The sequence below is a fragment of the Papaver somniferum genome, chromosome 6 (genome assembly GCF_003573695.1).
Source record: "Papaver somniferum cultivar HN1 chromosome 6, ASM357369v1, whole genome shotgun sequence".
NCBI classification, from domain to species: Eukaryota; Viridiplantae; Streptophyta; class Magnoliopsida; order Ranunculales; family Papaveraceae; genus Papaver; species Papaver somniferum.
The window spans coordinates 21,344,906-21,416,994 of NC_039363.1; the positions used below are offsets into that span (position 1 = coordinate 21,344,906).

The 72,089-nt window shown below is 38.9% G+C and overlaps 2 protein-coding genes across 2 annotated transcripts; one reads left to right on the top strand and one right to left on the bottom strand.

The window, feature by feature from the left end:
* Positions 1–32,140: 32,140 nt before the first annotated feature.
* On the top strand, positions 32,141–39,875 carry LOC113290634. Its single transcript, XM_026540216.1, has 13 exons — positions 32,141–32,662; positions 32,790–32,902; positions 33,157–33,315; positions 34,892–35,022; positions 35,245–35,484; positions 35,596–35,774; positions 36,193–36,293; positions 37,354–37,524; positions 37,629–37,699; positions 38,153–38,210; positions 38,418–38,538; positions 38,870–39,072; positions 39,175–39,875. The coding sequence occupies exons 1-12, from the start codon at positions 32,653–32,655 to the stop codon at positions 38,920–38,922; spliced, it is 1,407 nt and encodes a 468-aa protein (XP_026396001.1). The 5' UTR covers positions 32,141–32,652; the 3' UTR covers positions 38,923–39,072; positions 39,175–39,875.
* Positions 39,876–61,305: 21,430 nt separating this feature from the next.
* LOC113290635 lies at positions 61,306–65,046 on the bottom strand. Its single transcript, XM_026540217.1, has 4 exons — positions 64,933–65,046; positions 62,822–64,623; positions 62,456–62,702; positions 61,306–62,244 (listed from the first exon to the last, which is right to left on the bottom strand). Exons 1-4 carry the CDS (start codon positions 65,044–65,046, stop codon positions 61,306–61,308), a joined length of 3,102 nt encoding a protein of 1,033 aa, XP_026396002.1.
* Between the last annotated feature and the right edge of the window lie 7,043 nt (positions 65,047–72,089).

The window sequence follows — 72,089 nt, forward strand, 5'->3', positions numbered from 1 at the left end:
TGCTGGTTCGGTTGCGGGTGCCGTTTTCGCACCTCCGTACTTAGTTCCTTATCCAGATCATGTGTTGATCGGCGGCTTCAGCGTTCCATCCAAATACGAGACGTTATATACCAAGATATGGGAAAGATATGGACACATTTCCACAACCAAAAAGGTTACTAGTCGGTTTGCGCTGGTCAGGCGTGTGGAGGAAGATTTATCTTCGATTGATGACATGTGCAAGGTGACTGGCCATACCGTTTCTGAGGACGTGGTCTCAAGCTGGAGGTTCCATCGTGATGTGTGCGTAGACCATGGGTTCAACGTTCCCTGGTTTGTTGAAGGTTTCTCTGAGATCGAAAAGTTACAGACCACAGTGGCTGAAGGCCCTTCCGTGGATGAGGTCGCACAGCAGGAGGCGAAAATCGAAATGTTGTCCACTGAGCTGAAGTTGAAACGGGCGGCTCTCGAAAGAACGAAGGAGGCTTTCTCCAAGAAGAGCAAGCCATTACTAGATGGTTTTCCTTGAATGTACTCATATCTTTTGAACTTCTTTATTTAGGCTTTTTTTTTTTGAAGGAGAACAGAGCGCCTAGTTTATGGTTTGGTTTTCTGGATTCTTGGGTTGATAGATAATTGTTACCTATGAGGGTTTTGGATTATTCTTTTGGAATGAATTGTTGTGAATAATGTTGTTTTTGGAATAATGTTGTTTTTGGTTATGACTATATGTGGCATAAATACCCCAAGAGTCATGGAGTTGTGAATGTTGTGTTTTCAGTAGAAAGTATGGGATGAAACATGGGGATAGCATGGTTGTCGGTTTCTACTATCTACGTGAAAATCTAGGTAGTAGAACATGCAACTCCTCTGACGATACTTACTTTCTTTTTAGAGTCTCCCAACAAAATGGATCTCCCTGATGTAAATCTGAGTTTTTATGGGCGTTGGTGCCGTGACTATGAAAAGTCCCCAATCATCGCTAAGTCCCTAGTCGTTCCAGAGTCATCTGATAACGAGGCGGCGTCTAGTATGCTTCCATCATCTCAATATCTAGGTTGAAAAGATGGAATTAGAAGTCGGGAATTGATATTGTGACCGCTAGATTAATCTCCCACTGTGGTCGCCAATTGTTTGAGAGTGAAAACAATTTCTGTTGATTTTGGTAATTTCGAGTGTGTGGGTGAGAAACGAGTCTAAACCCTAAACAATGTACTACAAGGGAGTACTTTGATTCGAGAGATCAATCTGTACAAATCCGGCCTAAACCAAGAAATGGTCGTTCCACACTTACTTCAGTCACAAAGTGAAGGAGAATGGTTGGTCTAGGGAGGGAAGCGAAGAGAGTGTTGAGACCAGAATGGTTGATTCGGAAAGAATAGTTGTTTGACGACTTGTATCAGAAAGTACAAAGCTAACAGATGGGAAAGCTAACAAGTGATTTCTGAGTGTTGTATTCTCCTGACCAAAACTTGTCCTTCGGTGGAAATAGGAGAGACCTATTTATATAAGTCACAAGAAAAACGTACCCTGGTATCGTAAGAAGTGGAACCGGTCGAGTAAATGGAAGAAAGCGGTAACGGATAACGCCTGGAATTGAGGTTTCCATAATGAAGAAAACGTTTCACCGTTACTTCCTGTATTTACTAACCGCCCCACTCTTATGACACATTCTTGTAACGGTCGTAGTATACGCCGCACGCTGTAAACCGTCAGACCAATACCCCGATGAGCATCCCCCAGTTTGTGACATGTTTTGATGTCTCGAGTGTTTTCGTGGAAAACGTGTAGCATGTTGCTATTGTTTGTAAAGTTAAGATTGAGAGGCTTGCCGGTTCGGTGGTGACTTTCGACGGCCGAGATTTCGCATCTTGAGAGGAAGGTTAGTCGTTGATCGTGGTTACCTTCCGTTGGTAGCCAGTGGCGTGGCCACGGTGCTGGCATGGCTTTCACATGCTCTTGGCGTGGCTAATTAGGGTTTGGTGCCATGACCAAAGAATTGGCATAGCTAAGTATGTGATGTGGCCAAAGAGTTTGCAGCGTACCCAAAGGTTGCTACAAGTCGTTTGGTGGCAAGTTTGTACGGCTAAGATCTGCATCTCAGGAGGAAGGATAGTCCTTGATTGTTGCAACCTTCCGTTTGGCATCCAGTGGCATGGAGGCATGGCCGACATGGCTTTGGCGTGGCCAAATTAGGGCTTTGGCACCGTGGCCAAGAGTTGGCATCGTATCCAAGAGATTTCCACAAGTCATTCGGTGGCAAGTTTGTACGGCTGAGATCTGCATCTCAGGAGGAAGGACAGTCGTTGATTGTTGCCAGCTTCCATTTGGTAGCCAGCGACATGGAGGCATGACCTGCATAGCTTTGGCATGGACAACTTAGAACTTCGGCACCGTGGCCAAGAGTTGGCAACTTAGCCAAGAGATTGCCATAAGTCGTTTAGTGGCAAGTTTGTATGGCTGAGATCTGCATCTCGGGAGGAAGGACAGTCGTTGATTGTTGAAACCTTCAGTTTGGCAGCCAGCGGCATGGAGGCATGGTCGGTATGGATTTGCAATGGTTTAGGCGCGATCAAGATAGGATTTTGGCATTGGGCCAAAAGTTTCCATGCGTTTGGTGGCGAACTTGGACGGCTGAGACTTGCATCTCAGAGGTAAGGGTGGATGTTGATTGTTGCAACCCTTCGTTTTGGCAGCCAGCGGCATGGAGGCATGGCCGACACGACTTTGGCATGGTTTAGGCGCGGGCAAGCAAGGATTTTGGCATAGTTTTAAGCGCGGTCAAGATTAGGGTTTTGGCATAGTTCAGGCGCGGCCAAAATTAGGGCTTGGCATTGGGCCAAAATTTGCCACGCGTTTGGTGGCGAACTTGGACGGCTAAGATTTGCATCCCAGAGGGAAGGGTGGCCGTTGATTGTTGCAACCCTTCGTTTTGGTATCCAGCGGCATGGAAGCATGGCCGGCATGGCTTTTGCATGGTTTAGGCACGGCCAAGCTAGGATAATTTTAGGCGCGGCCAAAATTAGTGTTTTGGCATAGTTCAGGCGCGGCCAAAATTAGGGCTTGGCATTGGGCCAAAATGTTGCCACGTGTTTGGTGGCGAACTTGGACGGCTGAGATTTGCATCTCAGATAGAAGGGTGGTCGTTGATTGTGGCAACCCTTCGTTTGGCAGCCATCGGCATGGAGGCATGTCCGGCATGGCTTTGATGCGGAGATGTGGCTGGCATAGCATGCCATTGGCACGATGATGCGGTTGGCATGGTTGGCATGCCTTCGGCGCCGAGATGTGGCTGGCATGGCATGCCATTGGCACGGTGGTGCGGCTGGCATGGTCGGCATGCCTTTGGCGCGAAAATGTGGCTGGCATGGCATTCCATTGGCACGATGATGCGGTTGGCATGGTTGGCATGCCTTCGGTGCGGAGATGTGGCTGGCATGGCATGCCATTGGCACGGTGGTGCGGCTGGCATGGTCGGCATGCCTTTGGCTCGGAGATGTGGTTGGCATTGAATGCATTGGCATGGTGGTGCGGCTGGCATGGTCAGCATGCCTTTGGCGCGGAGATGTGGCTGGCATGGCATGCCATTGGCAAGATGGTGCGGCTGGCATGGTCGGCATGCCTTTGGCGTGGATATGTGGCTGACATGGCATGCCATGACACGATGATGCGGTTGGCATGCCTTTGGTGCGGAACAGTGGCTGGCATGGCATGCCATTGGCACGGTGGTGCGGTTGGCATGGTCGGCATGCCTTTGGCGCAGAGATGTGGCTGGCATGGCATGCCATTGGCACGTTTGGTTAGCATGCGTGGATGGCATGTGTAGAGATGACGCAAGTCAGTACCGAGGGCTCTGCCGTGGAACATGGCATATAGATAATTAAAAAGGTACCCCGGTAATTTTACGCAGTCATGTTGAATGTTTCAATAAATGTGCTAGTGGAGACATTATTACTCAAGTGTGACGTCACTGTTTGACTAAGGTTTTACGATTTTAACCCTAAGCTATAAACTACCATCAACATTAAGCCCCATGCTTAGCTCGGAACAGGGGCTTTGTTGCGAGGTAAGTATAAGATGGTGACAGACAAGGACAAAATCGAAACGACAAGTCATGAAGAGATGGTTAGGAAGATCCGTCTAACCTTTTTCGGGAGATAAGGAGAATTCGTGATTCTTGTGTTGGTGGATTTGCGTAGATTTTGCTCGTGGTGCTGCTAGCTAGGCCGCGGAGTGGTTGCTGGATTGGCTTGGAAAGCCGTTGGCATGGTGTGGCTTAAAACAGAGCCGCTGGCGTTGGTCTTCTTCGAATGGGAGCCGCAGGTATTGTGCGGGTTGGAATGGAGCCGCAGGTATTGTATTGGCTCGGAATGGAGTGATGTAGTTTTGAAAGTGGTAGTAAAGTTCGTTCAACTCGGATTGTCTAAAGGTTTGATTTAAGAACTAAGAATAAAAATACTAAAAATATATTCACAAGGTTGTCACGAATATCGAGAGGTACTGAGACTTAGGATTTCACCACTAATCACATTCAATTGGTTCATATGATGACTCATAACAATTCTAGCTCTTTTGTTGACTCTTTTCTTTGCCAAAAGTATATTTTATAAAGCATTAGATGTAAATCACAAGAATGACGCATCAAAAGTTCCTAAAACCCAGCATGCGACATCAAACAAAATCACAACTAATCAAGAAAAATCATAAATCGATTAAAACAATTGCAAAAGTCATAAAGAATCAATTATAGTTACCAAGTGATTGTGAAATAGGGATTCCTCCATCATCCCAGTGTTGGGGTTTAGCTCCTCATGTCAAAAACACGCTCAAAATATTTAATCATGGCTCAAATAGGTGTTTTTATTGAAGAAGTGAATCTGTAACAGATATAATTGTTACAAAATCCACTGTTACGGAAGCTGCCCTTACAAATAAATTCTAACAGGAATAGTTGTTGCAAAGCTGTTACAAAGGTATTGGATTTGAAAGATTAGGTAATGGTTTCTTGCTAAGTTGCGAAGTGTTCTACGACGTTGTTCTTCAGCAGCAGAAACGTCTTCTCTGCAACTCTTGATTTTCACCTCTGCAGCTTCACCAATCCCTCAGCTCGGTCCCCCAAAGTCTCGACCTTCTCCCTTGAACTCCCAGCAACTTATATATATCCAACATAGCGATTTAATCTCCCCAAAAACTCATCGAAATCTCTTCTTTCCTTCCTTGGAAGTTACGGCAAAAATCTTTTCTCTAAATTGTTCCACGCGTTTCTGAGCTTTCCCGATTGTCTCAAACTCTTCCTTACATATATATGTATCTTTGGAAAGAGTTTTAGGTCTTCAGTCTCTCTAGAACTTCTAAAAATAATCTCAATAGGGTCCGTGTAAAAACACTTTCCCTGTTTAGCTCCAACTCGGTTTCTAGCCCAATTCGATCCAAACAAATGACTATACCAGGCTTGTTTAGTTGAATCACGTCCAGCCCAATCAATTCTGGCGATTGAATCTCACTAAAACACCTTCGAAATCAATCCCCAACTCTGCCAGTTGCATGCACAAAATTTCCCGCCAATTTCAGCTTTTAAAACGATGAAGATGACCTCCCCCTATCCTGTGCTGGTCTCCCTTTAGCAGCTGCTTGGAAATGGATGCCCCTTAGTAATTAGTCACCCCTTATCCATTTGAGGGGTCCGAACAACAAGTGTCCTCCGGGGGTGCCCCACGCAACTTTTCGAGCCGATTTTTCCAAAAATGTTTATTGGCCAAAAATACCTACACACACATAAAACACCATAATAAGTACAAAAATGAGCACTATCAATATGTAGAATCGAGACAAATTAGACACAAAAATGTGTCTATCAAATACCCCCAAACTTATTATTTGCTCGTCCTCGAGTAAATTAAATAAAATAAAAATCCTAACTCACTGACGCAGGCATCGTCGATTGCATTTAGCGTATGCAATAAGCCTTTAAACCCCTAGGTGGCCCTAGTGGCTGAGTTATAGTCTCGGGAGGGCTTACAAGAGATATACCCACAAAACCTGTACTCCAGACCTTAGCTATCTACATAGAACCTTGGAAGGCACTCAATAATCTCCTTGGTTGGCATACTTATTGACTACAGGAGGAAGTACCCTGATACGAAATTACAATTGTTGTACACGAGTTTGCACTCAAGCATACTAAAATTCATATAAAGTGACAGAGCTCTACTCAGATAGTCGCACTATGGACATCAATATCCGGAGTCAAAACTAATCACATGGATAGATTAAGAAGATGGATATAGAAAAACATAAATGGTTTTGATGTTTACTAAGTGAATGTCATTTCCCATATCTGTCTGAAGGCCTCCGCCAAAATGAACCTATCCTAATGGATTGAGGTACTAGTCTGACTAATATCAACACACTGACATATACAAGGGAACCAGTGGTCGATAACCTAACTCTAGGTCAACACAACTGGCATATACAAGGGTACCAGTGGTCGACTTTATTGAATTTATTCCTTTTGGTCAAATGGTATGGTCTCAATTTATCTTTTTTTTTTCAACTTTTTTTTTCATGGTATCTCAATCACTCTAATTCACCCTAGCATTGGTAACAACTTGAATCGTGAGCCCCACCAAATCACTTAGAAACATATTTAAAAAGAAAAATAAAAACAGAAGTGAAAAGGACTCAACGAGATATAGCGAAACTACCATGTTATTTCTAACACCTGAGCTCTGTGCTTTTATGAATAGACTCTTTAGATGTTGCCATCTACTCAGATTGGTTCCTCAACTCCTACAATCAAAATGCTTCCATCCACTTAGATTGGTTAGTGCCATCCTTAATAGGCATAAATTTCTAGGCTCTGGAGTTTATTTATTCATATTGCAACTAAAAAGTTTCTCCCATACCCCCAAACTTAAATCTAACATTGTCCTCAATGTTCTAAAGATAAAATTAAAAGCATGAACAAGGAGAAACTATTACCATTTGAAGCAAAAGAGATAAGGAAAGATATTACCGTGTCGCATGAATATTGGGTTACCTCCCAAGAAGTGCTAAGTTTAACGTCTTCAGCCAGACTAATAGATGATTAGTCACCTCATGGAATCATAAACTAATAGCCGAAATTTTTGTGGGTCATCAAAACCAAATAGAGATATCACAAATAAAAGGAATCTGCAAGAAAATAAGCAAATAAAGCACATCCTTGTCTAGTTTCTTGTTTAAGACAACTACATCTAGTTGTGGTTCAGGTTCAGGTTCTATAACTGGGTCCAAATAAAATATCTTCATGGGTTGGAATTCCTCAAAGCTAAGATCCGGTTCAGGTATTAGTGTCTGGAAAAACTCAAGTAAAAATTTAGAAGCACATAATAATAACCTGAATAATTGAGGATCCTTAAAATCAATCAGTTTTGACTCACACAATCGACCACGATGAAACTGGTGGTCAATCTTAAGCAAATGTATCAACCCTAATCTCTTAAAGTAATTAGGTTTATTCTCAAAACTAAATAATTGACACATCTGAAATTTATACGTTCCCACAATTGGTTGAAAAATATTTGGTGGGAAAACAAAGTCGATCTTGGTATCATAGCCTGGTCTAACCTCATCAACCATAGGATGGGTTTCTAACAACTGAACTTCCTTATGGACATCACTAGGTTCAGGAAAACGTGTATGAAGATAATATTTTAAAATGGTTGAGGCACATATGTCAAGTCCTAAGTGAGGGACCTTTGTAAGAGTTAAAGCACATGGAAAATGATAATCACCCCCAAACTTAGATTTTTGGGTATCTCTAGTTAGACTAGCTACAATTTCCTCAATTTCTAGATCGTTGGAATCCTGAAAATAGTCAATTGCTTCTTCTAGGTTATTGGTGGGCCCGGAAATGTGTGAAAATTAAGCGCAATAAAAACGCGGGCCTACAGTAATACCGCAAGTGCACGGTCGTCAGTTGTAGCTCGTGCAAGTACGGGTCGATCCACAGAGATTGGGAGTGCTTGGAGTTTTTAGCTATTTGGGCTCTAAATTGCTATTGGGCTTCTAATTGTGCTTTGGGCTTAGTGGGTTTGTTTGTAATGGTGAAGTGCTTTAGGCCTTGGGCCTTTGAATGATGTTGGAATGAACTGTGAACTTGGCTTTGGATTCAGTCAAGGATCTGGGCCTTTGGAAATGTAATGAATTTGGGTTCAAGTGAACTGAACTGAGCCTTGAACTCAGTTGGCTTGTAAACCAAACAGTGGCTGGATTTGGGCTTTTGCTTCACCCTAGCAATGAGCTGGGATTTTGGTCTTTGGTTCTAAGCTAGCTGTTTGGAGCAGCAACAGACAAGGCTGGGCCTGGCAGGAGCACAACAAGGCTGGAGAAGTGAAGGAAACAGGAGCTGGGAGCAGCAACAGGAGAAGAAGTAGCAGCAGCAGTAGCAAGAGGAAGGAAAGCAGCAGCAGCAGCAGGGCAGTGGCCAAGGCAGCTGAGTAGCAAGGCAAGGAGAAAAGAAGAGATGGCAGTGAAGTAATGGTGGCACTAAGCCAAGAACAGTGAAAATTGATATAGGAAAAATGGACAGTGGAAAATGAAGAAAAACAGTGGCCAATGGCCAAAGGCAGTGATGGTGTGGCAATGACAGTGACAAAAAAAAAGAGCAAAGCCAAGGCAATGGCTTTAGGCATTCATCTAGAGTGGGAAGAGAACCAGCTTGCTCACAGTCACTAGTGAGCACTAGTTTCTCCCCACTGCTCAATCAACTCAATGCTCTAAGGCTCTAACCTAGCATTGACACACAACAGTAAACTAATCCTAACATTTGAGAAGCTAACAGTTGACAAAACAAGAGATTCAAAACAGTGACAAAACAAGAAACAAAACCAAAGAAACCAAGGCTGTGAGCCAAGGGCAGGGAGGAGAAGAAGTAACAAAACAGTTAAGTTGCAAGTGACTGTGAAAACAAAATGTGGGTTAAGATAAGGCTTTGAATCCACCCTTGTGTCCTAGCCAAATAGTGTAGTTCTAGGTTGAATTGAACATCCTATGCATACATCTAGAATGGGAGGAAAATCAGCTTGCTCACTGATATGCCCCTAGCCTTTTGACAGCACAGTCAATCACAGGCATACCAGAGCACTAATTTCTTCCCATTGCACAAGCAAAACAGGCACTAAGGCTTCTAACCTAACATTCCACTACCTAACAGTCCACTAAAGCTTCATCTGAGCCTCAGCTAGTGAGACTTAGCTCATGACTAACATGCTAACACTAACATACATCATACAAGATAATTGAAACATGAATTCAAAAATTAAACATAAACAGAACATGAACATTACACAGTGAATACCAAGAATAGAACATATACAGAACAGCAAAGTTCTGGACACTGGCTAGTCCAGCATATTCTCTCACACACACCCTCCAGTTCTATTTATACCCAAAACATCAAATTAGGGTTATCACCCATTTTCCCAAAATCCCAAAATAAAACAGTACAATTAGGTTTACTGTTTTTCTAATGTCATGGGTCTAATTGAGACCATTTCCCTACTCTAATCCTCTCCTGGTACGGTCCCAACATGAATTAGGGTTTCTAGAGAAACCCCCAAATTACAGAGAAATTAGGGTTAGTGATACTCACCCAAATCGAGGAAATTTCTTCCATGTAGTCTCGACCCATGCTTCCTCTGTCCTTCCTGCTCTTCTCGGCTGCTTCAATTTCTGTCTCTAACCTCACCTATTTCATCAACTTCTAAACTAGGGTTTTCGGGTTGAGAAGTTGATGTAATAGATGGCTAGAGAAGAAGGGGACGTGATGGTGGTGGAGAAGGCGAGGTAGTGACAGTTTGCAGAGACAGGGCATGGAAGTGGTGGTGGTTCTGCAACTGATTTTGGGAGAAGGGGAAGGAGCTCGACTGTTTTGGGAGAAAGGAAGTGTTTGTTTGGGTATAGGGTATCGGGTTCTACGGTGTGAAGCGGGGACATCAAGTGGTGATGTTTTGTGAGATGGGCCGTGGGATGTGAAAATGATGGATTGATCGGATGGCTCCAAGTGAAGAGACTGGTAGCGACCGTCGGATGCCTTGATATAACGAAGTTAACGGCGAAGATCGAGGTTAGGTGCTGTAGTGTTTAGCGGAAGTATCGATATTTGATGCACATGCATAGGAGCGACCGTAGGATTCAAATGCAATCTAATCTGAAGGCTTGGAATTTAAGCACTATGGTGTTTGACAAGAACCTCGGATTTTGATCCACTCTACTGAAGAGACCATTGGATTTCGATGTAATCCCATCTAACGGCTGAGAATGGAGGCGGGTATGGATATAGAAAATGGGTTTGGATAAGGGTTTTGGGCCTTGGGTATGCCAAGCCCATATCTTCTTTAAGCACAATTCTTCCTGTTTGAGCCCACTTCTAGCATTTTGGTCTTGTGCGCACCATTCTTCGCGGCTTCCTTGCGTAATTTCTTCCGGCTTTTCACCACTCTTCAGCTCTTTTCTGCTCCGCAAGTCATCCAGACTTTATTTATTACCTAAAAATGCAAAATTAAGTAAGAAAAATATTTATTCTTGAAAACAATGAAAATACAGAATATGGGATAAAATGTAGAATTACTGCACAAAAGATGAGTTAAATGCCAACAAAAAGGGATAAATATATACAATATTAGGCACTCATCAAATACCCCCAAACCTGAATTTTACTTGTCCTCAAGTAAAACAAAACTAAGGAAATCCTACCTATACCACTGTCGCTGGTCTCTCGAATGCATTTAGCGTATGCACTAAGCCTTTTAAACCACTAAGTGTCCCTAGTGGACGAGTTGAAGTCTCGTGAAGGTTTGCTTAGAACGTACCTACAAAGTTCTAGGTCAAAATATAAGCTCAGATTCCATCAAATGTGACATGTGCAAGTCAGTTAAGCTCACAGCAAAATGGAGATGTCAATCTAGCTATCGAAGGCACAATCCTAGCACTGATAACAAATAAGGACATGTGATAAGAGTGTAAAGTGTATCTACACATGTGTAAAGAAAGATTGGATGTTATGACTACTAATCACCAAGAGATAGTTTCTCAGGCTAAGAACCAAGGTCGAAATCTAGCTAGCTGTCCGGACTTTACGAGAATTGTGAATGAGTTGGAGGTGCTTCACAATTACTCGCGTTGTACATCAATGGCATACACCCTTCCTTGCTTATTACAATAAAACACAAAAGATGACTCTTTACATGACTCTTATTTACATTGACTACTCTCTTTTATTTTTGGAACAAGAGATGATGGAATTGATAAATACTTGATTTTTTTTTTATTTTTTTTTTTTTTGAAAAGGAAACACTTTTGATACACATACAAAAGGAAACAAAAGATTACATGACACTTTGCAAGAGGTAGCCCTTTTTGATGCACCCAGTTAAATTCGATGGTTGTCTTTCTTAATGTAACCTCCACCTTCTATCCCAACCAACCAAAGAACAAGCTAGTCAAGTTTCGTTCAATATTCTAAAGTGATTGGCAATCGTGACTTCCTATCAAACACCTTGAAGATCGAGGCTATACATGTATTGGTAGATCGTGCGCGTGCAAATTTCTTATCACTATGTGAATTGTGCTAGAATCAGGGTGCCTAAATATCTAGACTAAGACTCCTAATAATTACATATTTGCACAAGAGTCAACATTTCAAGGTAAATGAGCTCCATTTTTATGTTTTTATCATTTTTCTAATTTTTTTTTTGGAATTTTTCAAATTTTTTCAAAAAGAGGGAGTTCTTGTTTTCAATTATGGCATATTATCATGGTATCTACTCTATACCCCCAAACCTAAACTAAACATTGTCCTCAATGTTTAAAAATATGGAAAGAATTAAAATGCAACATATGGAAAGGGACATGCTGAGTAGAGTAAAAGGAGAGAGAATACCCGATTTCGGCGAAAGCAGAATTAAAACTCCGTTATCCAAGGCAAAACTCCAACATATTCGGAGTCACAATGGATGAGCACAAAATATATACAAAAGGAATTTTAACTAACACATTATCTACAAGAAAATTTGGTTTTTAATGGGATTTGACTTTTTGGGGAAAATATTTGGTTTTAATGGGTTTGGATTTTTTGGGAAAATTTGGTTTTGTTGGGAGACATTTGGCTTTGATGGGAAAAAGAAAAATTTTGGTTTTTAGGGAAACATTTGGAAACTTTGGTTTTTATGGGAGAAATTTTGGTTTTTGAAATTGGGAGCAAGCCCACTGTTGGTCCTCTAATGGAATGGGAGGAAGGCTGCGGCCCACGAAACACTAAGTTTTAATTTTTGAAAGTTTAATTTGGCCCAGTTGGTTAAGGCCCGACGTTTGTTTTAAAACTTTGGTTTCGAGGTCCACTCTTGAGTGGAAATAAGCCCACAAATTAAACAAACAAGCCCACAAAAATTAATTACAAACCCAACAGAAAATAAAAAGAAAGCCCAAAAATTGGCTTTAATATTACAAGCCCACAATTAAAAATTGGAAGCCCACAATTCGGGTTCTCTGAATGGGTTTACCTTTTTAGCACAGCCCAGCTGCTCTGATATTGTTGCAAAAACCATTTGGGCTTTGGTTCTTTTCCTTGGTGGCGTCCCAGCAGAGGAAAAACTGGTTCAGAACAGCAGGTCCAACAGCAAATGAAGTGAAGCAGATGCAGATGCAAATGCTATGCAGTGAAATGCAAAATAGCCAATAAAACTACAAGAAAAACACAGCACCAATCCCCGGCAGCGGCGCCAAAAACTTGGTGGACCCGGGAAAGCGTATAAAATTGAAGCAAAATGAAACGCGGGCCTACAGTAATACCGCAAGTGCACGGTCGTCAGTTGTAGCTCGTGCAAGTACGGGTCGATCCACAGAGATTGGGAGTGCTTGGAGTTTCTAGCTATTTGGGCTCTAAATTGCTATTGGGCTTCTAATTGTGCTTTGGGCTTAGTGGGTTTGTTTGTAATGGTGAAGTGCTTTAGGCCTTGGGCCTTTGAATGATGTTGGAATGAACTGTGAACTTGGCTTTGGATTCAGTCAAGGATCTGGGCCTTTGGAAATGTAATGAATTTGGGTTCAAGTGAACTGAACTGAGCCTTGAACTCAGTTGGCTTGTAAACCAAACAGTGGCTGGATTTGGGCTTTTGCTTCACCCTAGCAATGAGCTGGGCTTTTGGTCTTTGGTTCTAAGCTAGCTATTTGGAGCAGCAGCAGACAAGGCTGGGCCTGGCAGGAGCACAGCAAGGCTGGAGAAGTGAAGGCAACAGGAGCTGGGAGCAGCAACAGGAGCTGGGAGCAGCAACAACAGTAGCAAGAGGAAGGAAAGCAGCAGCAGCAGCAGGGCAGTGGCCAAGGCAGCTGAGTAGCAAGGCAAGGAGAAAAGAAGAGATGGCAGTGAAGTAATGGTGGCACTAAGCCAAGAACAGTGAAAATTGATATAGGAAAAATGGACAGTGGAAAATGAAGAAAAACAGTGGCCAATGGCCAAAGGCAGTGATGGTGTGGCAATGACAGTGACAAAAAAAAAAAAGCAAAGCCAAGGCAATGGCTTTAGGCATTCATCTAGAGTGGGAAGAGAACCAGCTTGCTCACAGTCACTAGTGAGCACTAGTTTCTCCCCACTGCTCAATCAACTCAATGCTCTAAGGCTCTAACCTAGCATTGACACACAACAGTAAACTAATCCTAACATTTGAGAAGCTAACAGTTGACAAAACAAGAGATTCAAACAGTGACAAACAGGAAACAAAACCAAAGAAACCAAGGCTGTGAGCCAAGGGCAGGGAGGAGAAGAAGTAACAAAACAGTTAAGTTGCAAGTGACTGTGAAAACAAAATGTGGGTTAAGCTAAGGCTTTGAATCCACCCTTGTGTCCTAGCCAAATAGTGTAGTTCTAGGTTGAATTGAACATCCTATGCATACATCTAGAATGGGAGGAAAATCAGCTTGCTCACTGATATGCCCCTAGCCTTTTGACAGCACAGTCAATCACAGGCATACCAGAGCACTAATTTCTTCCCATTGCACAAGCAAAACAGGCACTAAGGCTTCTAACCTAACATTCCACTACCTAACAGTCCACTAAAGCTTCATCTGAGCCTCAGCTAGTGAGACTTAGCTCATGACTAACATGCTAACACTAACATACATCATACAAGATAATTGAAACATGAATTCAAAAATTAAACATAAACAGAACATGAACATTACACAGTGAATACCAAGAATAGAACATATACAGAACAGCAAAGTTCTGACACTGGCTAGTCCAGCATATTCTCTCACACACACCCTCCAGTTCTATTTATACCCAAAACATCAAATTAGGGTTATCACCCATTTTCCCAAAATCCCAAAATAAAACAGTACAATTAGGTTTACTGTTTTTCTAATGTCATGGGTCTAATTGAGACCATTTCCCTACTCTAATCCTCTCCTGGTACGGTCCCAACATGAATTAGGGTTTCTAGAGAAACCCCCAAATTACAGAGAAATTAGGGTTAGTGATACTCACCCAAATCGAGGAAATTTCTTCCATGTAGTCTCGACCCATGCTTCCTCTGACCTTCCTGCTCTTCTCGGCTGCTTCAATTTCTGTCTCTAACCTCACCTATTTCATCAACTTCTAAACTAGGGTTTTCGGGTTGAGAAGTTGATGTAATAGATGGCTAGAGAAGAAGGGGACGTGATGGTGGTGGAGAAGGCGAGGTAGTGACAGTTTGCAGAGACAGGGCATGGAGGTGGTGGTGGTTCTGCAACTGATTTTGGGAGAAGGGGAAGGAGCTCGACTGTTTTGGGAGAAAGGAAGTGTTTGTTTGGGTATAGGGTATCGGGTTCTACGGTGTGAAGCGGGGACATCAAGTGGTTATGTTTTGTGAGATGGGCCGTGGGATGTGAAAATGATGGATTGATCGGATGGCTCCAAGTGAAGAGACTGGTAGCGACCGTCGGATGCCTTGATATAACGAAGTTAACGGCGAAGATCGAGGTTAGGTGCTGTAGTGTTTAGCGGAAGTATCGATATTTGATGCACATGCATAGGAGCGACCGTAGGATTCAAATGCAATCTAATCTGAAGGCTTGGAATTTAAGCACTATGGTGTTTGACAAGAACCTCGGATTTTGATCCACTCTACTGAAGAGACCATTGGATTTCGATGTAATCCCATCTAACGGCTGAGAATGGAGGCGGGTATGGATATAGAAAATGGGTTTGGGTAAGGGTTTTGGGCCTTGGGTATTCCAAGCCCATATCTTCTTTAAGCACAATTCTTCCTGTTTGAGCCCACTTCTAGCATTTTGGTCTTGTGCGCACCATTCTTCGCGGCTTCCTTGCGTAATTTCTTCCGGCTTTTCACCACTCTTCAGCTCTTTTCTGCTCCGCAAGTCTTCCAGACTTTATTTATTACCTAAAAATGCAAAATTAAGTAAGAAAAACATTTATTCTTGAAAACAATGAAAATACAGAATATGGGATAAAATGTAGAATTACTGCACAAAAGATGAGTTAAATGCCAACAAAAAGGGATAAATATATACAATATTAGGCACTCATCAGTTATACTCAAGTGACGCATCCTCACTCATATTTAATAGTTGTACGAGTTCATTTTCTTCGTCTAAGACCATTGTTTCTAAATCACTAGACTCTAAAACGGTATTCTCAGAATAAACTCGCTCCTCTAAACCATTATCGACTTCGTAATCAAAAGGAAATACTACATCATCTAAAGAAGTGGTATCTCTAATCAAATCCTCGTCCTTTTGAATAGGTGAATAATCATTAAAATTATCGGGATCTAAACCAGAAATAACACTATCATCATAAAGTTCATTTGGAGTAACAAATTCCAGATCACTATGCCTACATATTTCAAATTCTTCATCAACACTATCCACATCATAATCATAATAACATGAAAATGGTTGAACCTCATCTAAACAAGTAGTGTTACCAATTTTATCCTCGTCATCTTGATTATGCAAATAACTGTCCTCATTTTCAAGGGTACTATTGGAATCACTATATTGGAAATTAAGATTATTTCGAGCAATTCTTTCGTTCGTCTCAGCTATCATCTTGAAGGATTCCTCTATAGAAAGTTCTCTTTCGTCATAAACTAAGTTATTCATCTCAGCTAACTTACGTGTCGACTCCTCTAATTTCCAGAGGGACTCTTCTAAAGGAGAAATATAAGAATTTTGCTTGTATGACCGGTGCGTGTGTGGATAGTAATTGGGCTCATCAAGGTATGAGCCATAACCTTGAAAAGGCTGATGTTCCCAACCACTATTCACACTATGGTCAAAGTAGTAACGTCCATTTTGAAACTCAGTCGGATATTCGTTGTATTGGCTCTTGTAATACCAGTTCGACATTCTATTGCAGGGGTGTGAGTTGTCACACAAAATAAAACCCACTGACAGGGGATTCGTGGGTGGATAGAATCTTACCTCCCGTACCAGACTGGCGGTGAACCGTTGAAGTCGACTCAGGCCAACGACTCCGATGTCAGTGTACGAACCCGAGGGGCCGAGACAGTATCGTAACTTTCGTCCTTCCCTGCAAACAATTTTTTATTTAAACCAACCCTTCCTTAGGGTTTAAAAATAATAATGTCCCAGTCCAAAAATAAAGTCCAAAAAGTGTCCAAAAATAAAAAGAAAAATTACAAAAACTAAAACCCTATTTACAGTTTCTAAAAATAAAACAAAATAACTATATACAAAATATTCTTCTTCACTCCTTTCGGATTCCTCTCTTCTTTCCTTCTTTGGCGATGCTTTCCTTTTATAGCACTTTTTCTTTCCTTGTAGCTTCGCTCGAAATCTGAAAAGAATCAAAAAATACCAAAGGCGTAAAAAAGAATAAAAATAAAAATAAATCTAAAACCTAAAACCTAATACAAATCCGCGTCGGCGGCGCCAAAAATTGATGTAGTTTTGAAAGTGGTAGTAAAGTTCGTTCAACTCGGATTGTCTAAAGGTTTGATTTAAGAACTAAGAATAAAAATACTAAAAATATATTCACAAGGTTGTCACGAATATCGAGAGGTACTGAGACTTAGGATTTCACCACTAATCACATTCAATTGGTTCATATGATGACTCATAACAATTCCAGCTCTTTTGTTGACTCTTTTCTTTGCCAAAAGTAGATTTTATAAAGCATTAGATGTAAATCACAAGCATGACGCATCAAAAGTTCCTAAAACCCAGCATGCGACATCAAACAAAATCACAACTAATCAAGAAAAATCATAAATCGATTAAAACAAGTGCAAAAGTAATAAAAAATCAATTATAGTTACCAAGTGATTGTGAAATAGGGCTTCCTCCATCATCCCAGTGTTGGAGTTTAGCTCCTCATGTCAAAAACACGCTCAAAATATTTAATCATGGCTCAAATAGGTGTTTTTATTGAAGAAGTGAATCTGTAACAGATATATTGTTACAAAATCCACTGTTACGGAAGCTGCCTTTACAAATAAATTCTAACAGGAATAGTTATTGCAAAGCTGTTACAAAGGTATTGGATTTGAAAGATTAGGTAATGGTTTCTTGCTAAGTTGCGAAGTGTTCTACGACGTTGTTCTTCAGCAGCAGAAACGTCTTCTCTGCAACTCTTGATTTTCACCTCTGCAGCTTCACCAAGCCCTCAGCTCGGTCCCCCAAAGTCTCGACCTTCTACCTTGAACTCCCAGCAACTTATATATAGCCAACATAGCGATTTAATCTCCCCAAAAACTCATCGAAATCTCTTCTTTCCTTCCTTGGAAGTTACGGCAATAATCTTTTCTCTAAATTGTTCCACGCGTTTCTGAGCTTTCCCGATTGTCTCAAACTCTTCCTTACATAGATATGTATCTTTGGAAAGAGTTTTAGGTCTTTAGTCTCTCTATAACTTCTAAAAATAATCTCAATAGGGTCAGTGTAAAAACACTTTCCCTGTTTAGCTCCAACTCGGTTTCTAGCCCAATTCGATCCAAACAAACGACTATACCAGGCTTGTTTAGTTGAATCACGTCCAGCCCAATCAATTCTGGCGATTGAATCTCACTAAAACACCTTCGAAATCAATACCCAACTCTGCCAGTTGCATGCACAAAATTTCCCGCCAATTTCAGTTTTTAAAACGATGAAGATGACCTCCCCTATCTTGTGCTGGTCTCCCTTTAGAAGCTTCCTGGAAATGAATGCCCCTTAGTAATTAGTCACCCCTTATCCATTTGAGGGGTCCGAATAGCAAGTGTCCTCCGGGGGTGGCCCACGCAACTTTTCGAGTCGATTTTTCCAAAAATGTTTATTGGCCAAAAATACCTACACACACATGAAACACCATAATAAGTACAAAAATGAGCACTATCAATCTATAGAATCGAGACAAATTAGACACAAAAATGTGTCTATCATGGAGCCGACAACGTAATATTGGCTTGGAACAGGGCCGTTAGCGTAAACTTGGCGTGAGCGCTGGCTTGGGCTTGGCATGGCGTGAGCGTTGACATGAGCTTGGCATGGCGTGAGCGTTGGAGTGGGCTTGGCATGGCGTGAGCGTTGGCATGGGCTTGGGCACTGGCTTGGTGTGTCATGGGTGCTGGCACGGCATGGTGTGGGCACTGGCATGGCGCGACGTTTGCTTGGCACGGCGCTGGCTTGGAGTGGAGCGGATTGTTGGCACCATGGATCTTGTTCTTGCGGGCCCAACTGCCTTTTTCCATACATAGCTCAAATAGGAAATCCTTTCCTTATTCAAATTCCAAAAGTGTCACGCCTATAAAAGGGTTTGCTCTCCTTTTTATCTTGCATCTTTGTTTTCACGTCCTTGTGCTAGCTGTAGAGTGGTAGCTAAAGCGGGCAAGCATATTCCAGCGTTTCTCTTTCAAACTTTTTTTTGTACTGGTGCAAAAACTATCCATAGGTGTATCTTCCATGAACTTGGAGAAATATTTCAAGCGTGAACACCGCAGTAATGTTAGCCACCTCAATTATTATGCAAAATAGGCATGCACGTGCATGTGACTGCCACCAATCCCTTTCCCACGAAAACCTAGTTTTTAGGGTTTACTCGTTTTCCTTGGGGTGACCGTGTGCATAGTTTCCGCGGTGGGGGCGCGCGTTCTTGTCCGGTGCGTACTTGCCGCTGCAAGGTACGACTTTGGCAAGGGGCGTGCTTTCCGCGGCAACGTAGGGTTTGCCAGTCCCCCATTTCTTCGGTTATGAGCGTTATGACTTGAAATTTAAAACAATTGGTTCGCGTCTAAAATGAATTCTCCGTTGTTGATAAAGTAGTTTTCATGCACTTTGTAGTAACTTTTCTTCGTACCCCTTTCTTTGTTGTAGTTGAAAGCGTAAGTAGCTTAAGAAGGTTTCGTTAGGATGTCGCCTGAGAAAATCCCTGTCGCGGCTTTGAAAAATATTGGCAGCTCTAGGCCAAACATGGATGATGAATTTTTCACAACGTCCGCCACAGCTAGGAGAAATCATCCTAAGTTTTTTCCCGTCCTTCTGACCGGTTCTGAGGGTGAAGGAGACACCCAGTCGGTTCGACCATGTTGTGTAATACGATTTTTCCTTCAGAGGCAAGAGTATCCTGCTTCTTCCATTGACTTCAGAATCTGTCAGAGTCTGTTGCGTTCTTTCGACAAGTGGATTCAATTCATGATAAGTCAGGACTGCGTAAAAGCAAATTTGATCAAAGCGCAAATCATTGGCGCTGTCACAGCTTCTGCGGCACTTCAAATCAGGAAAGATATCCCGAGCTTAGTTGCTTTCGTCTCTCGATGGTGTCCAGACACTCACACAACCATATCAAGGTGGGGTAAAATGACTGTCTCTTTGGAAAGTGTGGTTGTCTTGCTGAACCTTCCCATAACAGGGAATCTTGATATTACCTTGTCTGAAGATGAAGAACAAATGCACGCTGCTATCGTTGCGAAGTCAAAAGGTTTTGTTCGGAAGGAAAACAAAACGAGGTATTTCTACAACTGGTGGGGGTCTCAATGGTTCCCAGATGAGCCAGAGCCGGATCAAAAGAATAGTACGCTTCATGTCGCGGCATTCTTGGTTCTTTAGTTATCCAGGGAAATTTTTTACGACGACTCTAGTAAGAAGGAAATAAGACAGGGTCTCATTAAATTTGCCATCATATTAGCGAAAGGTGTTGTTCTCCCCATTGGCGGCTTGTTTCTCGGTTCTCTGTACACACATTTGGATCATCTGGTTGCGAACATGCGTGCTTCAAACGACTACATGAAAGTGGACTCGTACGTCCATGTTTCTTTTTTTCAAGCGTGGTTGTGGGAGCATTTCGAGAAGTGCGCTCCCAAACTGCTGGCTTTACTTCCCGAGTCTTGGGGTGGTTCTAGGATACTTCGCTGGGTGAACAGGCGCTCCGGCTCGAACCTGGTTGACTTCCTTGACAACTCTTATACAATCAACTTTCGTCCGTGGGCTCCGATGCACGGCTCCATAGTTCAAATAGACACTTTTGCATCTGTTCCGAATACATCTTTGCTTTCTGAAAATAATACGAGCATTGGCGAGGTTGTGTTCATGCGAAGTTTCACGCCTGGTTACGTATCATCTTTCTTTCGAGGATATTGTCAGGTAGTCTCTTACAACATTGACAGGCGGCTCGACATATGGGATTTGACCAAGGGGTCCCTATCCCTCGTCAGTCGGTCGTCCCAGAAAACTTGTTGCCAGCTGCTCTTGATGCTAGTGCTCTTGCGGCGGGTATAAGTCTTCCCTTCTTTCTCTCGGCACGAAATCCGACAACAACTTCCAAGTATAACATATTCTGGAAGGACGAGTTCCTTGCCATTCATGGATTCGTGAATGACGTAGTGAAGAATACATGTGGTAAGCCTTCTGATGCAACTTTAGCAAGACATCCATTGTTAAGGCATCATTCCTCGCCCAAACGGAAGTCTCCTAACACGGACACGGACAGTCCCCAAAAGAAGGAGCGAAGGTCGAAAGATCGCGTGGATGGTTTTCGATCAGATTCAACGGCCCTTGTGACTTTCAGTTCCTCCAACTTTCGGGTATGTATTCTTTTTCTTTCCCACTCATTCGGATTGCACAGTTCTTTCGTTACTGAAATTTTTTCCTTATTCCTTAACCAGGGCGTGAATGCCTTTGCCCAGCTTGCACGTAGTAAGGTGGCTCTCGCAACAGAGGGTGGCAATTCTCAGCCTCAGAGAACGGCGGCTCTCGCGACAGAGGGCGACAATGCCGATCCTTCTTGCGGTGAAGAAGAGATCGAAGAGGAGGGAAGCTCGGAATCTAGTGATGATGAAAATAGCTCTTCTAACATCAGCGCTGAGTCTTTTTCTAGTCAGTCTGAAAGTGAATTAGTGACTCTTCCACGCGTTCTTCTTCTTCCTTTCTCTCTCTCTTTTTTTTATTTGAAAAATGTCTAAACCACGATATCGCAGGGAGAACCCGCTCCTGAAGATGGCCCCGAGGCGGAAAATCGTGGAGATACAGCTTTGTCTCCAACAGTGGCAGCTGCGCCTGGCGGCCCGGAAATGGAGGTCGATCAAGATGAAGATGTTGTTGCGGCTCAAGTAGCGGAGAGTTCTCCAGCGACCGCTGGCGCCATTGTAGTTAGGAATCCCTTGCCAGTTGCTGGTTCGGTTGCGGGTGCCGTTTTCGCTCCTCCATACTTAGTTCCTTATCCAGATCATGTGTTGATCGGCGGCTTCAGCGTTCCAGCCAAATACGAGACGTTATATACCAAGATATGGGAAAGATATGGACACATTGCCACAACCAAAAAGGTTACTAGTCGGTTTGCGCTGGTCAGGCGTGTGGAGGAAGATTTATCTTCGATTGATGACATGTGCAAGGTGACTGGCCATACCGTTTCTGAGGACGTGGTCTCAAGATGGAGGTTCCATCGTGATGTGTGCGTATACCACGGGTTCAACGTTTCCTGGTTTTTTGAAGGTTTCTCTGAGATCGAAAAGTTACAGACCACAACGGCTGAAGGCCCTTCCGCGGATGAGGTCGCACAACAGGAGGAGGAAATCGAAATGTTGTCCACGGAGCTGAAGCTGAAACGGGCGGCTCTCGAAAGAACGAAGAAGGCTTTCTCCAAGAAGAGCAAGCCATTACTAGATGATTTTCCTTGAATGTACTCCTATCTTTTGAACTTCTTTATTTAGGCTTTTTTTTTAAAGGAGAAAAGAGCGCCTAGTTTATGGTTTGGTTTTCTGGATTCTTGGGTTGATAGATAATTGTTACCTATGAGGGTTTTGGATTATTGTTTTGGAATGAATTGTTGTGAATAATGTTGTTTTTGGTTATGACTATATGTGGCATAAATACCCCATGAGAGTCATGGAGTTGTGAATGTTGTGTTTTCAGTAGAAAGTATGGGATGAAACATGGGGATAGCATGGTTGTCGGTTTCTACTATCTATGTGAAAATCTAGGTAGTAGAACATGCAACTCCTCTGACGATACTTACTTTCTTTTTAGAGTCTCCCAACAAAATGGATCTCCCTAATGTAAATCTGAGTTTTTGTGGGCGGCGGCGCCGTGACTATGAAAAGTCCCCAATCATCGCTAAGTCCCTAGTCGTTCCAGAGTCATCTGATAACGAGGCGGCGTCTAGTATGCTTCCATCATCTCAATATCTAGGTTGAAAAGATGGAATTAGAAGTCGGGAATTGATATTGTGACCGATAGATTAATCTCCCACTGTGGTCGCCAATTGTTTGAGAGTGAAAACAATTTCTGTTGATTTTGGTAATTTCGAGTGTGTGGGTGAGAAACGAGTCTAAACCCTAAACAATGTACTACAAGGGAGTACTTTGATTCGAGAGATCAATCTGTACAAATCCGGCCTAAACCAAGAAATGGTCGTTCCACACTTACTTCAGTCACAAAGTGAAGGAGAATGGTTGGTCTAGGGAGGGAAGCGAAGAGAGTGTTGAGACCAGAATGGTTGATTCGGAAAGAATAGTTGTTTGACGACTTGTATCAGAAAGTACAAAGCTAACAGATGGGAAAGCTAACAAGTGATTTCTGAGTGTTGTATTCTCCTGACCAAAACTTGTCCTTCGGTGGAAATAGGAGAGACCTATTTATATAAGTCACAAGAAAAACGTACCCTGGTATCGTAAGAAGTGGAACCGGTCGAGTAAATGGAAGAAAGCGGTAACGGGTAACGCCTGGAATTGAGGTTTCCATAATGAAGGAAACATTTCAACGTTACTTCCTGTATTTACTAACCGCCCCACTCTTATGACACTTTCTTGTAACGGGCGTAGTATACACCGCACACTGTAAACCGTCAGACCAATACCCCGATGAGCATCCCCCAGTTTGTGACATGTTTTGATGTCTCGAGTGTTTTCGTGGAAAACGTGTAGCATGTTGCTATTATTTGGCAAGTTAAGATTGAGAGGCTTGCCGGTTCGGTGTTGACTTTCGACGGCCGAGATTTCGCATCTTGAGAGGAAGGTTAGTCGTTGATCGTGGTTACCTTCCGTTGGTAGCCAGTGGCGTGGTCACGGTGCTGGCATGGCTTGCGCATGCTCTTGGCGTGGCTAATTAGGGTTTGGTGCCATGACCAAAGAATTGGCATAGCTAAGTATGTGCCGTGACCAAAGAGTTTGCAGCGTATCCAAAGGTTGCCACAAGTCGTTTGGTGGCAAGTTTGTACGGATAAGATCTGCATCTCAGGAGGAAGGATAGTCCTTGATTGTTGCAACCTTCCGTTTGGCAGCCAGTGGCATGGAGGCATGGCCGACATGGCTTTGGCGTGGCCAAATTAGGGCTTTGGCACCGTGGCCAAGAGTTGGCATCGTATCCAAGAGATTTCCACAAGTCATTTGGTGGCAAGTTTGTACGACTGAGATCTGCATCTCAGAAGGAAGGACAACCATTGATTGTTTCCACCTTCCGTTTGGCAGCCAACAACATGGATGCATGGCCGACATGGCTTTGGCATGGTCAACTTAGGACCTTGGCACCGTGGCAAAATTGGGGTTTTGGAACTGTGGCCAAGAGTTGGCACCATGGCCAAGAGATTGCCACAAGTCGTTTGGTGGCAAGTTTGTATGGCTGAGATCTGCATCTCGGGAGGAAGGACAGACGTTAATTGTTGCAACCTTCCGTTTTGCAGCCAGCGGCATGGAGGCATGGCCGGCATGGTTTAGGCGCGGCCAATCTAGTATTTTGGCATTGGGCCAAAAGTTTCCATGTGTTTGGTGGCGAACTTGGACAGCTGAGACTTGCATCTCAGAGGGAAGGGTGGTCGTTGATTGTTGTAACCCTTCGTTTTGGCAGCCAGCGTCACGGAGGCATGGCCGACACGGCTTTGGCATGGTTTAGGCACGACCAAGGTAGGATTTTGGCATATTTTTAGGCGCGGCCAAAATTAGGGTTTTGGCATAGTTCAGGTGTGGCCAAAATTAGGGCTTGGCATTGGGCCAAAAGTTGCCACGCGTTTGGTGGCGAACTTGGACGGCTGAGATTTGCATCCCAGAGGGAAGGGTGGTTTTTGATTGTTGCAACCCTTCGTTTTATCATCGAGCGGCACGGTTTAGGCGCGGCCAAGCTAGGATAGTTTTAGGCGCGACCAAAAATTAGGGTTTTGGCATAGTTCAGGCGCGGCCAAAATTAGGGCTTGGCATTGGGCCAAAAGTTGCCACCCGTTTGGTGGCGAACTTGAACGGCTGGGATTTGCATCTCAGAGGGAAGGGTGGCCGTTGATTATTGCAACCCTTCGTTTTGGCAGCCAGTGGCATGAAGGCATGGCCGGCATGGCTTTGGCATGGTTTAGGCACGTTAGGCGCGGCCAAAATTAGGGTTTTGGCATAGTTCAGGCGCGGCCAAAATTAGGGCTTGGCATTGGGCCAAAATTTTCCGTGCGTTTGGTGGCGAACATGGACGACTAAGATTTTCATCTCAAAGGGAAGGGTGGCCGTTGATTGTTGCAACCCTTCGTTAGGCATCCAGCGACATAGAGGCATGGCCGTCATGGCTTTGATGTGGAGATGTAGCTGGCATGGCATGCCATTGGCACGGTGGTGCGGCTGGCATGGTCTGCATGGCTTTGGCACGGAGATGTGGCTGGCATGGCATGCCACTGGCACGATGATGCGATTGGCATGCTTTTGGCGCGGAGATGTGGCTGGCATGGCATGCCATTGGCACGGTGGTGCGGCTGGCATGGTCGGCATGCCTTTGGCGCGGAGATGTGGCTGGCATGGCATGTCATTGACACTATGATGCGGCTGGCATGGTTGGCATGCCTTCGGCGCGGAGATGTGGCTGGCATGGCATGCCATTGGCACGCTGGTGCGGCTGGCATGGTCGGCAAGCTTTTGGCGCGGAGATGTGGCTTACATGGCATGCCATTGGCACGTTGGTGCGGCTGACATGGTCGGCATGCCTTCGGCGCGGAGATGTGGCTGGCATGGCATGCCATTGGCACGGTGGTGCGGCTGGCATGGTCGGCATGCCTTTGGCGCGGAGATGTGGCTGGCATGGCATACCATTGGCACGATGATGCGGTTGGCATGGTTGGCATGCCTTCGGCGCGGAGATGTGGCTGGCATGGCATGCTATTGGCACGGTGGTGCGATTGGCATGGTCGGCATGCCTTTGGCGCAGAGATGTGGCTGGATGGCATGCCATTGGCACGTTTGGCTAGCATGCATGGCTGTCATGTGTAGAGATGACGCCAGTCAGTACCGAGGGCTCTGTCGTGGAGCATGGCTTATACATAAAAAAGGTACCCCGGTAATTTTACGCAGACATGTTGAATGGTTCAATAAATGTGCTAGTGGCGACATTATTACTCAAGTGTGACGTCACTGTTTGACTAAGGTTTTACGATTTTAACCTTAAGCTAAAACCACTATCAACAACTTCATACTCCTTGGTCAATCAACAATTAACCAATATCCCCTTTGTAAGCTGTCATATCTTCTTTGCATGATTGAAGTTCTGGTTCTGACATGTTTACTTGGAAAGCTTAAGATTCCATAGCTTTTTCGACAGCATACATCATCTTCTTCGCATGTACGTATGTGCAGACACAATTATTCAAATATTTTCGATACGGGAGCTGATGCATAACTTATAGCGCCTCAAGTGATGGGTTCTGTGTATAGTTGACCGAAAATTACCTTACAGCCCAAAGAACAAAATCTGAATGAATCAAGCAAGCTCATGGCACAAATTTCACATGTATTTGTAACTCCTTTACCTTGTCTTAATTGAGGGAGATCGTTGAGAAAAACGATTTCAACATTGTTGATTACATAATGTTGAACACCAGAAATGTCTATGTGCTTCTGAACTTCATTAACCATTATAACGTTGTGGTAGTTAGACCTCCTTATCTGCATTGGCGGAACAAAAATGTTAATAAGAGTTCAACCTTCGAAGTGGGTTTTCAAAAAAAAAAAAAAAAAACTTAGAGAACTTACTTGAACAATGCGATGTTCTCTATGATGAATCAGACAGTAAGAACAAATGGATTTACCCATACAATCCAAGCAGAAATATTTGGATTCACTTTTAGACATTTCTTCCCCATGGTCTTTACAAGGAATGAAATAGTTTGCTTCCAGTAATGGCCTTAACCATTGAGCACCAAAGCCATTGTTTTCTTCCATTGGGATAAGCGGAACGACCTAATCAGAACACACAAAGATACAAGCAGTCTGAAGTGGAGATACAGAGAATTCTAAATCAGATGCATTCTCACACATACATCTGCATTGTTCAGGAATGAAGATCCAGTCAATGTTAGAAATCTGACATTGTTCTCTATGAATATAAGAAATATACAGATGCAACATATTGAGTGACTACCAATCACCAAAGGGATCTAACCAGTAGATGCAAATAATCTTATGCATACAGACTTAAATCAGCCAATAATTCTAAACTAAAAGACACTGAATCCAGCGAGCATCTAATCCACCTCAAAAATAAGAAGTAGAGGGTTACTGACATGACAACAGGATATCCAAGAAAGACTAAGAGGATATAGCAGTTCAAGCAAGACGAAGGGTGCCATTAAACCAAGCAAGACTTACAAAAGCTAACAACAAGAAAAAATAAAGAGCGAGCATGTGTTTCTTTTTTAATTGCCCAACATGACATTCTTTATTCTGGAACCTGACAAATTTGTTGTGATAAGATGGGGTTCTCCCTGAACCTTGGCCAAAACTAAAGCAAAAATAAAGATAGAACCGCAAAACATATTTTAAATTATCATGCTGTTAACTAACAGTTTTACAGTTCTCGGCATCATCCAAAACTTACACAAGAATACATACAAGTACATTTATATCGAAACAATCAAATGTAAACTTGTCATTCTGCAACCGTTATCATTTAAACTTTGGTACCGAATAATATGCAGTAGCCCCAGGAATTCTAAGAACTTTACCCCATTGAAGCTTTTCTATCTTCCAATGAAGTAGTTTATCAAAATTCACTTACTAAGAGGATATAACAAATCATACACGGCAACAATCACTCCTCACCAAAACTAACTAACCTGTGCAGCCAATTTTAAAAGGATTAGGAAGTTCAAATGATCTCTTTGCAATCAGAAGAGTCAAGGGCCTAACACAGAGAACAAACAGGGGAAGGCATGTAAAGTTAAGTTGAAGAAATCTAAACAGGGAATCGAAAGCTGTGACAAGGGATATAAGCTGACAGTGGCTATCAAAAAGGAAAGTGGATCAAAACAATGACAGGCAGAAGCTTTAATGGGTTGTAATCTCCAGCATTGTAAGTCACTAAGCAATATCATGACTGACTTGGTGGAACTGTTATATGCGCAAAACAATCCTAGAAAGCAGTAGCATTGTAAGTCACTAAGCAACAACATGACTGTCCATTGTTTCTAATAATTGGAAGGTAGAATGTGGAGGTGTTAAAGTGTGCACTGAATAATAAGGGCTTCACAGACATAAGAGGTACCTTATCTTTCCTTATCCACAATTTTTTTTTCTTTTTCTTTTTACCCTTTTTGCCCCTTTTCTTTAGAATCCTGACACAATCCCATTTCAGACAACTTTCTCCACTGACTTCTCATGTGCATAAAATCCTAGTATATCTAGCACCTCTAGCTTCACCAGCAGAACAGAATGTAATATGATATAAAGAGAAGTTGCAAGAGTGCAGATAAATCATAATGAAAGCAAGCCTGTAAACATAACTGGAGCCTGGAAAATAGAGAGACGTCGGAACGACAGAACAAGAGATATACGAACCATAAACATAGAGTGCAATATGAGAGACAGAGAATCATTAAACACACAATTATCCATTTTATTCGTGGAAACATACATAGAGTTGCAGAATACAGGTAAATCATAATGGAAACAAGCCATATTCAGATAGTAACTCGTCAATTTGTGCAGTCATATTAAGTAATTAACAAACTTACAGCTCACTGAGACACAATAATAAAAATTATAAGTACCCTTCTCACAGTAACTCTCAAAGAGTCATAGGTCAAACTAGGAAAGCTTCAGTTAAAATATTCAAACAAACAAAAACATCAACCACTCAACAACAATACACACATTCAGGGTTCATAAAATCATCATATCCTGAAGTGGTGCTCATGGATGCACAACAAAATTTTTAAAAATGACACCCTAGACGTGTATGCAATCAAACTGAATCAGGGGCAGCAAGGTAAGTGGGTCATGTAGACATAAGTGGGCTGTACATACCATGAAAATGGTGAACCTGGTTTGGACTGTTCTCTCACTATTTGTATTGAAATTTGGTCAGCATTATCTAGACATTATGGTCTGTAAAGGGGTGAGTACATAAACTGGTTAACTTCCCTAATTTGAAAATTCACATTTATGGTTTGTCTACTATTCTGTCTGCACCCACCATTCCACCTTACTAGACAACTTAATGTGGTTCAGTTTATTGATAGATTCATGTGGGGGCTGCTGAAGTGATTCAGTTTTTCTAAAGTCTAACTTTTCTTTCGAATTATCCATAGTTCAAGATTCATGTGGGGGCTGCTGGAGTAGTTGCATTGTTAAAAAACTGTATGCAATTGTATGTACGAAATCAAGCAAGAGATAATAAGCTTACTGGTTCAGGTGGCTTGGGTGCTGAATCACGAGGTGGACGAATGTGGATGCTTTTCCTATATAGCTCAAGAAGTGGCTTCGGATGATAGACCTCTGTGCAATGCTTTCCTGCCAACCCACATACAATTGCTACTGGTGGGAGGTCCATGAGCTGTGCTATCTTCATTTTATGGATAGATTTGGCTCTCTGCAAAAACATCATAGTACAAAGGTGTTTTTAGCTACAAGGAAAAGACTGCAGAGTACATAAAAGGTGGTGCAATATTAAAACCTTCTTTCTTCCGACAAGATCAGAGGCGTCCTCAAGCCAGCTCTTGTAAATATCGTTGCCGATGATAGTTTGTTTAAAATCCATAGCAAGCTGGCCCGTTCTTTTTCTTTTCGTATTCGCCTTCATTTGATTTGCTTTCATAGGGTCTAAAACTGATCAATACCCAATAGGCAAAAAATACATGGTTAAACACACAGACTCAAGTAACAAGACAAAGAAAAAACAAGTTTGAAATCACGTACCTGAAGAACTTTGTTTCATAATTTCATACTCCCTCATAAATTCCCTGGCCTCATTCAATACTTGAGGATCACACTCAAGTACATTTGGGAGTTGTCCGTCTCTAATTAAACGCCATTTATGTATATGAGGAATCTTGTAGTGAATCCCACCCTTGATTCTAAGAATTTCTTTCATGCAAGATTGTAATGTTATGAAAATATTATTTGCGTCTTCAACCGAGAAATTTTCAAACGCTCTCGTAACACTTGCGATAAACTCATCTACTGTGGTTGGAGCATCAGTATGATGAAGTGCAGATATAGCGTTGAAGAACCCAAGGTCTAAAACATTCAAGTCGGGGTTGTTTGGAGGTTGACACAACAACTCGATATCTAACCCGTAACTTCTAATCGCTTCCATAAATTTTTTATCATTCTCGTGGACATGTGGTTTTGCATTATCTTGTTGTATAAAGATTTTCTTATAATTATTAAACGACCATTTCTTCTTGATAGCAGACAACAATTTCTCAATCAAAAAAAACCTAATAACCTCTTTGTCAACAGATTTCATGGCCTTGGTTTCCATTGTCCCAGCTTTGCGGTTTTTACTGCTCCTTTTTGCGGCTTCTTTAACAACAAAAGGCCATATTCCGATCTTACCATCAAAACCCAAGCAAGGACGAGCCACGGCCATTAAAAACATGATTTTAGTGATACAATTTTTACTTTTACACGTGCGTAAAGGCTCTTCTTGTTCGGCATGAAGATAATACTTTTGTGCTCTTCTTGTAATGTAAAACCATTTTTCATCAATATGAATTCGATCCAACATGTCAATGAATTAATTTGAAGATTGGGTCATACCTTTGTCTATCATTTTTAAGCAAAAAAACACCCTTGATATCTTGTTTGCATCCGTAAGTCCCGGCCTCAAGGCATTCGAATGTGGTCGACGATTCCCATCCTTGATTCGTCGATGTACTCTTGAGGTTGACAAGTTTAGTGCGTGTGCTATTCCTCTTATCGTTGTTCGTTTGCGAAGAGGTATCAACTTAATTCTATGTATATCTAATTGAATTCTCTTTTTACCAACTCTGTTGACCATCTTAGAAGAGATATCAACCATATCTCCATTTGCATCAGCCAGTTTTGCATCATGCCATAATTTCGAAACAGTTCTAAAACCAACTTTAAACAGAGCGGCAGTATCACTGATAACTCCCTTGCGAAGTCTCCCATTTGTGCTTCCTTGAATCAATTTTTCAAGAATCCTTATCTTCACATCAGAGGTTAGATTCTTCTTCTTATTTCCATGGCGAATAGGTTCTGGTTCTGCGATGGTGTTAATCGGACAATGTATCTCCCCCTCCCCCTCCGCCTCCCCCTCCCCCTCCTCCCCCTATCACCATCATCATTTTCTTTCGGGTAACATTCGTTTAAATCGATGAGACAATATTGATTTGAATCATTAATATTTGGAGATTGAATTATAATTGGAGATGGAATTGCAATTGGAGATGGAAAATTACCTTGAGATAGATTATCCTCGGGAATTTGATTCAAGTCAAAACCCATTTCACTTGGTAATTTTATCAAACACGTAAATGGTGAATCCCATTGACACACACTAGAATAATAGTCACTTGTTGTTACTGCCTAACATAATTCATCAACACTAAGTTCTTCTTCATCATTGTAATTTCGATCCTCGCAGTAGAACTTATCAGATTCAATACTCTCATATCAGCTGGAATTCATCAACACAGTTCTCCTACATCACCATTATACCAAACTAAAACAAAAGAGATAACATCAGCAACAAGTAAAATCCTAACTAGAGTATCATTAAACTGATCTAAAACCAAACTCCAAATCGAAGGACCATCATGTTTCTCAAATTCATTCAAACCATAGATCTGACGACGCTTCTCAACTTCTTCTTTAGTTAATCAAAATTCTTTATCAACTTTAAACTAGGGCTGTCAATGGGTACCCATTACCCGGAACCGGAACCGGTCCGGTTCCGGGTCCTAAAGTTGGACTCATTGACAACTTAGGTCCCGACGGGTAATTACCCGATTGGACCCGAATCTAAATGGGTAATACCCGTTGGGTACTCGCGGGTATCGGGTACCCGATTATTCATTCTTTTATTCATGCTTTTAGAAAAATTACAAGTATTTTGCTAGTTTTGGCTTTGATTTTTTTTCTCATTTTAAAATTTTCTCTTACATTTAATCTTTATTTAGTACATTAATGAAAAATAATAATGATTTTTTATAAAAAAATATTTAAATTCAAGCCAAAAAAGATAAATATATTAAGTTTTTGAGGTTTTTTTAATAGTTTTCTTAATACCCAATGGGTATCCGGAACCGATGGGTACCCGAGTATTTAACCGGGTCCGGTTCTGGGTCCACAAATTTAGGAACCGGATTCGGAACCGTTAAGAACCGGACCCGACCTTTATAAATAGGGTCCGGGTCTAGTGATACGTGGAAGGACACGGACCCATTGACACCCTACTTTAAACTCTCTCAAACAATCTGATTCATCATTTCCCCATCTTTAATTCAATTCAACAGATCCAGAAAACACACGAATTTTGAATTTGGAAGAGTTGTTTTCTCAGTTTCAATTTCAGAGAGAAGTTTTGAATTTCGTTGTTCTCGGTTTCAATTTTGGAGAGAGGAATTTATTAGGTGAGGGAAAAATTGGAAAAAACACAGAAAAACGGCCAACTGATAAAAATCTTAATCTCCTCGCTATCCCAACGTCCAGAAACGGAGGGAGTAGTATATTTGTTACTTTTGTTGAAAAAAAAAAAGAAAAAAAGAAAAAGAAAAAAATCATGCTTATATCAACATCCAGAAACTAGCTGCCTAATGCCTCTGCTAAGACCAGACCCTAATAACCGAATTCAAATTCTTTAATTCCTACTCTTCTCCGGCGAAAGAACTCAACTAATATCCTAGTGTTAGGGTTTCACACTGAATACTTGACTTCTTACTTTCCAAAGCTCCATAATTGTTAGGGTTTGATCAGAAACCCCCAACTTGCGGATATGCCAAGAGGTTTTCTCCCTCTCTTTTATATATGTATATCACATTCGTGGTTCTTTTTTGTTCTTGCTTTTTCCGGTTTGGGTTTGTTATATATTTGTATTTCATCCTTTTTGTTGTTTTAAATTATCATGTGCAGAACTTCCAGGGTTTTACTTTGACCCTGAGAAAAATAGGTATTTTGCTATTAAAGGACCAATTCCTGGCTTTAGCAATCTGCAAAGACCACCTTTAAAAGAACCAGACAAGCAGGTAGTAAAACCAAACATAACAATTTAAGAGATATATTCATTTATTTATTTATTCTAGTATTATTTTACAATCATTGCAATATAATTTTTTTGTAAAATTGGAACTGTTTGTAGCAATGCTGACATTTATGGAAAAATGAAAGAGTATATGAGGAGGGGAATCTTATGTAGTACAGGATTAGGTGAAATTTCTCGAAGTTGGAGAATTACGATTATTACAATCTTAACTGATACATACATTTTTTCCTTTTGCAGCCAAATGAACAGCATAGTGTGTGTAGTCAAAGAAAGGGAATTAGAACTGCTAACTTGCTTCAATTTAGGGAGTTATATGGCGGAAACGTTGCCCCTTTTGGCAAGGGGAGGTGTAGTTTCCAGCACGAGTACCAAAAGAACCGAGCATCCCAACCAATGGTATGTACTATCTTACCAGTACCACTGCTTCAAACAAACCGCAACATCAGTTTGCTGTTAAAGGCTTGCACACTTGTTTGTTTGAACTGTTCCTGGTTTGTAGAATCCTGCGCCAGCGTCATGTCTTGCTATTGTTTGCTGCCATCTGTATAGTAATGCACAATTCGACTAATGTGCACATTTCGAGTATACAATCTTATTTCAAGCATCTGGTTCATGTGGACGAGCTTGGGTAGATGTAGGATTTTTGTGAGAATTATGATATAGAAACACCAGGAGCGAGTTCAAAATCCCAAAATTGCTGTATGGTTGGTGCCATATGACCTTAGTTATACAATTACACGTACAAAACTTGGACTTGTGGATTACAAGACAAGGGGTATTTTGCTAAGCATATAATGGTGTTCCAAATTATACATATTAGACGCAGGCCACAAAATAAAATAAACAAAGTACTGACCTGAAATCCAAGTCCGAAATATCTACTACATTGTTCAGAATATGCCATCCTACATTAGCCATAGTTTTCTCTAACTTCTGAGAACCTATGTGGTTTTCTCTCACAGAACATCTTCGATGTGGACAATTAAGCTCCTACTAAATATCAGTAATCTAGTTCTTGTCGTCCCTACCAACAAGGGTGTTTGCACCATCATAATGCCTTTCAAATGTTTTTTTTTTTTTCACGTCTCCATTTTCAGTATATATATTGCATTTGCTTTAATGATTCACGTGACCTAATCATGAAGGCTGTTGCTTAATTCATTTTGGCAACTTTGGTTTGTTCCTGAGGATCACGGTTTCTATTTCTACCCAGTAGGTAAATAATTTGAGTGTATCTTGGTTAAAGGTTAAGGCCATATATGCTACTTGGTCTGCACTGAATGGCTGAAAGAACTTTTTGGATTTCGGGCAACTCTAGTTTGTTTATAAAGATGGGGTACATATGAAGTATGCGCCTTCGTACTTTACCATCAATATCTGTAGAAACCTCGTACAGTCACCTCTTTAGCAGATCCTCTAAGCTCGTAGTCTTCAAATTGCTTTGCCCCTAATTTTGAAGCCAATCTAGTAATTGCTTAGAACATAGAATGTAGTTCTGATGATATCGATGCATCTAGTTAAATTTAAGCTGTGTTACAAATTTATAAGTACAGGCCACCAGGAATACATTTGAAATATATGTAGGTGTATTCCTTTAAACATTTTAAATGTTTGTGTAAGATTAAGCCATTATCACAAGTTTCCTTTAATTATAAAAAATTGGAAATCCAGGTGGAACTAGACGATTAAAGAGGTGTCTGTCTTGGACCCATGTGTTGGTGTTAAGAAAGTATTACCGTGTCTCTTTGTTTGTCTTCTCTTCCTTTGTAATTAAACATGCAGATTTATTAGACGAGAAAGGAATACAGTTGAAGTGGTATTTCCTCTAATTTTTTCTTTCTCATGGAAGTCTGTCAATTCTTGATTGTTAGGTTTCCTGTTTTTATCATCTGTGAAGCTTGCACCACTGTGTTGAAGTTACCCATGTTCTTCATTCTTTCTTATATCAGTTCCTTCAATGGTTTATCTACAGATTTGGAAGTATAAGAAAACTGATATGATTGCTGACAGTGCTTTGGAGCAGTTGCGCGTTGATATACAAACACCAGAAGGGAAAAATGAAGCAAATGGTTTACTGATGGGTAGCACTAACGGGTCGTTGAGGTAATTTTGAGGAAGTGCACCATAATACCATATGCATCTTATCTTTTGCACTGCACCGGGACACAAATAAGCTTAAGCAGGAAAAAGGCATTTCTAAGTTATCTATATACATGGTAAACAAAAAACCATCCAAAAATATGTCTAGTATGTATACAGAATTGGTCAAGTTTAGTGTACGGTATATTTAATCCAATTTAAACTTTATAATGTTTTTCTTTGCAGTTTTTATGAAGTTAGCAAAGATGAACAAGATTTTGATTACGGGATTAAGTGCACACCAGATTTTGTCTGGCCTCTCTTGCAAGAAACCCAAGCTGAGTGCAGCAATGCACCAGGACATATATGGAGGCCTGCTGGAGCTTCCGAAATTATGCCCTCGCATATATCATGTATACAGAGGACCCAGAAGCATTCTCTCTGCATACCCGATGATGGTCCCTCTAATCTCACCCAGCATGCATTGTATCCTTTATATAGTTTTTTATTTCATGATTGAGTTCATATTCTCGATTGTCAACCTTTTGCTTCTTCTCCAGTGTTATTCAGCTTGCTAGGCTTGACATGACTAAACAGAATAACTACTCTTGGCTCTGACACATCTGGTGGTTCTCTCTACATGTTGAATCTTAGTGAACCCTTAGATTTAAATCCAGCCGATCCTATTTTGAGAAGAAGAATTACTAAAGTTGCTTCGGTGAATTGTACAATTTGGACGGCTGATTGCAACACTAATGGGTCTGAAGCAGTTATTGGCAAGCTCTACTTTACCTCTGCCTTTACAATTATAAATATATTCTCTGTTTCACTGTAACATGCCATCCTTTGTGATGAGATATCGTAAATCGACGTTTTTGATGGATTTATTAATTTTGTTTGCCTTCTATTTTCCTTGAGGAGTTCCAACTGTTCCGTCTTTAAGCATTAAAAAGAAATTAAGTAACACACTTTGGATACTCAGATATCACAAATGATTTTCATCAGTATCGTCTTCTTCTTTTTGCTTTAACTAGCTAGAAGACAGTAAAGAGAATGCAACTGTGGATACTAATCTCAAATTTCCACTGTTAATAACCGATAAGATATATAATTTATTCAGATATTGATACTTTGATTTGGATTCATATTTTTGTAGAAACAATAAGATGTTTTCTCATTTATCTTGTTGTACAGGGACCAATCTAGGAGCAGCCTTGGTAAATCTAGAGACTGGAGCTTTTTCATGGCTGTGCCGCTGTAGAAGTGACTTGTTCTCCCTAAAGTTTGACTATTCGGTAAAATTTAATTATTGTCATAAACTTATGTCAACTTTCAAACTGTATGCCTCTTAGTTTGTAGAAAATTATTCTGTATTATGACGTATTGGCGTAGTAGCTGCAATCCAGTATGCATACCAGCCATTGTAGCTAACTACGAACTATTGTTTTCCATGATGAGGATGGATCTAGTGACATGTTTATTATACTACTTTTTGGTCGAAGAGCTGTATTATTATTATTATATATCTTGTTGATAGCCCCACTATAAGTTTGATTCCTTCAGAAGTTGTTGGAAACATTAATTTTAATGAAATTTTATTCTTCAAAAAATTCAATGACTTTTGATGGGGTTAAAAAATTTCAGATGATTTTTTTCCTTCTTTAGACAATCGATATGGTCAAGTCTGTCATTATTAGGCTTCTTAGGAAGAACCAGGCCAGCGTTTATCATCACACACATCTGCACATAAGGAGTACAATCTGGGTGACGAATGACCAGAGAGGTTTACAGTTTGATCTTAGGACTATGATCAAAGAGCTTTTGCTTTTCACCTTTCCTCTCATTTGAGCAAAACGTATTTGTCCCTATTATAGAGATCAGAGACCCCTAGCTAGATGGATCCTCCTTCTCTTGGTAGGAAGAGGATAATTATATCTATAATATAGGATCCCAGTCGTCAAGTCTCCCGTAGAACTCCTGTGAACCCACTATACGGTAGGCAAAACTTAACTGATAACAACATGTCTGGGCCTCTGGGCCAAAGAGTCGTTATCAAAATTACGCGATAGTAACAGGCTATTTTTGCAAGATTTTGCTTGGTGTCTTTCATTGTGCTGCTTATTAAATCAATAGTTGTCCTTGTTGATGCATGATGATTTATTTTTCTGAACTTCACATGCTCTGCTGGTTTTCTTTATGTTACAATGAGTACCACATACTTTAACCTGGGTATCAGCATGTGTATATGATCCTGTACAGTTGTCTAGGTAGTCAAATGCATCTCTTTTGCTCTCTTCTGCTACTAGACGCACTCTAAGTTATTCTGAAACATATTATATTTTTTGCTTGCTGTAGGGAAATATCATTATATGTGGATTTAGAAATGGAGCAATTGTGACAGTTGATGTTCGCCAGAAGCAGGGAGTTTCTGCCGGACTTCCTAGGCACCAAATACCGTATTCTTCGTGTACACTTCGTGGTGCATTGAGTATTAATCCAAGGAAATTTTCTAGGAAAATGTTTGAGGTATATTATGCTGAATGATATTCCTTTTGCTCTCTGTATAGTTTTGGTTTTACTAAATAGTTCAACCTTGAATATTTGCTTATTTTATTTGGGTAAATGTGAAGTCTTTCAACTTATCCAGATATATATTAGAAGTTACCCATAAGCCACGTATTTTATTTCTTGTTATCTCGATGTATGTTTTCTAGTCAAGGAACTTGTCGCTGCGGCTTGAAATACTTAGCTATCTCAATTGGTTTTTATAAGTTTATTTATTATCATGCCTCGTGCAAGATCCCACATCTGACTGTTTGCGAGTCTTTGCTCTCTTGCTTTACTACACGTCCGTCTGAATCTCTATTGTTTTATTATCAAGCAAACACCAAGTTGTCTATTGGTTTTTATTTTGTTTTTTTTTTTTCTTTTTCCGGATTGGTTTCAATCCTTCCTCCTAATCAATTCCTTTTCATAATTTTCCAGTATGTTGCTTTTCCTTATGTTTTTATCTCTTTAAAACTTTAATATGCTTCTTTATGTATATTGTCTTTTAAAGTCGATTTTATCTTTTTTACTGTCGCATATTTTGAGGTGCTTTGATGTTCTAATTGATTACTGGTCCTAACACATGTTCTCTGTTGTGAATCTGTAGTTTGGTGGCTCTTCAAACCTATGACCAGTATTTCCTGGCAAGCTCCTTGGATGGATCAGTAAGTTTTGTTTTAAACTGTTTTGCAGCTGTCAATGTGTCATTCTGCTGGTCTATGTTTCTTCCTTGCACATTAAATAATTCTGAAGGGTTTGCTATTGAATATAATCTGTCCCAATCGAAATTTTGATAAAATATATACCGATGCATAAAGAAACTCAGGAAGCGGTTTAATGCATTTTGCCTTAAAGTTCTGTTGTTTGTACAGATTAAGCTCTATGATCATCGCTTGACCCAGAGAGGAGCTGTCCAGTCTTATGAAGGGCAAGTGAATTCCCATACACATATACAGCTTGGAGTTGATCATTCTGAAAGTGTTGTCATGTCAGGTGCACACACTTCGATGGAGTCTTTTTATTCTTGAAGTTTTCAATTTGATAGTGTTTTCCCAGCCCAAATGCCACACCGGCTATTTCATTCCGTTTTAGGAATTGGTTCTTTTCTTGGGAATTGTTAATTTATCCCTCTTGAGATGGAAAAAATTAAGATCCATATCATCCAGAATATGACACTGACCAGGATGCTTGAGATATAGTACAGTAGGAAGGGATAGTTTTTGAAAGAAGTCAAACCCAGTTTAGTCGTGTGGTATCCCTCGTTGAAGCAGATTGTTATGTATTTAATTGTTGCTGGTATGTGTTTCTTTTTAAAATTGGATAGGTGGTGAGGATGATCTATATCATCCAGAATATGACACTGACCAGGATGCTTGAGCTATTATAGTACAGTAGGAAGGGATAGTTTTTGGATAGGTGGTGAGGATGGTTATGTGCGCATATGGAGCATCAAGACCGCTCAGCTTCTCTTCAGCTCTAGAATCTCAAGTTCTGCTTCTGCTGCCCTCTGCTGGCCCGGAACTGGAAGTAAAAACATCCTATATATCCAACTAATATTCTTTTTTGTATTGTCTGGGCTTACCCAAGGTGTTCTTGAGTAATTTATTTTCCCATATTTTCTTGTTGCAGAACAACCGTTGCCAAAGAAAAGACGAGAGTGTGAAGATGACGATATACATGCGCAGATTCACAGTTGGGGGGCGTGGCTCGGGTCAAAGGATGGGCTATTTCACGTGCAGGGTTTGTGATTAAGTTGAAACGTGGAAGCTGAGATAGGTCGACTTGAATCAATATCTTCTCAACAGAAGCAAATGGGAACGATTGTTTATTTATGGATTATATCAATTGAAAACGGCAGCCCCTAGGGACAGCGGGTTAATTACAGGTTTTGGAATTCCGACACGTCCACCATATGATTTACATGGTAAATATTAGGGTTGAGAGTATTTTAAGTCTATAGCAGCTGTAAATACCGTGCTTATGATCTTTTTTGATAAATAAGCTTTGGCTAGAAAAATAGGAAGCTATTTACACTCGGTAGTAGCAGCTTTGTTTTTTGGAATTTCAGCTTTATAATTGTAAGCACCTGGATTGGCAGGAGCCGAAGAACTAGAATGGGGGCTTCGGGTGATGCCAAGCCGAAGCCACCATTGGCGATGATTAGTGGTTGCCTAAAAAAAACCATTGTAATAGTACACGTGTACGGTTAATGACAAAAGTATTAGGGTACACGTGTACGACACCTTCATATCAGGCTTTGCCTATAAAAGGAGAGTTATCCTCCAGAAAGAGACAGATCTTTTCAGAAAATTGTACCGTGTATTGGAATTAGTCTCCTCATAACCTTTTATCAATAACATGGTGTTTACAATAATTAACATTTCTTTATGCTAAAACATGATTATAAGTACATTTATACTGAAATGAATCATAACCCTAGTATTAACATGTTCTACAGCTCATAATACAACACATAAATATTCAGTTCATAAACAACTCACAGGAAAACATATGCATAAACAGAAGCTTCAATGCAATATGGAAGAACTAGATTAAAGGAAATAAAAACCATCATAAAACAAATAGTTTATGACTTAGTTTCTACTTCTATTTTCTATCATTTTCTCAGATGAAATTATCAAAAAAATACATATATAAGAGGGCTGAGTCATTATCTATGTGTCATCCAACCTATCCATCATTAGTTGGATGACACCTCAGCAGGTGAGTCATAGGACACCTAAGCTGCTGCCTGTAATCCTAATTAACATTAACCCAGATTAACCAAAATATGATTACCTTAAGCTAAACAGAATCACCTTAAGTCAAACTGATTTCTTGCTAAACCAACATAAAGTCTAACATCTCCCACTTTGGTTAGCAACAAATTCTTATCCCTCTTATATATATGTATAAAGATGTTAAAGATGGAGATTATCCCTCTTTAACATCTCTGAATAAACATCTCCGTAGAGATTCATCTGGCTCAATTGAAGTATGCAAAGCATGCCCGTAAAGAGGGTATTTGTAATACTTGCTAGATTATCCCTCTTTAACATCTCTGAAGAAACATCTCCGTAGAGATCCATCTGGCTCAATTGAGGTATGGAATTAACATCTCCGAAGAGAAGATATTCATCTGGCTCAATTGAGGTATGTCTGTCAAGACATTTAACATCTCCGAAGAGAATAACTGGCTCAATTGAGGTATGTCTGACAAATTAATCCGTGTCTCACCCGAGACTTGATCTTCGAAAGGATCTTCATCCGTGTCTCAAAAGAGACCTTGATATCCGAAGAGAGCTTTTATCTGTGCCCAAAGACTTATGTCTCCGAAAAGAATTATTCTGTGCTCATCACAAGCTATCTCAAAAGGGACTTTCTGTACTGACCGCCTACTGATTTTCCATTCCTTAACAACGTAAACATAAGGAATATAAACAACAATACAAGTTCAAACAATTAAGAGGATAACCCAAAACAAATGTTACCATACTCCCACTGTATTCCAGAACTCTGTCACATACAATGATGTATATACTTTAATCTACGCATGAGTAAAACATTAGTACAAATTCGACACCATCACAAGTTCACCTTTGGGTAAACCATGATTACACGAATCTCAAAATTGCTAAGTAATAAGCAAAAGTAAACATCTTGAAATCAAAACATGACTCGGTTTCATCACAAATTCACCTTTGGGTGAAATTGCGATATACATGAGTCCAACCTTACAAGTTTAAGATCTACATTTCATGCATAACAAAGCAACAATTCCATTAAACCTTTGGTTTAAATATAAAAACAAAAATAAACCAAGCATAAAACATGATTAATTTCAAATATTACTAGTATGAATCACCTTTGGGCAGGTTCACACTTGCAACATCCAAAATAAATCATAAGCAAACCTTGCTTTAACGGAAAATGATGAATAATCTTTATCACTTTCCGGTCTTCGTGGTCTACACCGCAAGCATCTTCATCTCTTTCTTAACCTTGTACTTGACTGATTTTATCATGCAACCATTAGAACTAGCACCCTTTTCTTCATGACAGATAGTTCTGTGGGACTATAAATCCCTCCAATACTGATTTTATCATGCAACCATCTTTGCCTTTTACCAGACATTCTGCCACTACTTGACTCAACATCTGGTGTATAACCACCAAATCCCTCCAATCTTGGTTGCGACGTTTCTAGGTTGCCGACTAGTTATTTGTAAACACAAATGGTCCATAATTATTTTTCTAAAAAAAATAATAATAATAAGAAAATATATAATTATGTCTACTTAATTTATTTTTGATTATGGATGATTTCAAAGTCCCGAATAATAGAATTTTGATTCTTTTCACAAGTTTTTTTTTTTTTTTTTTGGTAAGTCCAAAATTGTATTATTTTTAGTGTCTAAGATTACTATTGAGTTGTTCAACTGGCCATTTGAATTAACCTAATAGTAATTCTTCAACTAGTATTATGGTTGGTGATACGTGTAGTTGTCACTCAATTCTTTACACAAGTAGTAAATCGCAAAAGATGACAAAGAGATTCTGTTAAGCAATTGTGTATAAAGATGACACTATTAAGCAGGTCGAGCTTATGTGTCTGATACTAGGATCAACCGAATTCACAAAATGAAAAGACGAGGGTACCCAAATACACCACAATCTTTTATTTTGATCACAACCTATACAAGACCCGCTGTGTATAAACCTCTTGGAGCAAAAATCAATCAAGGAATATTTCAACACAATGTCCACTTGATATAGGGTTAGTCCGAACTGGCCTAACTCGTGAATTAAATATCAAAGGAAATTGGATAAAACCAATACACTTTGTGTGATCATCTATGGATATGGAATCGAGACAACAACAAAGTGATCACTTGGGAAAAGGTACGGTAATAATCGAAACCAATGGGATCAATATCAAGTGCCATGTTAACGTACAAAGTGCAATTTACTTTAATTATAATAAAACAATTATAATGTGGAAAGATAAAGTAAATGGCACATCAAGATTTAGTTAACGAGGAAACCGCAAATGCAGAAAAACCCTGGGACCTAGTCCAGAATTGAATACTCTCAGAATTAAGCCGTTATACAAAATCAAACCAACTTCGTATAGTTATGACCAAGCAACTAAACCTATAGTTCACCTAGTTTCTTTAGTATCCCTGCACTTCCGACATTCGATAAGTGCACGCACTGGAACAATTCCTTTGGTTCGTATTCCAAACAGTAAAGGAACAACAAATCTGTTCGGTAAAAACTCTATTCAATCTCAGTGATATGAGTTAGACAAAGGCTCTTCTGTTTAATCCAATAAACTCCTTTGTCGGGTTTAGATCTATCTATCCAACAACCATCAAAGTAGCCGAGTTTAGATTTTGCAATCAAAAATAGGATCTATCAAGATACTATATAATGTTGTCGATATACGCAACTAATCAATCAAATCTATCAAAGATAAACCGATTATAGTTGGATCCCAGCCGATCAAGTTTTGTGCACACCAAAGATTATGAAACCAATAATAAATCTTCTTTGTCTTCAAATCTTCTTTAATATTCAATAAATACCTGCACACCACAACTTAAATCTCTTGTGATCAATCACGCACAGAATGGAGTCTATTAACAATGGATTATCACAAGACGTCTTTAGATCTACAAACAGTTCTAAAGATCTCGTCGACACTTCGATCTAGTTTGAGTGAGTCTTATATCAGAAGAGAAGATTCTCAAGAATAAGCAAACTAGGTGTAATCAAAGTTCAACAATCGTTAGTCAATCAAATCAAATCGAAAAATAATAATACTATAATTATCTAGTTTCCAACCAACGGAACTCGTAGAGCTTCTTGATCCCACAAAAGTCTTTAAACGAGCGGTCGTAAGAGATTTCGCCTAATTAGGGTACTATCCTCTCCGAATAGACGGCTCCACCAGTAACAACACAACAAGGTAATTTTAATGGCTCTTAGGATAGTTTGTTCGAAATGCAAACTTGGGTATTTATAGACCAAGGAAGTTTGGACACCAAGGAGTTTCCAAAAACGAAATATTCTTAAGATATGCAATAAATTCCCAAAATCGGTTTTCATAATTCCTGGAAATGCTCTGTCCAAAATTAACTGATCCTACTATAAAATCTCCAATTATTAAATGCACATTACCAATTTTTATTTTCCAGAGATATGCATTTTAATTGCTGGTAATTAAAAGCATATAAAATTAACAACCTTAATTAAAAGATTCTCAACTTATTTCGATCCAGGATCTCCTTGAGTTATTAAGGAATATATTTGAACAATAAAAGATAAGAGTTACTGAACATGTTCAAAGTATGTCGACATCTTATTTCTTTGTAAATCATTTTCCGTATTTACAATCTTAGAACCGATTATACCACACTTCCAAACAAGTTTAGAATTGGTTCATCTGACTTCCAAGAACTATGTGATTGATCAAATATCAATACATTAATCATGGGTTTACGGTTTTACCAAACACAAGGATCGGTTCTACCTTAATATGGTTACTGGGACCGATTACATCAGTTACCAGAATCGGTTACACCAATTACCAGGACCGGTTGCGCCAATTACAAGGATCGATTACACACTCTTTTGTGATCGGTCACACCAATTACTAGGATCAGTTACACCAATTACTAGGATCAGTCACACCAATTACAAATATCGATCATACCATCTTAGGTGATTACTTAGGATCGGTTGCACTAGTAAAAGTCATACCAATACATAAGTCAGGCACTGTGAATAGTTTTTCCAAGATACATAATAAATTATGATCGGTTGTACTAATCACACATATTGGTAATCCAAAGATATGCAATGCATAACAATACCAATAAGCCTAGCGATTTCCCTTTCGATTCACAAAACAAGTTTATGAATGTACTTCTTTTAAACGAAATCTTCACCCATACCCATACACATAATCACAATAGCATTCATACGATTATGTCGATGTCTTATATAGGAAGTTCAAAAGATAAGCGTTATACTTCGTATTATAATTCCTTAACAATGTCTACTATAGTAGATCATTCACAGCTTCGCAATTATGTTTTCAATATAGGACGACTTGAAAAATACGTTAGGAATGAAATAGTTCAAGTCACAATATTACTAACCTCAAAAGGAAGGATGATGTTGTCGATGTAGCTGATAGACGCATTTATGTGTCTATTGTGTTCTCAATATTCTGTATTGTTAGACTAGATTAAGTACTTATTGTGTTATTTTGTGTTCTTATAGGAAATTTTAGAGAAATACGCCCTTGCGGCGAAATGGGCTCAAAAAGTGGTGTTTTACACCCCCAAGATAAAGTATTAAAGGAACCCCAGAAATGCACTGGAAACGTCACAGAAATGTCCCGGAGGAACCAAGAAAAATTACTATTTCCACCCAAAAATTACTATTCCAGCCCCAATTGATAAAGGGACACCAGAACTGGATTAGGGGGAGGCCAGTTTTCTTCCCAAATTCAAATTCCAAAATTGGCGGGAAAATTTGGTTATTTACTGGCATATTTGCCAATCGATTTTTGAAGGAGTTTCAGGCCGATTCAATGGCTGAAACTCATTGGGTATCTTCTGCTGGGCTAGACAGGAAGGATATGGGTGTTGGATGCGATCAAATTTGGATGGAAAATCCATCAGATGAAATCAGAGCAGACGCGTGCATGGAAAATATTTCACGGGGTTTTGATGAGTTGGAAGTGTGCTGCTCGTGTTTGGATGGGGCTTGGCTATATTCTGAAGTGTGTTTGAGATAAACAAAGAAAATATACTCACCATTTACAGCTCCAGACGCGTATAGAGATAATTCAGGGAAGAAAATATTCCGAAATATTTTTCTTCAATGGCCGAGTAAATGAAGATTATTTGGAGTTAATGGAGGAGATTCAATGGTTCAATTACGTATAAATATGTTCCTAATGTGCTACAGAGAGGTGGTCGAGAGTTTGGGGAGTCGATAGGAGGGCCAGAGAAGCAGAAATCAAGAGTTGATGAAACTCTGTTGCTGCTGCTGCTGATGATGAAGAACACCAAGAACACGAAGAACGGACTCGCAAGGACAGTCGTTTATGAACAGTGTATAAGACGCACAGCCGTGGGTCGCAGCACAGTCTAAACAGCAGCAACACTTGCCATTTATCGTTCATTCTGTGACGCTTTTTGTGCGTCGCAGATTACAGTTTACACCATTTTCTCTTCTTCTCATCATTTGTAAACCATTTTTGAGCCATAATAAATTATTTTGAGAGCATTTATACTATGATGATCTAATTCCCTCGTAACCAAGGCAATGGAGGAAGCTATTCATGCAACATAAATGGGTAAGTATTTCATTTAATTATATAATTCACCTAATCGCTGCTTTTGCAGAGTTTTAAATTGTTTGAATGATTGTCTTAATTATTTGTTATTCAGTTTGATAGGTTATGCTTGGTTTAATCTCTTGATAATCTATGCTTAAGGTTTGCAAATAATGTTTGAGAATCTGTATGATTGATAGTGGATTAAAGATAAAAAAGGACTTAAGAATTGAATAGAGTTTTGAAATATTTATCATTCAATTTTACATAATAGTGGAATCTAGTGTCTTTGTTACCTCTCGCACCCATTGTTAATAATTTTGTATATAATTTTATTAAATCTTTAAATTTAATCTTCACAAGTCCGAGAGTTTGAACCTCATTACTACAACCACGAAAAATCATTAATCAGTAGCTTGTTACTTATTCACATTCTTCAAATCTTGAGTAATACTTGTATGTCTCATAATCCTAATCTTTCTAGCCTAACCTATACGAAGTTGTCTCTAGTATATAATCAAGCGACTCTTTAATTGAGTTTTGATTCACTAAAATATGACAACCAAAATTGACATACCAACGCTTGGTAGGTTCAACCGAGCTATGCTTTAACAATCTCCCCCTTTGTCAATTTTAGTGACAAAACTCTTACAATCATATGGATAAACAAATTACAAAGATTCATTATACATACACTTGATTCCAAGTTTCAACAACACAATAACATGCATATATTCAATCCATAAATGCCGTTGTTGGCATTTAAATAACAAATATAATACTCCCCCTAAAGGTAATCTAGGTAGATTTTCAATCCGCACATCTTTTTTATTTCACCGTAGTCCAAATAACTACAATCATCATATGATATGTTTCTCCCCCTTAGTCAATGCTTTACTCTTTCGTTAGATATAACGTTTAAGCACAATTGTCCTTTCCTTAATGATTACAAATAACTTGTTTACTCCATATATTTCTCCCCCTTTTTGTCACAAAATGACAAAGGTCCGATCAAATACCAAAACCGAAATAACCTTACAAATCTAAAAGAATTGTACAACCTATAAAAGTTAAGCACGAAGGTTTCACATACCACTTTAGATAACCAATATCAAAACCGAAACTACGAGTAATTTGGTTTAATATGTTACCAAGGAAACAATTTCCCGAATCAATTTTCCCTAATAGTTTAACAAATTGACTAAGAAACTTAGTTCCCTTGCTAAACCGATTGCACAAATACAATCGCTTATTTCGATAAGACCAAAATAAAGATCAGAGTTAACTTTATTTTTCTCATCAGGATCTAATTATTCAGACAATAACTTAGACCTTACACTTTAGACAAGACAAATACTAGGTTAGTTAACTAATATTTCTTGTCAAGGCATTCGATTAGACTTGAATAACCGAATCCTTTACTTTTGATAAGTCTAACTAAGATCAAAATTAACATAGTTTCTCTTGTCCGGAATCGAATTGGACTAAACAAATGATCCGGTATTTTGTTAAGCCATAAACAATACATACATACCAAATAAATTGACTTGCACAATTATTTCTCATAACAGGAATCAATTGAAATAAACATATACATTAAAGCACCGCAATTGCACCGAAATTTCGTTAATTCTAAAACAATTGATACCAAACAATAAAGAAAGATATCAAACCAGTTTTTCTTAACCGGAAACAATTGAATCACACACACACATACATCCATCCATACATACATTATGAAATAAACATCAATTGTACCGAATTTTGTTAAGCAAAAGCAAAATATATGCAATAAACTCAAGGTTTTCTTAAATAGGAAAATGATTAACTAACAAATTCGTTACCTCAAATTCCGCATCCTCTTCTCCCCGGAAAGATATATCATTAAGCGCAAGTTCAAGTTAGAACTCCCCCCCATTATGTTGTCATCCTCTCACAAGAACAAAATAACAACAACAAAAGTAACCTTTACCAGAGAAAGGTTGAATCGGTTTTAACTAATGCGTGCCAATAGCAAAAGTTAAAAATCCGAAACACATATGCTTTTATGTTAAACACAAATCTATTCAACATATTGTGACTTTTTCACATATGAGTTTCAATCGGAACAACTTATGATCCTTTGATAAAGCCTGCCAACATGGGCTAGAACTTAATCCCGCTAAATCAAAAAGTCACACAAACCATAAGGGTTCACATCATATGAGATCGAATATTAAGGTTATGAAAACAGAAATCAAACATTCCATAAACTCAAATGCAATACACCATAAATATTCAACAAATAATCAAGTATTGCAATTACCTCAATCTTGTAAGGAATTGAATCACGAAACCAACCCAAAAAGAATGAGGTCATTCTGAGTTCGGACGAAGAAGTTATCAGCAAAACAGTTTTACACTCCTTCGTATGGACCGATCACACAAATCACATGGATCACACCAATCACATGGGTCACACCAATCACTAGGATCGGTTACAGCAATCACAGGTATTGGTTACAACAATCACAGGGATCGATCACACCAATCACATGGATCACATACAAAATTATTTTAGTTATAACTTTTGCATACAATGTCCAAATTCAGTGATTTTTGGCTTGTTTTAACCGTAGAGACAAGAGATACACGTATATGATCAGTATATATCAACATCATAAACTCCAAATTACCGTTTCTATCAAAATCTCAAATATAAATAGAGAAGGTGTGAGTATAGAAGAAAAGAAATCTCCTTAAAGATGTTAATTAGTCATATAATAACCGAGAGATCATGTGCTCGGTTTTCATGTGCTTACTCACATTTCAAAATATTGAGCACCAAGGTGAGCATGCACATTCTAACACAACTAGGTTGTGTTTATTTGAGCCTTGTCTTCTTTGATTTGTTTTCTCTTGTTCCATATCTTGTTTTTCTTCTTTGACTTCTGATGAAGAGTGTTATTATCACAACGCTTACTAGTACAAGAGATTTCAGACATGATGTCTTTCTTTATTATAGTCACCAACAATTAACAGTTGAGAGTCATTCTTGTGACTAACTTTTGGTCCCTTCTTGGATATGGAGGACTTCGGGACCATTTAAAGTTGGGTTTCTCAAGAGTAGCTTTCTCCTTCATACCATTAGGACGATTGTCCTTTTGAATACTTTGTGAAATCACTTTTCTCCAATTTGGAATATCAAATCTTGTCTTAGCATTTACAAAGGCATCTCTCTTTCTATATTCGGGTCTTTTATGAGATGGCCTTGTCGAGAAATAGGCAAAATTTGAACTATCATTATAATAATTCTTTTGCATAAACTTTGGAAAATATCGATCCGAGTTCCTTTGGGGAGCAATCTTAGCCAATTCGTTTGATACAAAGGAAATTGTATATTCAATCTTACGAATCTTGCATCCCCATTCCATATGCCCTTTATTACCACAATAACAACAATGCTTGGTAACATATGAAGTATGAGTTTTAATGTTACCTTTTTGTGGATCCTCTTGTATTGGTGCTCGTCGAGTTTTTTTCTTCTTCTTCTTCTTCTTCTTCTTCTTCTTCTTCAACGTTGTTGCTTTCTTGATATTAACGGAAGCCTTTGGTTGAGAAGAATTTGTAGCTTTGACAAATTTTACCTCTTTGCTAATATTTGAAGCATTTATTCCCTTATAGCCCAATCCTCGTGAATCACGATGATTTCTAATTGCTTCTAACATTGAGGTTAAATTGTTTGAGCTAACATTGAACTTTTTAAGTTCCAAATTTTCTTCTTCCAATGTTTTGATTTTATCAAGAGCACCATCTAGACCAGCCTCAAGGCGTTTTTCTCGTGAGAGATATTCTCCTTCTTTCTCTTCAAAGTTATTTTGTTGAGAGTTAATCCTTCCATCAGATTCAAAAAGTTTCTCTTCCAACAAATGTACTTTTTCAAGAACCGCATCACGATCTTTCTTAAATAATTTTGCTTGAGAAAGACTAACACATACTTTGTCTTTAAGACTCTGTATTTGTTATGAAAATTTTTCTTTCAGCAAGTTATGCTCTTCAACGAGATTTTCAAACTTTAAAGTTAAATCTCGTTCTCTTTCAAGTGCTGAAAGAAGTTCATTAGAACATATAAGAAATTGTTTGATCAATTCCTTTAGTTCAGATGTTTTTGCACTTGGTCTTTCATCAGAAATCTCAAGTATAGAACTCAAACATATCTTTTTAGAGACATCACCAATTGAGCAACCTGAAATTGAAGAACTATCTCCTTTTGAGCACATATCTTGTGACACGTTAACTGAGTCTTTCTTTAGTTTTCGCTCTCGCTTAACTCTACTTTGACTCATGTCTTATAGGTTGGATCGCATCAAACACAAATTGTTAGATATTTTCGTGTTTGCCTGCTCTTATACCAATTGAAAAGACGAGGGTACCCAAATACACCACAATCTTTTATTTTGATCACAACCTATACAAGACCCACTGTGTATAAACCTCTTGGAGCAACAATCACTCAAGGAATATTTCAACACAGTGTCCACTTGATATAAGGTTAGTCCGAACTGGCCTGACTCGTGAATTAAATATCAAAAGCAATTGAAGAAAACCAATACACTTTTTGTGATCGTATATGGATATGGAATTGAGACAACAACAAAGTGATCACTTGATAAAAGGTACGGTAATAACCGAAAACAGTAGGATCAATATCAAGTGCCATGTTAACGTACAAAGTGAAATTTACTTTAATTATAATAAAATAATTATAATGCGGAAAGATAAAGTAAATGGCACAGCAAGATTTTGTTAACGAGGAAACCGCAAATGCAGAAAAACCCCGGGACCTAGTCCAGAATTGAATACTCTCAGAATTAAGCCGTTATACAAAATCAAACCAACTTCGTATAGTTATGACCAAGCTACTAAACCTATAGTTCACCTAGTTTCTTTAGTATCCATGCGCTTCCGAAATTCGATAAGTGCACGCACTAGAACAATTCCTTTGGTTCGTATTCCAAACAGTAAAGGAACAACAAATTTGCTTGGTAACAACTATATTCAATCTCAGTGATATGAGTTAGACAAAGGCTCTTCTGTTTAATCAAATAAACTCCTTTGTCGGGTTTAAATCTATCTATCCAACAACTACCAAAGTAGCAGAGTTTAGATTTTGCAATCAAAAATAGGATCTATCAAGATACTACATAATCATGCCGATCTACGCAACTAATTAATCAAATCTATCAAAGATAAACCGATTATAATTGGATCCCAACCGATCAAGTTTTGTGCATACCAAAGATTATGAAACCAATAAGAAGTCTTCTTTGTCTTCAGATCTTCTTTAATCTTCAATAAACACCTGCACACCACAACTTGAATCTCCTGCAATCAATCATGCACAGAACGGAGTTTGTTAACAATGGATTATCACAAGACGTCTTTAGATCTACAAACAGTTCTAAATATCCCGTCGACACTTCGATCTAGTTTGAGTGAATCTTATATCAGAAGAGAAGATTATCAAGAATAAACAAACTAGGTGCAATCAAAGTTCAACAACCGTTAGTCAATCAAATCAAATCGAAAACTAATAATACTACAATTATCTAGTTTCCCACCAACGATACTCGTAGAGCTTCTTGATCCCACATAAGTATTTAAACGACCGGTCGTAAGAGATTTCGCCTAATTAGCGTACTTTCTTCTCCGAATAGACGGATCCACCAGTAACAACAACAACAAGGTAGTTTTGATGGCTCTTAGGATAGTTTTTTCGAAATGCAAACTTGGGTATTTATAGACCAAGGAAGTTTAGACACCAAGGATCTTCCAAAACCGAAATATTCTAAGATATGCAATAAATTCCCAAAATCGGTTTTCATAATTCCTGGAAATGCTTTGTCCAAAATTAACCGAAATCCTACTAGAAAATCTCCAATTAGTAAATGCACATTACCAATTTTTATTTTCCACAGATATGCATTTTAATTGTTGGTAATTAAAAGCATATAAAATTAACAACCTTAATTAAAAGATTCTCAACTTATTTCGGTCCAGGATCTCCTTCAGTTACTAAGGAATATCTTTGAAAAATAAAAGATAAGAGTTACTGAACATGTTCAAAGTATGTCGATATCTTATTTCTTTGTAAATCCTTTTTCATATTTACAATCTTGGAACCGATTATACCCACTTCCAAACAAGTTTAGAATTGGTTTATCTGACTTCCAAGAACTATGTGATTGATCAAATATCAATACATTAATCATGGGTTTACGGTTCTACCAAACACAAGGATCGGTTCTACCTTAATATGGTTACTGGTACCGGATACATCAGTTACCAGGATCGGTTACACCAATTACCAGGACCGGTTACCATATTCATGGTATTACTTGTGATCGGTCACACCAGTTTCCAGGATCGGTTACACCAATTACCAGGACCGGTTGCGCCAATTAAAAGGATCGATTACACACTCTTTTGTGATCGGTCACAACAATTACTAGGATCGATTACACCAATTACTAGGATCGGTCACACCAATTACAAATATCGATCATACCATCTTAGGTGATTACTTAGGATTGGTTGCGCTAATAAAAGTCATAACAATACATAAGTCACGCACTGTGAATATTTTTACCAAGATACATATTAAATTATGATCGGTTGTACTAATCACACATATTGGTAATCCAAAGATATGCAATGAATAACAATACCAATAAGCCTAGCGAATTCCCTTTCGATTCAGAAAACAAGTTTATGAATGTACTTCCTTTAAACGAATGTAAACATTGTTTCCTAGGACGAAATCTTCACCCATACCCATACACATAATCACAATAGCATTCATACGATTATGTCGATGTCTTATATACGAAGTTCAAAAGATAAACGTTATACTTCGTATTGTAATTCCTTAACACTATGTCTACTAGAGTATCATCATTCACAGCTTCACAGTTATGTTTTTAATATAGCACAACTTGAAAGATACGTTAGGAATGAAACAATTCAAGTCACAATATTAATAACCTCAAGAGGAAGGATGATGTCGTCGATGTAGCTTGTTACTTCTTCACATTCTTCGAGTCTTCGAGTTATACTTGTATGTCTCATAATCCTAATCTTTATAGCCTAACCTATTCGAAGTTGTCTCTAGTATATAATCAAGCGGCTCTTTAATTGAGTTTTGATTCACTAAAATATGACAACCAAACTTGACATACCAACGCTTGGTGGGTTCAACCGAGTTATGATCTAACACAAAATGTAATGTATTTGACTGGTTTACACCTTGAGAGCTGATTCATGGTGGCTCAGATGGATAAAATCTGGTAGTCGAGCGCTTCTGTATCCAATGACAACAGAAATTCCGGGGATAGCAGAGCTTATTGCTACTCTACGGTTGGTGACAATATATAATTATTTTTCTAGGTCAAAATGGTTTATTAAAGCAAAAATACGTAATTACAAAATGGGAGGCTCAAGGCCTCCCCGCCCCCACAAACCAAAGAAGAGAAAAAAATAACCTAAAAACAAATAACTAACCAAAAGAAGAATACACAGAGCTTAATAACGCTTCCGCGCCTTTCCCACCCTGAAATTCTTCTTCTTAGGTTGGAGACCAGCTAGTAATTGTGCCAAAACATCAGGGTCACCATAAAACTCATTATACTCATCAAAATAAGTATCATCATATTCAGCTTCATCTGAAGCATAATTACCTCCAGGAACAAGCTTAATTGGAGTTTGGGGTTTTTTCTTTGAGACTCTCTCCAACAGCTCCTTTGTTTCCTTAAAATACTCCTTTCTATAGGCTGGATTTCTAATGAAGTTAATCCTAACCTCATCATTCTTAATTTTTCCTACCTCTTCAAGTTCCTATAGGGTGAGAATATTTTCCTCATTTTGTTGCCTTATAGCCTCTAATCTGTCAAGAAAAGCTGTTTTCTTTGCTGCATCAACGTTTTTATTGTCATCCACAATTGTACCCCACTCTTTTGAGTTTTTAACTTCATTTGCCAAAACAGTCGCATCCAAAACATCATCACTTTGATTATCTTCATCCTCAATTGTTGTACCACTTTGATGAACTTCCTCAACATCATCTCTAAAACCCAATTCTAAGCTTAGGGAATCATATTTGTTTTTGCAAACAAATTCGGAGGAACTAAAAAGCTCATCAGTGATAGGAGTAAAAGAAAATTTTGTGCCTGAATTCTTACCTTTAACTTGTGTCCAATTTTCCTTTGTGTTATGCACAAACAAATTATCCTCTTTTCCAGACTTGCACCCAGACTCTAATTGCCTAGGCACGGACTGAATAGTCTCAGAATTTTGTATATTCACGGACTTCCCATCCAAATTTGGATTTGAGTTGGTCATGGATTTCCCTTCAGTTCCCAAAACCAAATCACAAATCCGTGTTGCATTTGGAAACTTCAGAAGTTTGCTTAGACACGGAAGTACCTGAAATAGCTGCGGACTGTGCTTCCATACCATTCTTAGTCTTTTGTTTGGTCACGTCTGACATGGCTACGGACTGAGTTTCCATATGTTGCAAAACTTCCGTACCATCCTTGTCCACAGTTTTAGAAATTCTACCAGCATCAAGCGTCTCTTGCACTGCAATAACATTTTTACATTTAATCAAATTCATCTGAGATTCACGAAACTCAACTTCAAAGTTAGCCAAATCTTTCTTCAATTGCTCAGCACTTTTTGAATCTTTAGAATTATTTTGAATAGCAGCATCACTTGCAGCATCAGTCACAAGCAAATTATTAACTGACCCTGCATGGGTTGCATGGCCAATAACATCATTATCACGTACATCTGTTGCAGCTGTATTACTATCTTTTTTTTATTATCTAAAGCAACTTTTTTATCAACTGTAGTAACATGAGGATCAACCTTAGAAGGGAATTCAATTACGTCTGGAATAACTACAGCTTTCTTACCCTTGTCTTTGTTACTCGCAACTTGCCATTCCATGCCTGGAGGATTATCATTCCTTACCCTAGCAATTTGCTCAACTGCAGCCACTTAAAGTTGGTTGTTTTTGGATGTGTGGCTTGATTTATTTTTACACTCATCATCTCCGTGACTAATAATGCTGCACTAAGTACAACACTTACCAAGTTTATGTGTATCTTTTTTTTTTTTTTTGCTAGGTCAAAATGGTTTATTAAGCAAAAAAAAAACGTAATTACAAGAATTACATAATGGGAGGCACAAGGCCTCCCCACCCCCATAAACCAAAGAGAAAAGATATAACATGAAAAAAGCTATCAAAATTAAGCTCTTAAAAAACAAAAAACTAACAAAAAAATAAAATAAAAGGATTTTTAGCTTCCTTTGTTCTTATTTTTCTTCTTTAGAGTCTTCATTCTTCTAGATTGATCTTGTATTTCCTGGAGATGCTCCCTTCGAAACGATAAATCGTTCAAGAACTTTTGTTGAATATCAAATTTTGTTATTGTGCAAAGAACCTCGTACTCCTCTGTAGTAAGCTTGTGCTTGTTCTTATGATCTTCACTTTCCGGCTTGTGCTTCTGGCTTAAAGCAGTTGGAGAAGAACCCTTAGCTGCATTAAGAGCCTGCCTGGCTCTTTCCAAATCTTCAGCTGCCTTTCGAACAGCAGCTTCAGAAATTGCTACCTCCTCATCTAGCTGTTTGGATTTCTCCAAAGCAGCTCGAACCTCATCACTAACTACAGAAACACCTGCATCCTTGGGCTGTTCCAAACCTGAATCAAAAACCAAATCCATATTTGGCCCAGACTCTGGCTTAGACTTTGATAAGGATTCCAATTGTTTAATCCCGGACTGAGAGTGCTTGGTCACGGACGTAACTGCATGATCTGCATGAGCAGATTTATTCAACACGAAACTGTTCTCCAGATTTTGCTTGTTCACGGACTTTGTCTTGGAGAAGGACTTTACCAAATCAGAGTTTATGTTGGACTTAACTTCCATAACTTTTCCCGTAACTTCAGAGTTTGTATTGGCATCCGTATTTACAAACGCTTTTGCAGCTTCCCTAGCTTTCCTGTTATCTTCCCATCTTGCTAGTATATCAGCGTCTATTTCACCATCAGGATCCGAGCATTCCAAATCTATTTCCTCATCATTCTCAGCATCGACATTACTAATATCATTTTTCAGACCCAACTCATTGACAAGAACATCAAACTTATTGTGTTACCATTAACTTTCTTCCACTCCTCATTCAAAGAGTTCTGAATAGATGCAGATGTTATAGAAGACTCCACACCTTTATCAACAGAATTGTCATCCCTCTCCGAAAGAATACCACCAGAACTTGTAGCACCATCAACTTTTGGCTGCCATTTCATAACATTTTGTTGGACACGCCTTGTAGAATTACCTGTTGAAATCTTCTTAGACTTCTTCTTACATTCCGTTCCAACATGGCCAACAATTTTGCAGTGAGCACAAAACTTTGGCAGTTTTTGCACTTCCACAAATTGATTAAAACTTCTTCCTCCCACAGTTACATGAATGTATTCTGGGACTTTCTTTGAGAAATCTATATCAACCAAAACCGCTGCAAAATAACCATATTCATGGTTCAATGTCTTTTTATCCACCACTATAGGGTTGCCTAGGTTTTTACCTAATGACAGTAAAATCTTTTCTGTCCATAGCTCCACGTACAGTCCAGGGAAATTAACCCATACGGATGCATGAGAAGAGCAATGCTTGTCGGGATCAAACCATGGAAAACAGTCTTGAAGCCTAAGTTCTTGTTGACCTATTTTCCAAGTTTCTCCATCACGGACTTTTATCATATCCTCCTCTGTTGAAAACTTGATAATGAAAAAACCTTTTGTTAAAGGCGTGAACTTGACTCTTCCCGGACCTAACTTCCATTGATCTAATAGAGATTTTTTAACTTCAGAGAATACCAAATTCCTAAACACCAATCTTGCAATAAGACTGTGATTCCAAGCCGCACACCCCTCTTGGTAAAAATCTAACGGTATTTCCATGACTGGTTTATCATCTAGAAAACTAGGGTTTGGTAAAGTGGTAATATCAATTATGGAAGTATTCAGCGATTGTTTACCCTTCACCATGTCTGCAAAGGATGTAGACATCCTATGAGACATACTTGGACCATGATCATGTTGTTCTCCCATTTCCAGTCATCCAAATATGATCAAAAATGGAGAAAATGTGAAAAAAAAACCCTAATAAAACCCAAGCAAAGTCGCCAGAGCCGTTTATGTGTATCCATATATTGCCAGAATTCCCTTCCATTAACTTTTAATAAAATTCTTTCAGGGATGTGTTTTGAGAAATCAATATCAATATGAACTGATGCAAAATAACCATATTCCATCCTGAAGGTTTTTCATCAACAACAATTGGAGTGCCAAAACTCTTACCTATTGATAATATGGATTTCTCAGTCCATAATTCCGTTGGTAATTCATGAAACATTACCCATACAGCAGCATGAGAAGTACGCTGCTTATTTGGATTAAAACTAGGATACCAGTCTTATAGGTGAAGAACTTGATTCTTAATGATGGATTTAGGACCATTATGAATTATTTCTTTGTCCGCAACTGTTGATGACATAATTATGAAAAACCCTTTGCGCATGGGAAGAAACTTCACATCTTGTCCAAGCTGCCATTGTACAACTAGAGCGTATTTAACCTCAGGAAACTTCACGCCAGTGAAGACCAAACGAGCTATAAAACTATGCTTAAATAGTTTACATCCTTCTTGAAAAAAATCCAAAGGGATTTCCAAAGCCGGTTCTCCCTCTTTCAAAGTAGGATTAGGAAGTGAGGAAAGATCAATAGAAGTAGGGTTTAGGGTTTTATTTCCTTTGAGAATATCAACAAACGAATTAGGTTTGGCTTCACCAATAGATGTAGACCTTAAACCCGTGTTATTAGAAGTTATTCCATGCTGTTCTCCCATTGCCAGTCATCCAAAGATGATCAAACAAGGGAGAAGCCGTGAAAAAAAAAAGATAAAAAAAAACCCTAAAAACTCAAGCAAATCGCCAGAGCACTTGGTGACAGTATATAAATTCAACAAGGAATAAACGCGTATTTTAATTAAGTTTCTAGTCGGTGACAACGAAGGATTCCTTAATCACCTTTCTTCTTATTGCTTTAAATCAATCTTTATAATTTTATTTTATTATTTATTTCGTTTTACAAAATTTAAAACCCCCTTTTGGTTACTTTTAACAACTAAAAACTCCCTGCTCTTTGTGGGAACAAACTCCTTGCCATTATATTGCCAGTTAATTGTGTGGAAGGAAGTTCATTAATTTGTTGTGTAAACGACACGCATCATTCACCACCAAGGCTCTCATGCTCATTGGTTGGTCGATATTTCTTGACCCACATTGGAAAACTCTCCATCCAGGGTTCTCTAAGATTAGAGATTTGAGTTTACTGTAATTCGATAAAGTGTTGAAAACTTTTATATTGATCCAGCGATCAATATTTTTGAATTAATGTTTGGTCCTGCTACCAACATTTTTGATTGCTCTACCGTACGAGGGCACCCTCATTGGATGACCATCAACTTGGCCGATCATCCAATTGGACGTTCGATCGTCTAATATTCACTAATATTTTGATCTTACTTTGTCATTTGACAATTCATGACATAGTGGATCAGGAATGAGTACTCTAGATAACTCATAACTCAGCAACATCTAATTTCTTGTCGAACGCTCGACATATCAAAATAGGTCCATGATCGAGCAATCTCATCGAACACGCGTCGATCCAAATTATCAGAAAATCAAATTATCTCAACTGGTAAAATGATACTCCCTCCGTTTCAAAAAGAGTGTCCGCTTTGAATTTGTAAAAATATTAAGTATAGTATTTTACTTGGCCACCCTTAGTTACTTACCTATTTTATTTTAATAAAAATGTTAATAATAAAAACTACCTAATTGTTAGGGACTTTAGTTTTGGGAGATTATATACTTATGGAGTATAAACTGTTGAAGGGAATATATTATCTTAAAAGGAATAAAGGATATATTCGTTTCCTTAAATATATAAAAATCTTTAATATTTTAAATTGGGTCCTTTCGAAAATAAATTTACGAGTATAGAAATTTAAGGGTATATTAGAGAGTTTATTGGAAAAATATGACTATAAACAGAAGCTGGATACAATTTTGAAACTGACGAAAATAGAATAGAGGACAGTCTTTTTGAAACGGAGGGAGTATATCACAATTCATCAAGACTCAACGTGTGTGCATTATTCTGTCCCAGCAGACACCTTATACTCAATCCATGAGTCTCGGAGCATATCATATTCGTCCATTATGCTCGAATCATCAAGGCTAGGACTCATGGTTTAGTAGTGTCAACAATTGACCAATTAAATACACGTATGCCTTACAGATTCCACATTCATGAGACATCAATCATGTCACATAGGGAGGTATTCACTAGGGTTTTGGTCTGGCGGCCTACGACACGTATACACCCATGATGAGAAATGCGACCAAGTCGTGCAAGCAGTTGAAGGAGTTATTAAAGTAGTGGGTGGACGATCAACCAATTCTCCGATGCACGTGGAACTGGTTTATCCACGATTTCCCATTTTCCCACTCTTTCACTCCTCAACAGTCACACTTACTAAGTTCAATGTGTCTACTACTCTTGCAATATAAATAGGTTCCTCGATCCACGATTGAAACAAGAATTCTCAACAGAATAGAATTCAATCGATCAGAACTTATCTTATCTGAATTCAACAGCTCACAGAAAACTTGCAGAAGTATACAACACATCCACAATCCTTGATCATCATTGATCTCACACACTTCTTAGCTTCCCTCTTACAGATCGACCCTCATCCCTCTTTGTGACCGAACTGACTACGGAACGACCATTGTCTTGGGTTAGGCCAAAGTCCTACAGATTGATCTCCCGAAATCAAAACACTCCAGTGCAGTGCATCTGTTTGCTAAAAGTTTAGGAAAATTTGCTCGTTTGAGGAATCACTCGTCTCTCCACTTTTCCTTAAAAAACAAGCGAATCGTTTTCCCCATCAACACAAGTCATTTGATGCGTGTCGTAACCACACAAATTAATAAATATTTTTCCACCTAATCAACAAGTAATATAGAGTAGTCAAGTTTGTTCCCATGAGGAGCAACAGTTTTTAGTTGTTTAATTTCCACAAAAAGGGCGGTTTTCTTGTTTTAAGCTTGCAAAAGAAAGTAAATAAAGTAATCAAAAGTGTAAGTTGAAATCAATAAGAGAAGTTAGATCAAGGATTCGTTCTTCGTTACAAAACGATGATTCAAGTTATGTTTTTCATCCACTTGTTATTAGTGACAGATTATCACCAACCGTAGGTAAAGCAGCTAGATCACTGTTAACCCCCAAATTCCTTGTGTCATCGGATACGTAAGTTCTCTCCTACCGGGTTCTATTTACCAAACCACCTAGTGTAGATCACTCAAGATGTAATTTAGTAAAATGCATTAAGATTTATGAATTTATTAGTTTGATATTAGTAGTTAGACTGTTAGATCAAGGAAAGGAACGGGTGGGGCAAAAAAAAAAATTTGACTTATCAAAAAATAAAAACACACTTAGATCAAGGTCTAGTTACATTGTTTTCACACACAATTGCTCCACAGAATCCCTGCGCGAGGTCTCGTGTTTGCTACTTCTGTAAAGAGTCAAGAAACGATTACTTATCCCCTAACTTTTACTAGCTTTAGTTCAATTAACAAGTCAATTTAGTTGCGCACCTAAACGACCTATCAATCAAGCATACACATTCTTATTAGCAAAAACAAACGATAATCATATGAAAAACTTCAAAGTAGAATTAAAACAAAAACTCAAATCATGCCAAGAACTAGGATTCATCATCTTTTTTTTTGATAAGTCAAAAATTATATTGAAACAAGAGATAATTACAAGATAGAGTTTAGGAAAAGAGGTCACAGCAACCCCAAAAACCTATAAACTATTTAAATCTAAAGTAAGATACATTTGGAGATTCAATGGAAGTAAGAAAATGAGGCCTACTAACAAAATCTATACCGACTCCATTGGCAAAATTACAACCCCGTTTAGCCATATTATCAGCATAAAAATTAGCTTCACGAAAAGTGTGCTCAAAATTGATAGTATCATAATTCTCTTGAATAGACCTCAAGCGAGGTCTAACAAACCAAGGCATTGAATTGGTAGAAAATGCCATCCTAGCAACATCTGAATCAGTCCTGATTATTACTCTTCTCACTCCCCATTTAGTCGCCCACTCCAAGCCCACAATAACTGCGTAGACTTCTGCTAAGTAGTTTGTGGTAACTCCAAGCCCAAACGAAATTGCACCAAGAAAAGCACAATCTGAGTCCCGCGCCACTACCCCATCTCATGCATTACCGGGGTTACCAACAGCTGCCCCGTCACAGCACAGAAGGAGATTACCAAAAGCCGGCGCCCTCCAAATAACTTCCACTGCTTCCTGGTGATTCACACTTCTATGCCTTACTCGGAAAAAATCCATTATCCTCAAATCTTCACAACAGTTTCGCATCTTCCCAGTCAGCCTAACTGAATAATCCTGAATCTGGTACAAAACTCTCTTGTAAAACAACGGCCAGTCTGGCTTCTTGTTTTCATAAACTCGTTTGTTCCTAGTGAACCACAGTTCAAATTTAATAACCAGAGTAGAGAGTAACCATAGGTCCTTGATCATTCGATTACGACCTTTAGCTTCCTTATACATCACCATCAGATTAGCATGAGGCATCAAACCAAAAATGTCCGCAAGCCATGTCCAGGCCTTAGCAGCAAAATTACAGGTCCACAAAATGTGTTCCAGAGATTCCTCCGCAGAAGAGCACATAACACATTTTGTAGGCATTTCAATTTTAAAACGGGAACGAACCTGATCAAGAGTGGCACACGCACCTCGAAGTATCTTCCAATTCTGAGCAGCAAGAGTAGGGTGGATACTTTTTCTCCAGAGAAGATTTGCACCTTCAAAAACCTGCAGATGAGGTCTGATAATCTCCCTAGCTGATCGGACTGTGAACTTTCCTTTATAATCAGGCATCCAAATTCTAACATCTTCTTCGTTAGTTGGCCTAGGTAAATTAATGAGATCAATCCCTGCTGCTTCAATCCAAAGTCTATGCACGTCACTGATCACCCAAGCACCATCCACTAAAAGTTCACTGACTCGGACATTTCTGTTCAAGTCCCCTCGCTGTAAAATGCTTGCTATGCTCCTATTTGCACACCAGTTGTCATAATAAAACGACGTAGTACGACCATCTCCAATAAACACCCTAGTGTTTTCTTCCACCTGATCATAAACCAACCTTATCCCAGGCAAGATAATAGATTTAATACCCTTGTGCTTTAATTCTCCATTTCTGTCAAAAAACTTTGCAACTAGATATCGAGCCCATTTTTCTTAGAAGTTCGAATTTGCCACCAAAGTTGCATTAGCAAAGCTCTATTCATAACTGACATACTTGAAATACCTAGCCACCTTCTCCATAAGGAACACAAACCTTGTCATAGCCAACCACAAACAATCGTTTAGTATTAGAGTTTCCCGTCCAGATGAATTTTCTTATAGCTCTTTCACATTGTAAAATAAATTTACGGGGCCATTTGTAAGCAGTCATATTGTGAATAGAGTAGCTAGATATAACCAATTTCACAAGAACAATCCGATCTTGAAAAGAAAGCAAACGCCCTTTCCAGTCAGCAACTTGATTTTTGATCTTGTCTATAACATTACTAATGTGTTTGTACCTAACTGTACCAGGTATAACTTGAAAACCAAGATAAAGATCAGGGAAATTAGCCACAGTCATTCCCAAAAAATCCGTTAAGTATCTACACCTGCTAAGGGAACCACCACCATAATACACCTTACTCTTTTGTCGACAAACAGTTTGCCTAGAAGCTCGCTGATAAACCTATAATACACCTTACTCTTTTGTCGACAAACAGTTTGCCCAGAAGCTCGCTGATAAACCTCTAGAAGATGAATAAGATTATGCACACTCTTCATATTGCCTTTGCAAATGATCATAATATCGTCAACAAAGAAAAGATGAGTAGGGGAGATGCGTTTACGCGTAACCATGTGAGTCATCTTACCTTCATTGAAAAGGTTCGAAATATTACGGCTCAAGACGTCTTCAATAAGCACAAAAATAAGAGGAGACAAAGGATCACCTTGTCTCAGCCCCCTATTGATACTGAAAAAGCCTTCTGGGCTACCATTCAGAAGAATAGAAATTCTAGCTGATTGAAGTATATTAAAAATCCACAAGTACCAGGACTCTGAGAAACCATACTGTTTAAAAACTTCGAGAACAAAAGACCAACTTACCGTGTCAAAATCTTGAGAAATATCAAGTTTCAAACCTAAGTTGCCATCTTTCCTTTTAATATGAAGCTCATTAACCATTTCCAACGCCAAAGAAATATTCTCGTGAATATTACGCCCTTTCATAAAAGCAACCTGTTCTTCAGAAACAAGTTTATCCAAAACTCTACCCAAACGAGTAGCTAAGATCTTAGTAAAAATCTTGAAGAAAAAATTACTCAAGGAAATTGGCCTAAAATTACGAAGAGTATTAGCCCCACGCACCTTAGCCAAAAGAATCAGAAGACTAGAATTTGTCCTATTCGGAATGTGTTTCAAATTCCAGCAATAAATAATAGCCCGAATAAGGTCTTCATGAATAACGTCCCAGCAATGACGATAAAAACATCCAGAATACCCATCCGGACCTGGAGCACTGTCAGCTCCCAAATCCCAAACTTCACTTTTAATTTCCTCTTGTGAAGGAATCACATCCATCCCAAGACTTTCTTCAGGAGTTACGGTTTTATGTTCATAGTCAAACAAACTACTGTCAATATTATCCTCAGTCCCATTAAACTTTTCTTCATAGTAAGTAATCACATGATTCCCCAAAAGAGTATTGTCAGAAATAACCGCACCTTCATTGTCGACCAATTCAAAAATCACATTATTATTTCTTCGAGCACGAATACAGTTGTGAAAGAAGGTTGTGTTACTAGCCCCATCCACCAGCCAATTATTTCTCTCTTTCTGTTTTAGGATGGTAGTATGTTGCAGCTTGGTTTCATGCAGAGTAGACATAGCATATTTCATAGCCTTCAAATTAGGAATATTTGGGGGGTCTTCATCTGAAATCCTTGCTGTCGTTTCAAACCTCAGCTTGTCCTGCTTGAGACGAGAATGAATGTTTCCGAAGACCCGTAAATTCCAAGTATTCATCTCAACTTTGAGCCTCTTTAATTTAAAGGTAAAGATAAAATCTGGGTTTCCAAAAACCGGTAGGTTCCAGTTTTCAGAAACCATGCGCATGAAGTCTGCATGAAGAAACCACATCTTTTGGACTCGAAATGGAGCACGTTTCGGCCTAAGGACAGCAAAAGGGAAACCAATTAAAGTTGAATGGTCGGAAACTTCTCTAGGAAGGGATTTACACCGCCAATTCTCAAACTTATCTAGCCACGCTGGATTGATAATAGGACGATCGAGTTTGCTAATAATTCTGCGATGACCTGACTGACCATTAGTCCAAGTAAAGTTGCAACCAAGAGCATCAGCTTCAAACAAATTATTATTCTCCATCCAATCACTAAATTCATTAATGACCGATGTTCTAGTCTCTATGCCACCTTTTTTTCTCTTCATTACGCAAAATACAGTTGAAGTCGCCAGTTACAAGCCAAGGAATATCATCATTAGCATTCTCCAGTTGTTGCCAAAGTCTTCTTCTTGTCACTTGGAGATAACTCGCATGGACAAAAGAAATATGAACACCATTCAAAGCCACTGTTATTGCCTGTCTACTCATAAAACTATCAAAGGGTCATTAAAATCTTCCAATCAGAAAATCCAAATGTTCCCAATAGAACTATTAGAAGAATTATGAATAACCCTATTTTTAAAACCATTCAGGTTTAAACGAGATATGAAATTATCTATACAACGTACCTTTGGTTCCACAATATACCGAATCTCAGGTTGAAACTCTTGAACTAGCTCTCTAAGCTTAGGTTGCGCATTAGGTTTCGCAACACCATTGATATTCCAGTAGAATACCCGCATTAATAACCTTGGGATTTATTTTTAAATAACTTAGATGAGTTTACTTCACCCTTTGAAGAGCCACTGGACTCCGGAGAATCATAATTTTTTGGGAGAGGCCTTGGTGAAACTCCTTTCCTAGCACGATATCCTAAACCATGAGACTCAGGATCTGTGTCAGACAAGGATTGTCCAACTGGAAGCAAAGTTGACCATTGAGGTGGAACTCGGACTCTTAGAGCAGTCTGTTTCTTCTTTGCACTCTTCTTTGCACTTTTTTCTACAAACTTATCAGCATCGTAACTTCCCCAATCCTTAATCTTCTGGGCAGAGTTTTCCAAATCCGTAGACGAATCTGAAACTTCATTATCAGTAACCACGTCATCTACGTCAGTAGCTAAAGCGGAAAACTTTTTGGAATTCAAATCCTGTTCAGAGGCCATAACATCATCACACACAGGGGTAGAAGAAGCATTAACAACATACCTGTCATTAGTATTCTGTCTAGTTCTATCCAATTCAACAGAAGCACCTGACTTAGCTACTAAGGCGTTGGTTCTCTCTAACTCAGTCCTTTTCGCTAATGCTACTTTTGCAGCTGCAGCCAGCTTAGTTCTAGCCAATTCAGCATGTGCAGTGCGCAAGATAGCTTCGAAACATGCAATATAAACCTCAAGCTGAGAGATTTTATCCACATCCTCAGCATTCTCCTCAATCGATATCTCAACTTCAGCGTCAACAAATTCCATTGTAGCAGGTTTGTCAGTTGCAACAACATGAGCTGCAACATCAATAGGAGCTCATATATCTATAGGAGCTGTAACATCACCAGCTGCCGCAGTATTAGCAGCTGCCACAGTATTATTAGCTTGAGAACATTTATTTTTTTTTCTCCTTCTTGACTTTGCCTCCTCCCAAGTTTGGCTTGAGTCACCCTTGTCGGTTTTCCTCTCATTCTGTTGAACATTCTTATTTCGTCTGCATTCCTTGTCATCATGACTAATGATGCTACAATGTAAGCAAAATTTTGGATCTTTAGGAATCTCAATGTATTGCCAGAAACTACGACCTCCAGCAGTTATCTTGATCATATCAGGGATATGTTACCCAAAATCTGTATCCACCAATACTGAAGCAAAGTAACCGAATTCCAGATTAAGAGTTATCTGGTCAATCACAATAGGGTTACCTAGAACCTTACCCAAAGCTAAGAGAGTCTTTTCAGTCCACAGTTCAAGGTGCAATCCTGGAAAATGAACCCAAACAGCTGCATGTGAAGTTTTCTGCCTCTCCGAATCAAAACCAGGGTACCAATCAATGAGACGAAGCTCAATTTGATTTACATACCATTTAGTTTTACGTATCATCTCTTTAGTTTTCTCATCCTGTAACATGATAACAAAAAAACCCTTACTCATTGGCATAAACCTTATGCAGTTAGGGTTTATCTTATATTGATTCTCCAAGTTTTTCTTCACCTCACCAAACTTCAAGACAGTGTGGTTGAGAAGTGCTATAAAGCTGTGTAGAAATGGTTTACAACCCTCTTGATAGTAATCAGCTGGAATAACCAGAGAAGGTTCACCATCAATGAGAGAAGGATTTGGTAAACTGTTGAGATCTACAACCGTGGGCTGTAAGGTTTGTTTAGCCTTTAGCTTTTCAGCGAAAGAAGGCTTGTATGTTAACATTAGCTAAAATCAATTCAGGAACTTCAACCATCATGCGAGATCAGGGATTGAAGATGAATGTTTTTTGAAAAAACACAAAACCCTAGAGAGAGCGCCAGACTTTCTCTTTCCTCATTTTTTTCTCCAAAAAAAAATCCCAGTACTAGGATTCATCATCAATCAATAAAAAAATTAGCTACTCATGTTTTTGAAGTTCAAACAAATAATTAAAAGAAGAAAAGATGTGAAAACAAGAAAAAACCAAAGTGTTGTGTATGTCGAGGTGTATAGGTGGTAGACAAAGGTTGTAGAGAACTTCTCTATTTATAGGCTTCAATTTGCTTGCAATCTTCTTAGAAATAGGATCCCTTCTCCACAATAATCCAATTTCCAAGTCCATGTCTTTCTCAAATTCTTTCATCTTCTCTTTCCAAATTCAAGCCCAATACCTCAAACCCGTGAGTTTAGAAAATCATGCACAATTTGGGTCGCCAGAAATTCATCGGTGCCAACTCTGTTCTTCAGTTGCATATTGCAACCCCTGAATCGATATCATTTTTCTCTGAGTCATTCTTCACTACCAAACCTAAATCCATTTCAACTTCAACCCTAATAGTACACAACAAATCATGGCAGCAAGAACATGACTTCCTCCTTCGATCCCCAACACAACCAATCCCTGATTATTCTCGAAAAGTTCAAATCGACCCTCTATCCGAGTTGAGACCATCTTCAATCTTCTTCATTCGAAACCCATGAACATCAACATCAAATCCCATTTTCTCAACTCTAATTTCTTAATTCAATTCTCCATCATCGAAATGAACCTTCACAATCTTAACATATCAAATTAACTCAGACCCATTTTTAATTTCTTCTCAATCGGCATCTCTCAATTTCAACCATTAATCTCTCTCGGATTCGGCAGCTACTGCTTTTTTTTTTATTTTTTATTTCAGGTGGAACATAATGAGAGAATGAGAGGAAATCTCTCGAGTTTAGGGTTATGTAATGATTTGGATGGGATTTAGATACCCGGTTACTTTGATAAGGGTTACCCAGCTGGCATCAGTTAGTCTATGTTTAATATTCCTCCAAATAGAGTTGCCCCTTCTTTCTCAATTTTGGATGATTTCTTCTTCTTTTCTTCTACATGACTCCAAAGTAGCTATAAACTCGAAACACACTTAAAATACATAATTTACAAGAAAAATAGCAAAAAAAGCGTAAACACTAGATGATAATAGAGAAAAGTTGTTGAATCTTCAATTGAGAAAATTTGTTCATCCAGAAAACGATCTTGTAAAGAAGCTCTTTTTCGGAAACAATGAGTCTACTAAGATGATCCGCAACAACATTTTCAACACCTATTTTATCCTTGATATATAGTATCCACCGTATAACTCTTGGCTTAGCTTTTTCTTCTTTAATAAGTACCTAAGTGCTGCATGATCGGAATATACAATCACTTTTGTACCCACCAAGTATGATCTAAATTTTTCTAGTGCAAACACTACAACCAAAAATTCTTTCTGGGTGGTAGAATAGTTGATTTGCGCATCGTTTAGGGTCCTAGATGCATAGTAAATCACATGAGACAGCTTGTCTACTCTTGGTCCCAAAACGGCTCCAACTGCATAGCCACTTGCATCACACATTAATTCAAATGGAAAACTCCAATCTGGTGACTTGATAATTGGTGCAGTTGTCAACAATTCTTTCAATCTATCAAAGGTATCCTTGCACGCCTTGTTGAAGTGAAACATAACCTCATTTTGCAATAATTTGCACATTGGCAATGAGATTTTGGTGAAGTCTTTGATAAACCGCCTGTAAAAACTTGCGTGACCAAGAAAAGAGCAAATTTCCCTCACCGAAGTGGGACATTGTAAGTTTCTTATTAAGTTAATCTTTGTTTTTTCTACTTTGAGCCCTCGAGAAGACACAATGTGACAGACAACTATACCATGGTTTACCATAAAGTAGCATTACTCCCAATTTAAAAAAAGATTAGTGTCTATGCATATTTTAAGCACAAGTTCAAGATTTTGTAAACAAATATCAAATGAATTACCATAAACACTAAAATCATCCATAAATACCTCAATGATGTGTTCAACGTGGTCAGAAAATATACTAACCATACACCTCTGAAATATGGCAGGCGCATTGCAAAGACCAAACAATATCCGTCTATAGGAAAACGTACCAAATTGACAAGTAAAAGTAGTATTCTATTGATCCTCCAGTGAAATAACAATATGACTGTACCCCGAATAACCGTCCAAAAATAAATAGTGTGAATGTCCCCCCAACCTTTCTAACATTTAATCAATGAAAGGCAAAGGAAAGTGATCCTTTCGGGTTGCGGTATTAAGCTTCTTGTAGTCTATGCACACTCTCCATCCTGTTTGAACTCTTGTAGGAATAAGTTCGTCGTCTTGATTTCTAACAATAGTGACACGAGCTTTCATAGGTACCACCTGTACCGGGCTAACCCAGTTGCTGTCAGAAATTGGGTCTCATACTCGGTAATTTGAGGATCTCTTTCTTCACAACACCCATCATTCGGGGATTAAGCCTACGCTGAGCATCACATACCGTCTTAAAATCATCTTCCTTATGCATGCACATGAATGTACTAATGCCTTTTATATCACCAATTGTCCAACCAGTAGCCGTTTTTTACTCTTTCAAAACCCTAAGGAGACGTTCTTCTTGTATTGGGGTGAGGTTCTTTGCAATAATCACCAGAAGTTCTTTTTTATTACCTAGGTACGCGTACTTTAGATGGCCCAGAAGCGGGTTCAATTATAGTTTCAGTGTCTGTACAATAGAAGGTAACAGAACCTCATTAGTTACGGTTAAAGATAAATAAGAAATATTACCCGGTTAGCTTCTTGTAATGCCGTTAATGCACCACATTTCTCCACTAATTCTTTGGCTAAGTTAACATCTAGGTTCGGCTGTCCGTGAACATACAAATAAATGATATTGCGTAATAAAACTCCAAGTTCATATTCACAGTTCAACTCAAACATTTGTTGCGCTAACGAACCAATAACATCAATGGAGAAATCAAAGTGAACATCACTAGGATAACGCATGGTTTCATAAATATTGGAACGTATGACCTCCTTATCAAATTCCATAGTGAGTGTATCACTATCAACATCAATCTTCGTCTTTGTATTTTTATAAACGGTCTCCCGAGAAGTAACGAAGTAGATGCACAATTTTCTACATCATGCATATCCACAATATAGAAATCAACCGAAAAGATTAACTCATTCACTTGAACCAACACGTCCTCCACGACTCCCTTAGGTTATATATTGGACTTGTTTCCCAATGTAATAGTAATCCCTGTATCTTTTAAAGGTCCATGATTCAAAGAATCATATACATCGGTTGACATAACACTTATGGAAGCTCCAAAATCAAGCAAAGCACACTCAAATCATCGGTTACCAATAGTAACGGGTACCATGAAACCACCATGATCTTTACGCTTAATAGAAATCTTTTTCAGTAACATAGCTGCAACACTTTTGCCCACCTGAGTAATATCATTATCAATCAACTTATCCTTCCTTGTACACAAATCCTTCAAAACCTTGTCATACCAGGGTACGGTTCTAATGGCCTCAATAAATAGAATGTTGATTTGTATCTTGCTGAAAATATTCATAATATCCTTGCCCTGAGCTTCTTTCTTGGATTTGGCAAAACGATTAGGAAAAGGAGGTTGTTATAGCACTGCTCGGTTGAACCCACCAAGCATTGGTATGTCAAGATTGGTGTCATATTTAGTTCCAAAATTCGAGTCGCTATTATATAAACTACAGTCAACTTCGATAGGTTAGACTAGAAATGATAGAAGTATTGTGCTCCAGTTACTCACAAAGATCTGAAGATGGATTGAAGACAACAAAGACATCATCCTCCAGCTTGAGGTTAATAACTATGACTTGACTTGTTCCATATATATCTTGTGTCTTTCAAGTCATGTATATTGAAAACAAAACTGCGAAGCATGATTACATCCTAGTTAGACATAGTATTAAGGAATATAATACGAGGTTTATTGCTTAACCATTAAACTTTGTAGATAAGACATCAACATAATCGGTGAATGCTATTGTGATTATGTATGGGTATAAGGTGAGGATTTCATCCTAGGAAACAATGTTTTACATGTGTTTTAAGGAAGTAAGTTCATAAACTTGTTTATGAATCGAAAAGGATCTCGCCATGCGTTATTAAGATTGTTATTCATTGCATATCTTGTGAACAACCAATATGTGTGATAATATAACCGCTCATGACTTGTTTGTGACCTTGGTAAAACTATTCACAAAGGCCTGACTTATGTATTGGTATGACTTTTATTAGTGAAACCGATCTTAAGTAATCACCTGAGATGGTATGATCGGGTTTTTGTTTTGTCTGACCAAATTTGGTAAAGGGGAACAGATCCTAGTAAGAGGTGCAGTACATCACAAAAGGGAACCGATCCTTGTATGGGGTGCATCAAGGTTTATAGCAGAAAAGGGAACCAATCCTATGAACATGTGAAACACGTTTTTAGGCAAAGGGGAACCGATCCTATGGAAATGTGCAACACATATAAGTTAGATACCATATATATTTGGGGAACCGATCCTAGTACCTAGCCAACCGAATTTTGGAAAGCTAGTATGACTATGCACAGTATTCACATGGAGGTAGAATCGAAACTTGTTTTGGTAGAACCGTTAAACCCATGATTGTGATTGAATGTTTGTTTGATCAATCACATAGTTCTTGAAAGTCAGATGAACCAATTCTAAACTTGTTTGGAAGTGTGGCAAATCGGTTTCAAGGTTGTAAGTGTGAAAGAGAACTTCAAAAGTAAGGATGTCGACATACTTTGAACACCTGCTGTGAATGTTTATTTCTTTAATTGTTCAAAGTTATTCCTTAATAGCTAAAGGAAGAAAATCCCAGGATCGAAACATAAGTAAGTTAAAAATCTTTTAATTAAGGTTATTAATTTCATTTTGCAGGGAAATACAAGAATTAGTAATGTGCATTTCCGAGAGATTTCGATCATTATTTTTGGACAGAGTATTTCCAGGAATTATGGAAACCGAATTTGTTCTTTAATGAATATCTTGAGAATATTTTCGGTTTTGGAAATTCCTTGGTGTCCAAACTTGAAGTTTTCCTTTTTAGCAAACTAATCCTTCGTAAAAATAGACTTCCTCTTTGTTGTTGTTACTGGTGTAGCCGCCTATTCGGAGAGGAGAGTAACCTAATTAGGTGAAATCTCTTACGACCGCTTAGTTTAAAGTCTTCTTTGGGATTGAGAAGCTCTAATGTGTACCGTTGGTGGGAAACTATATATTTGTA

Bases quoted from the DNA above. Each gene is read 5' to 3' on its own strand.
- LOC113290634 (XM_026540216.1), top strand. The intron at 37,525-37,628 runs GTATATTATGCT...GTAAATGTGAAG, and splicing joins TTTCTAGGAAAATGTTTGAG to TCTTTCAACTTATCCAGATA. The intron at 38,539-38,869 runs GTGCACACACTT...AAAATTGGATAG, and splicing joins TGAAAGTGTTGTCATGTCAG to GTGGTGAGGATGATCTATAT.
- LOC113290635 (XM_026540217.1), bottom strand. From the start codon at position 65,046: ATGCGGGTATTCTACTGGAATATCAATGGTGTTGCGAAACCTAATGCG. The intron at 62,703-62,821 runs GTGTATTATGGT...TGGTACAGTTAG, and splicing joins TTTGTCGACAAAAGAGTAAG to GTACAAACACATTAGTAATG. The intron at 62,245-62,455 runs GTTTGTGTTCCT...GTTTATGATCAG, and splicing joins TTGTGGTTGGCTATGACAAG to GTGGAAGAAAACACTAGGGT.